General features: G+C 42.1%; 1 protein-coding gene and 1 pseudogene across 3 annotated transcripts; one reads left to right on the top strand and one right to left on the bottom strand.

Annotated features, from left to right (window-relative positions):
• The first annotated feature begins 20,024 nt into the window (after nucleotides 1-20,024).
• On the top strand, nucleotides 20,025-21,429 carry LOC129039282 (protein SET-like; annotated as a pseudogene).
• Nucleotides 21,430-24,789: 3,360 nt separating this feature from the next.
• On the bottom strand, nucleotides 24,790-52,336 carry CD48 (CD48 molecule). 3 transcript variants are annotated; one of them, XM_054497140.1, is made up of 4 exons: nucleotides 52,167-52,325; nucleotides 34,779-35,081; nucleotides 31,102-31,368; nucleotides 24,790-26,487 (listed from the first exon to the last, which is right to left on the bottom strand). In XM_054497140.1, exons 1-4 carry the CDS (start codon nucleotides 52,246-52,248, stop codon nucleotides 26,363-26,365), a joined length of 777 nt encoding a protein of 258 aa, XP_054353115.1. In that variant the 5' UTR covers nucleotides 52,249-52,325; the 3' UTR covers nucleotides 24,790-26,362. The 3 variants fall into 3 exon arrangements, with proteins under 3 accessions (XP_054353115.1, XP_054353135.1, XP_054353125.1); XM_054497160.2 differs by lacking the exon at nucleotides 24,790-26,487 and adding an exon at nucleotides 28,658-29,041 and having other exon boundaries at nucleotides 52,167-52,336; XM_054497150.1 differs by lacking the exon at nucleotides 24,790-26,487 and having other exon boundaries at nucleotides 29,055-31,368.
• Between the last annotated feature and the right edge of the window lie 19,753 nt (nucleotides 52,337-72,089).

Below are 72,089 nucleotides of genomic sequence, written 5' to 3'. Positions count from 1 at the left end.
GTTCTTGAGGTAATTGACATCTCTTATGTGTCTACAGTGGAAATTAAATACTGGATCATTGGTGCTTCTGGACCTCTCTTCCCCACTCTGCATTCAATGGCATAGTGTTGGGAGCTTGAAACTGGCCATGGTGAGAGTTTATGCCATGGAAATCAGCAAGCAATATAAATCAGAACTTTATTGTTTTGTTGATTGTCTAAATGTAAGTAAGTAATAGAGAAAACACAATGATGCAGAGTAAACTTAAACGTGTGCCATGACTATGGCCCTTACATTGGGATTAGCATAAAAATTGAGGAAACATTTTTCCAGTATTCAAAAACTATCATCTGATTCAGCAAAAAGTCACTAGTGTCACTGATGAGCAAGTGATGCTCCAACATATGTTTTTGTTGTTTCACATTTCTTTAACTTCAAAAAAGACATGAACCAACATTCATGTTGGAACTACAGTACTTTGTCACTTGTAACCATGGCTATATGGAATTTACAATAAAGGGGATTGTACATTTTATTAAAATACAATAAATTTTAGTTTATAAATTGCGTGTTAGGCATTCTTCATATAAGCAAAATTTATAACAAACTCATTTACATATATGCATATATTATTTTTCAGAGATCTGGCTGTTAACCATTTACCAACACACCACTGTTACAATAACTGAGAATCCAAATGGTGGAGTGAATGGCATACTGTCTACGTATTCATAAAATATCAGTTGAAATAACTAAATGATGTGAGAATATTGGGATCCTGTAAAAATGGGAAACAAATGATCCAGGTCTGATTTCAAGACTGGTGTTCTCTCCTCAAGCTGCACGGCTCCTGGAATGCATGCTGTCTATTCATGTCAAACCTTTCTTTCTTAAAGACAGACACTTATTCTCTTGTTTACTTTGCCCTTCCTTTCATTTCCAGAATTAGACCTTCTCTAGCCTCGCCATGAGGCCTCTCCACTCTGATCTCCTGGATCCCCTCTGCACAGATAACTGAGCTAATGCTAGGCACTATCTGAAGAGTTTTCCTGTTTGGTGCAATCTAGAACTAAATAAAAACATACATTGAATGAGGGTCAGAAATGGTTTAGATGAAGGTTCTGAGGTTCTAGAGTGGATTCTATATAGATTCCTCCCTGCCCCCAAATTCTTCTTCACGTGGAACGTCAGAATGTGGCCTTATTTGGAATCAGGATCTTTCAGATGTAATTAAGGTAAGAATTGAGATGAGATTATATTGGGTGAATCAGAGTGATCTCCAAATCCAATGAGAGTAGTGCATCTTTATAAGAAATAGAAAAAGGACACACAGAGACACAAAGAAGGCCATGTGAAAAGACAGAGCAGAGACTAGAGCTATGCAGCCACAATTCAAGGAACACCAGAGACCACCAGATGCTGGAAGAGGCAGAGAAAAATTCTCCCCTGGAGCTTTCAGAAGGAGCAGGCCCTGCCAATATGTTAATTTTAGAACTTGGGCCTACAGAACAGTGGGAGAATGAATTTCTGTTGTTTTAAGTCATCAGGTTTGTGATAATTTTTTACAGCAGCCACAGGAAACTAATACAGGACCTGAGGGGCAATGTGACTAACCAGAGATTTACAGTTAGTACATTTAGTATACTGAGCGGCTTCCCTCAGCTATTAAGAGCAGATGTCAACAGACCAACAACAGAAGATACACAGATGATAGTGCCTTGCAGTTACAAAGCCATTTTCAAAAGCCTTCGCATTCGCAGCCTTATTTAATCCTCCTAACAGCCCTGCAAAGGAGCTGGTGGGGTTTGTAAGGCAGGATCTGGACCAAACTTGGGAATCCTGACACTGATCAGAGCTCTTTCCTTTTTCCTGGTGAGTATTTATCACCATGAATACTCAAGAGAATAAGGAGGAAGGAAATCTTGCTAATTGAACTCCCTGGATGCCTGGGGTTTCCACAGTGTTATTTCATTAATCTTGGTAGCAGTAAGAAGCAGGAATAATTATCCCCATTTTACAAATTGAAGTATAGTGCAGCTAAATAACTTGCTCAATGGCTTAGAGCCAAAAAAAAATGCAAGAGTTGGATTCAAACCCTGGATTATCTGACTCCAGAGTCTGTGCTCTATCCATTCACCATACCACTTGCATTATACCAAGTGTGGGGACAAGAAAGGGAGACCACACTGTTACTGTGTCTATGTAGAAAGAAGTAGACATAAGAGACTCCATTTTGTTCTGTACTAAGAAAAATTCTTCTGCCTTGAGATACTGTTAATCTGTAACCCTACCCCCAACCTGTGCTCGCTGAAACATGTGCTGTGTCGACTCAAGGTTAAATGGATTAAGGGCTGTGCAGGATGTGCTTTGTTAAACAAATTCTTGAAGGTGGCATGCTTGTTGAAAGTCATCACCACTCCCTACTCCCAAGTACCCAGAAACACAATACACTGAGGAAGCCCGCAGGGACCTCTGCCTAGGAAAGCCAGGTATTGTCCAAGGTTTCTCCACATGTGATAGTCTGAAATATGGCCTCACAGGAAGGGAAAGACCTGACCATCCCCCAGCCTGATGCCCTTGAAGGGTCTGTGCTAAGGAGGATTAGTAAAAGAGGAAGGCCTCTTAGCAGTTGAGATAAGAGGAAGGCAGCTGTCTCCTGCTCATCCCTGGGCAATGGAATGTCTCGGTGTAAAACCTGATTGTATATTCCATCTACTGAGATAGGAGAAAACTGCCTTAGGGCTGGAGGTGAGACATGCTGGAGGCAATACTGCTCTTTAAGGCATTGAGATGTTTATGTATATACACCTCAAAAGCACAGCACTTTTTTCTCTACCTTGTTTATGATGCAGAGACATTTGTTCACATGTTTTCCTGCTGGCCCTGTCTCCACAATTACCCTATTGTCCTGCCACATCCCCCTCTCCGAGAAACACCTGATAATGATCAATAAATACTAAGGGAACTCAGAGACTGGTGCTGGTGCAAGTCCTCCATATGCTGAGCGTCGGTCCCCTGGGCCCACTCTTCTTTCTCTATACTTTTTCTCTGTGTCCCTTTCCAATGAGAAACGCCCACAGGTGTGGAGGGGCAGGCCACCCCTTCACCAAGCAAGAATCTTAGCCAGTCTTCAGGCTTGTGTTGGCCAATGGCTCATCATCTGTGAAACATTCCTTCTGGCACAGGCCACAGCATGGGCAGTAGGAAAATCCTAGGTGAGCACTATTTCCCATCCTGGCCTCCCGTGTCTGTGGCTCAGCACCATTCTTTCCCTTTGGTGATGCAAAGCCCCAGCCTGAGAATGAGGAGGACTATACTTCTGTAGAAAATAGCCTTCCCCAAAAAACTTCAAGTGGGTTATGCATCGAAGCCATCTCCTACCTCTTAAACTCTTAAATGTGTCCCTAAGACTTGCCACTCTCTCTCCTGACACTGTGGCTGCGGGTGCCAACGTCGCCTGCCTGAGAGTGTCTGGTCTGGACTGCTCCTGAGTGTCTTGGCTTCCCAGCCAAAGGTCGTCATCATCACAGCCTCTGACCAGAAGTCCCCTATAGCATGAACTGACCCCACAGAGAAGGGCCACTAAGGCCAGATCACCTGGCCACATGGAGCTCATGATGAGCACATTTATCTGGATAAGGAAAAAAAAAAAACCTGCAAAACCAAAATGAAAATACAGAATTCCCCCAAACTCCGAAACCTCTCCTAGTAGACCTGACTGAAGAGTCTAAAACTGGCCTGGGGAAAGCACTGGGAAAAAACACCCTGGGGTCTGCCCTGCTGGGTGAGATGAGGAAGCCCACAGGGCAGATGGCTGATATGGAGGCTGAGCAGACTAGTCAACCAGATAGCCCTGTTGTGGCACTGGGGCTGTCAGGGTTGAGGGGAGAGTGGAAAGAAAACTGGGCTTTGAAGTGGCTGTAGCCCAGATCCAGGCCCAGGCTCTACTCAGCTCCTTTATGCTGAATGTTCATGCCTGCCATCAGCTCCCTGGCCAGATGGTATGAGCTGAGTGATCAGGCCTGGAGAGGAGAGCTGAAAATCCCACTGGCAGTGCCTTCTTCCCCGTATCCTGTCTGTGGTGCTGGGATTGCCCACTGCAAGGCCCTCACCAGGTGTCTCACATCAGTACCTCCTCCAGCAGTTCAGACCTGCTTTAGGGAACTGGAGTCTGGAAGTGGAGAGACATCTGAGGGTCTTCACCATCTGAGGACTTCCTCTCCAAACTGCTGTCATTTCCACCGATGCTCCTCCATCCTTCCAGACCCCAGATGCAATATGTGGGAATCCCTCCCTTCCTGGGGCCTGCGCTGAACTGACTCTGAATTCTTCATGTCCCTTAAGGGGTGACTATGACCGAGAAAGAGTCACTGCTTCACAGACTGTCTCCACAGCATTTTTAGAAGCATTCATGGTAGGACTGGGGTGCTTCCTACTACCTTTCAAATGACCTCATGCGGCAGTCATGTAATTTGCTAGCCTGCTTTTTACTGGCATACATTGTTAAAGAAAGGGAAATGCCCATGCCACTCTACTCCTTCTAGGAAGGAATAGGGTTCAGGAACTGGTGACAGTGGCTATTGAGTCACCAGCCTCAGATCTTTTCTGTGCTCCAAAAACTGCCTCCCATAACCCTGGTCTGTGTTCTTAGAGTGGTAAATATGAGGATAATTTGCAAAGTACCCTGGAAACCCTGGATAACCACTATGAGAAGCAGAATTCATTTCTGTCTCTGAATAGTTCTGGTCCTTAACTAACCAGTGACCTCCCTGAGAAACAGAGACAGCTGGGGAAATGGGGGCTGTGTGCTCCATGAAGTCATTTAATGACCCTCTGAGATACTCATGGGCCATTTATGCAGTCCAGAGCAGCGATTCCTGCACCGTCACACCAAAGAGGTGGCCTGACCTGAAGTAAGTCCAGGAAAGAGGGGAGAGCTAGGACACTTAAGCTGCTTGGAAAAGCTAGCTATAGGGTAGAAATCTTCAGTGAAGAATTCTAACTGGGACCACTGGAGAGAGAGGTGAATTGTGGAGAGTAACTCCAGATGAAGCCGAGTGGTGGAAGCCCAATCCACCTGCTTCTCCATCCACTTGCCTCTTCTCCATCCACCCACCTCTTCTCCATCTACCTGCCTGCCCCAGCACTGACCATGAGAAAACCATTCCATTGGTTTAAAATATAGTGACTCTAAACATCCTTTAATGATATATAGATATACTTACAAGGAGTGACAAATCTAATTGTCTACCACTTAATCGCTTTATCAGATAACACTGCTAGTTAAGAGAAAAATATTTAGGAATTGTAGTCTTTTTTTGACATTAGGGTTCCATCCTCCAATTGTTAATTTTATGTGTCAACTAGATGGCATTATGAAGTGGCCAGATTAAACATTATTTCTGAATGTGTCTGTGAGGGGGTTCTGGGTGAGATTAGCATTTGAATCGTGGACTCAGGAAAGTAAATTGCCCTCCTCAATGTGGTGGGCATCATCCAATTCATTGAGGGCCTGACTAGAACAAAAAGGCAGAAGGAGGAATTTGTCCCTTTTGCTTCCCGCCTGCCTGTTGAGCCCTCGTACTGGGATTTACACCGTCAGCTCCCCTGGTTCTCAGGCCTTCAAACTTGAACTGGAATTACACCACTGGCTTTCCTGGATCTCCCGCTTGCAGACAGCAGGTCATGAAACTTCTCAGTCTCCATAATCACATGAGCCAATTCCTCATAATAAATCTTTTTATGTATATATATCCTGTTGATTCTGTTTCTCTGGAGAACCCTAACTAATATTCATCTCCTCTTTTAAAAATCACAAATGTAATATAGCACTGAAGGAAATGTCTTTAAAAGAAAGAAAATAAAATGTGATCCAGGTATAGTGGCTTATGCCTGTAATCCTAACACTTTGGGAGGCCAAAGCAGGAGGATTATTTGAGGCCAAGAGTTTAAGATCAGCCTGGGCAACATAATGAGACCCCAGCTCTACAGAAAAAAAAATTTTTTTATATTAGCCAAGCATGGTGGCACATGCCTATAGTCCCAGCTACTTAGGAGGCTGAGATGGGAGGATTGCTTGAGCCCAGAAGTTCAAGATTACAGTGAGCTATGTTTGTACCATGCACTCCAGCCTGGGTGACATAGTGAGACCCTGTCAAAAAAAAAAAAAAGAAAAAAGAAAGAAAGGAAAATCTGCCATCATTTTTAAACTGTCACAACTGCTTTCAAGTTTGCAATTTTCCAAACCTTTCTTTATAAGGCAGCAGATGAGTTTAGAATTCTGGCTACATGGTCAGATAGTCCAGGGCCCACATCCCCATTCTGTTATTTATAAATCATCCCACCTTAGGCAAGTTATGTAATCTCTCTAAGCCACGCTTGCCTCATCAGTAACAGAGTTAAGATGGAAAAAAAATCTCATAGGATTGTTAGGAGAAGTAAATGGCATAAATGCAAGTAAGATGTCCACTGCAGCACCTGACATGTGAAAGCCATTTTGCATTTGGTGTCTATCACTTTTTATGGTTTCCTGAGGTGGTCATGATTAATTAAATGACGAACCCCATAAAGCTGCAGCTGGGGATGCACAGGAAGTTCTGCTGTGTGGTCAAGATCAAGGACACTCCTCAGAGACATGGAGCAGAATGCTTCAGGCACCCTACAAATGAATGTCATTCCTGGGCATCTCTATTGGAGGCAACAATAACTTTGCAACATAAATTAGGGACAAAAACACACTATAGACTATTAAGACCTTTTAGCAATTGAAGACAGAGAGACGGATTTGATGTGATAAGTGTTTTAAAGCCCTGTTATAAAAGAATTGAAATTTCTCAGCATAGACTATCACATTTCATAAAGAAAATATCAGTGTATAATATGTAACAGGAAGAGTTATATATGTAGACTATGAATCAGAACAGAAAATGTGAAACAGAATGAAAATGTGAACTGAACCCTTGGCCACACCTGATGCAGTTTCACAGAATCCACGTGTGGAGGGATTGGAAGACAACACCAAAATCATACAGTACAGTAAATGCAGTTAGTGTTTATTTTCATTGTATAAAATACCTCTGAGGTTCTCATTCTGTATGGTGGGCTCGGTCACTTCAATTTATCTTTTTGCTTTATTATACAATTTCAAGTAAAAAATACCTCTAGGTATCATCGTAAGTAAACATCTGATAGTTAGGCTAATCTCAAATAATAATTACAGGTAAGATGCTGGTGCCTGGGATAGACACCAAGTGTCTTTTACTAAGCAACGGCTTAAGTGAAGTTTTTTCTTGCCTCAGTGGGCTATTCATTCCAGAAGAACATTTGTAACTACAGTCACTGCGTTGCACATAGTTTTGTATTTTTTTAAATTTAACATAATACGTTACAATGACTCACATGTTGTTGCCTAGTTTAATGAAGAACAATTTCTTAAAGAACATTGTGTTCATTATCTCTCCTTGAAAAAAGAACAAATGAAGATCATGAGATTGTTTAAAATGTCAAATTTTAAAAAGCGTTCTATGGAGTAAAAGAAGTAAAGATCATACTCAGAGATAGACACTTCCTTCTTTAGTTTTATTGTTTCTAAATTTTGCTTTGTTGAGCAAGACAATAGAGTTAAAACAACAAGGAGTATGTTTTATCTTAAGAAATTTTCATAGGGGTGAATAAGTCAGTTAAAGAGGCAGCCTCTTTTTCTGTTGTATTTGTCTTTAAGAAGGACGGCTCATGGTGCCCAGTTCTGATGACAGAACCTGGATAAAGACTATTAAAATGAACTCTGGTCTTGTCTGGGCCCCAAGTGGCTGGGATATTGTGCTGCATGCTCAGATGGCATTTTGAGACCCAGCTGTCCTTCTTGGATTACCCTCCAGCCAGAACCTCCAGCAAAAGTTTCTGTGGAGACATTTCCCCTGCAGCTTAGAACATCTACTATTTCTCCTGGAGGAGACTCCCACTCCATGAGAAAACCCTTCCCTGGAACAGAGGGCTGGGAGAAAGACAAGCAATTACCGTTGCTTCCTATATTGTTTACTGAACTCTTTAAAACACAAGAATCTATTTTAAGAACATGGGTCCTTAATTTGGCTTGCTCACGGAAGTATGGTATGTCATGGGACTACAAGAAGATGAGAATCCTACAGTAGTACAGCTGAACTTTTCCAAGAGCTCAGCACCAGGTCTAACTTTACTATTATCCACAGGTAATTCACAGATGAGGAAACTGAAGCTTAGAGAGTTAAATAACTTGCTTGAGGTCACACAGTAAATAAATAGCAGACGCAGCACTTGGATATAATCTCTACTGCCTCTTACCACACTGGCTCAGGATACATGCTATTTAGCAAAGCCATTATTGGAGTCCTTCATATCTAGGGGCAAGAAGGCCAGATAAGGAGAGACCAGGGAAAGAGAATAGCGTGGTCCTATGCGCTCTCTTTATGACATTCATTCTAAGCTCTTGCCCCATATCCTAATCTACTTATCACTAAGAATTTTTGACTCTTGACTTCCTTTAGTCTTTCCCGTCTTCTTAGAAACTGCTCCAGCCTTGGCCTGGGGCTCTCTCTTTCTCCCCACTCCTTTCCGCCCTTTGACCTGTCTAGCTCCCAGGAGATTTCTTGCCACTGGCCCAGGTCAACAAACAGACTCATCAGGGGCCTGCCGTAAGCATGATTCTGCTCTTCTTATCCTGAGTTATACACTGAGGCTCCACAGGCCCTGATATTTCTGATGCAAGGCAGGTGAGATCCAAAATTGTGGCTTAGCCCAGGAGGGCTCTAGGCTTTGCCCAAGAAAGAATTCAAGGGTGAGCTGGTGGTGTTAACAACTTTTATGAAGTGACAGTGTGCAGCAGCAGGACATACACTGTTCCTTGCAGAGCAAGGCTACCCCATAGGCTGTGTGCCCAGAATAGCAGGTCAGAGGCAGTTATACACTCACATTTCTACTCACTTTTAATTATATGCAAATTAAGGGGCAATTTATGCAGAAATTTTTAGGAAAAGGGTGGTAACTTCCTGGTTGTCAGGTCATTGCCAGGGAAAGGGGCAGTAATTTCTGAGTGTTGCCATAGCAATGGTAAACTGACATGGTACACTGGTGGGTGTGTCTTATGGAAAACTGCTTCCACTCCAGCCCTGTTTCAGCTAGTCCTCAACTTGGTCCTGTGTCTGAGCCCTGCTTCTAGAGTCAAGTCCCACCTCCTATTTTACTTCCACTGTTTGACAAACTCATGGCTCTCTATTTGGGATCTTAGATATTTGGCTCCACTATTGCCCAGTTCTGCTCTTCCTTGAATGATTAATATTTGGACAATTTATACTGCCACCCAAAGAATCTGAGGGTTCAAGTTTGACCTTATGCTAATAAAATTTTTATGCCAAGTAAGATTCTTTTTTTTACATTTTAGATTCAAGGGGTGCAAGTGTAGATTTGTTACATGGGTGTATTGTGCAATGCTGGGGTTTGGACTTCTATTGAACTCATCACTCACATAGTGAATATAATACCCAATAGGTAGTTTCCAACCCTTACCCTACTCCCTTGCTCCCCACTCTTGGGGTCCCCAGTATCTGTCTATTGTTTCTGTCTTTATGTCTGTATGTACCCTTTATTTAGCTCCCACTTGCAAGTGAGGACATGTGATCATTAATTTTCTGTTTTTGTGTTAATTTGCTTAGGATAATGGCCTCCAGCTGCATCCATGTTGCTGCAGAAGACATGATTTCATTCTTTTTTACAGCTGCATAGTATTCCATTGTGTACACATACCACATTTTCTTTAACCACCCCACTGTTGATGGGCACCTAAGTTGATTCCATGACTTTGCTATTGTGAATAGTGCTGCAATAAACATATGAGTACTGGTGTCTTTTTGATAAAACTACTTCTTTTCCTTTCAGTAGATGCCCAGTAGTGGAATTGCTGAATCAAATGGTAGTTCTAAAATAACTTTGAGAAATCTCCATACTGTTTTCCATAGGAGTTGAACTTATTTACATTCCCACCAACAGTGTATAAGTTTCCTTTTTTCTCCACATTCTTGCCAACATTTGTTATTTTTTCACTTTTTAAGGATAGCCATTCTAGCACGTGTGAGATGGTATTTCATTGTGGTTTTAATTTGCATTTCTCTGATTATTAGTGATACTGAACTTTTTCATATGTTTGTTGGCCACTTGCTGTCTTCTTTTGAGAAATGTCTCTTCATGTCTTTTGCCCACTTCTTAATGGTTGATATAAATGGATGTTTTTCACCTCCAAATGTTGAAATGTAATTCCCAGTGTTGGAAGTGGAGCCTAGTGGGAGGTGTTTGGGTCGTACAGCAGATAACTCATGAATGGCTTGGTGTCTGCCCCACAATAATAAGTTCATGAAACAGCTGGTTGTGTAAAAGAGCATGGCATCTCTCTCACTCCCTCTCTTGTCATGTGACATGCCTGCTCCCCATCACCTTCCACTATGATTGTAAGCTTCCTGAGGCCTCACCAGATGCTGGTGCCATGTTTGTACGGCCTGCAGAACTATAAGCCAAAAAAACCTCTTTTCTTTATAAATTACCCAGTCTCAGGCATTATTTCATAGCAATGCAAAATTGACTAACACAATGGGGTTATTTGTTTCTTTCCTGTTGATTTGCTTAAGTTCCTTATAGATTCTGGATATTAGTCCTTTGATGGATGCATAGTTTGCAAATATTTTCCCTCTTTCTGTAGGTTGTATTTACTCTGTTGATTTTTTTTTCTTTTGCTGTGCAGGAGCTCTTTAGTTTAATTAACTCCCATTAGTCAATTTTTGTTTTTGCTGTATTTGTGTTTGAGATATTAGTCATAAATTCTTTGCCTAGATTAATGTCTAGAAGAGTTTTTCCCAGCTTTTCTTCTAGGATTATTACAGTTTGAAGTCTAACATTTAAGTCTTTAATTCATCTTGAGTTAATTTTTGTATATGGGGAGGGGTAGGGGTTCACTTTCATTCTTCTGCACATGACTAGACTGTTTTCCCAGCACCATTTATTGAATAGAGTGTCCTTGCCCCATTGTTCACTTTTGTCAACTTTGTCAAAGATCAGTTGGTTGTAGGTTTATGGCTCTATTTCTGGGTTTCATGTTCTGTTCTATTGATCTATGTGTTCATTTTTGTACCAGTACCATGCTGTTTGGGTTACTATGACCTTGTAGTATAGTTTGAAGTTGGGTAATGTGTTACCTCTGGCTTTATTCTTTTGCTTAGGATTGCTTTGGCTAGCCAGGCTCTTTTTGGTTCCATGTGAATTTTAGAATTTTTTTTTTTCTAATTCTGTGAAAAATGATGGTAATTTGATAAGAATTCTGTTAATTCATAGATTGTTTTGGGAAGCATGGTCATTTAAATGATATTGACTCTTCCAATCCATAAGCATGGACTGTTTTTCCATTTGCTGTCTCATCTGTGATTTCTGTCATCCATGTATTGTAGCTCTCCTCATAGAGATTTTTCACCTCATTAGTCAAATGTATTCTTAGGTATTTTATATTTTGTGGCTATTGTAAATGGGATTGAATTATTGATTTGGTTCTCAGCTTGAATGTGATTGGTGTATAGAAATGCTACTGATTTTTGTATGTTGATTTTGTATCCTGAACCTTTACTGAGGTTCTTTATCAGGTCTAGGAGCCTTTTAGAATCTTTAGGGCCTTCTAGGTACAGGATCATGTTGTCAGTGAACAGAGATAATTTGACTTTATTTTTTCCTATTTGAATGCCTTTTATTTCTTTTTCTTGCCTGATTGTTCTGACTAGGGTTTCCAGTACTATATTGAATACAAGTGGTGAGAGTGGACATCCTTGTCTTGTTCCAGTTCTTAAGGGGAATGCTTACAAATTTTGCCCATTCTATAGGATGTTAGCTGTGGTTTTTGTCATGGATTGTTATTATTTTGAGGTATGTTCCTTTAGTGCCTAGTTTGTTGAGGGTTTTTCTCATGAAGAGATGTTGAATTTTATTGAATGCTTTTTCTGCATTTATTGAGATGATTATATGGTTTTTCTTTTTAATTCTGTTTCTGCGGTGAATCACATTTATTGATTTGTGTGTGCTGAATTATATCTGCATCCCAGAAGTAAAGCCAACTTAATCCTGATGAATTGTCTTTTTGATGTGCTGCTGAATTCAGTTTGCTAGTATTTTGTTGAGGGTTTTTGCATCTATGTTCATTAGGAGTATTAACTTGTAGTTTTCTTTATTTGTCATGCCCTTGCCAGACTTTGATATCAGGATGATACTGGCTTTATAGAATGAATTGAGGAAGAATCCCTCCTCCTCAATTTCTTGGAATAGTTTTAGTAAGATTGGTACCAGCTGTTCTTTGTACATCTGGTAGATTTCCACTGTGAGTCCGTCTAGTTCTGGGCATTTTTTGGTTGGTAGTTTTTCTTTATTGTTGATTCAGTTTTGCAACTCATTATTGGTCTGTTAATAATTTCAGTTTCTTCCTGGATCAATCTTAGGAGATTATGGATTTCCAGGAATTTATCCATTTCCTCTAGATTTTCTAGTGTGTGTGCATAGAGCTGTTCATAGCAGTCTCTGAGGATCTTTCATATTTCTGCAATATTAATTGTAATGTCACCGTTGTCATTTCTGATTGTGCTTATTTGGGATCTTTTCTCTTTTTTTCTTGGTTATTCTAGCTAGCAATCTATCAATCTTATTCATCCTTTCAAACAACCAACTTTATTTTTTTGATCCTTTGTGTGAGGTTTTTTTGTTTGTTTGTTTTGGGTTCATTTATTTTTGCTCTGATTTTAGTTATTTCTCTTGTACTGCTAGCTTCATCAAAAAAGGTTATCATTGCATGGTTATATGTAGCTAAAGGAACATGAAGACAAATATGAATTAGAACCACAGGGATTTCACTCATTACTTTACAACCTTGGATAAGTCATGATGTTGGCAAAAATCAGTTTTCTTATCTATAAAATAATGCACTACAAGTTATCTCACATAGTGGATGCTATGATGTGCTGTTCAGATCTCCCCCTCAAGACCAAAGCAGTCATTCCCCATGCAGAAAGTATTGGTGGCTGACAGCTCTCAGCTGAGTTCCTCCCCAGGATCTGCCCTTAGCCAGTTCCTTCCCTGAGGAACCCACATCAAACAACTTGGCCAATTGGTTGATGAAAGGATATAAAAGTCCAGCCCCCTTTTGCCTCAATTTGCAACAGCTCTGAGGGTCATTCCAGCTCCAGGGCTCCTCACTGAGTCAGCTGAGGAGTTTGTTGCAACTGCATCCACAGCTCAACTTCTTCCTCTGCTCACTCTTACTTCCCTCACTCCCTCACAGGTATTGATGATTTCATGGGCACTCCTCCATAAACTTTTCACACACAAATCTCCATCTCAGAGTCTGATTTTTGAAAACCTGAGCAAAGATACCTAACATGCTTTTTGAATGTTAAAACAGCAGTATATATAAAGTACAGTATTTGCTATATTGTGAACACTCAATATTTGCTATTCTCTTCTCTTCCTCACTGTTTTGATCTGTTTTTCTTTCATTCCTGCAAGGATACACAACCCAGGACTTCCCATAGGAGGCAGTGTCTCCCCTTTCACCTGATCAAAACTCCTTTTTGTGCACAAATAATTAAACACATTCTTGGAAAGCCATTCATTCTTTGATGGAAGCCACCAAAAGTTTTAAGCAGCTGAGTGACCTGTTCATATTTTTGCTTTAGAAAGATTACCTTGCCTGGGCGTGGTGGGATTACACATCTGTAATCCCAGCACTTTGGGAGGCTGAGGTGGGCAGATCACCTGAGGTCAGGAGTTTGAGACCAGCCTGACCAATATGATGAAGCCCTATCTCTACTAAAAATACAAAAATTAGCCAGGCCTGGTAGCATGTGCCTGTAATCCCACTACTTTGGAGCCTGAGATGGAAGAATCACTTGAACCTGGGAGGCAGAGGTTGCAGTGAGCCAAGATTACACCATTGCACTCCAGCCTGGGGCAACAAGAGCGAAAATCTGTCCAAAAAAAAAAAAAAAAAGAAAGAAAGAAAGAAAAGAAAAGATTACTTTGGCCTTAGTGTGAGAGAGATTTAGGTAGACCTACAGTCTAGGAACAGATTCGAAGAAATGATGGGTCTTAACTGGAGAAGTGGCAATGAGGTGGGAGAGAAGGAGGGCCATTGGAGAGTTATCTCATAGGTGGATTTTTCAGGGTTTGGTGACTAATTGAATGTGGGCTGTGAAGGAGAGTGGCCTATATACTATGGCCTTTAAACTTCCAGTTCAGTTTCCCAGTAGATGGCAATGCCATTCTCTAAGAAAGGAAGTATAAGAGGTGGAGATAACTTTGGGGCAAAATTGAGAGCAAGGGGTATAAGATTATTTGTTGGCTTGGGATACGGTCAGTTTAAATGTTTATGGTTCATGCATATGGAGATTTCCAGGGGCTATTTGAAAACACAGAGCTGACCTTGAGAGGAGAAGTATAATCTGAAGTAAAGCAAACAAATTTAGAAGTCATATTTTCAACTCCTTCATTTCACCCCAAGAAAGCTAATACTTAGAGACTAAAACTTCTAAGGGACTTACCATGTGGCTAGTTTTTGAAAAGCCGTAACCAGAAACCAAATCTCTTGGGTTTAGGTCAATCCACCCATATCCTGATTGAGTTTCATTATGCTCTATTTACCTTCATGGTTCCCCAGTCTAACAATGCCTGGCATACAGCAAGTGCTAAAAATGTTTGTGGAATGAATATGCTGATTGTGGCCTTTTTTGGTGGGGGTAGAACTGGCCCCACATCTTCACATCGTCACTGGAATTATACCTCAGAAGCATCTTGGAAGTCAGCAGACCTAGGGAAGTCCTACTTAGCCATGAAATTTGCATTTCCCCAGGTACCTCCCAACCCCTCTCCACTTCCTCTGAGAGCAAAACCTCCGTTGTTCATGTCACACCCATGGGCAGCCTTTGTGCTCAGTGCACAGACCTGATTGAGAAGATTGATAAAAGCAAAATAGAAAGAAGCCGTGATCTGGATCATATGAGTTATACAATCATTTCCCTCTTATTTTACACTTGGGGAAACTTAGGCTAAGATATCTTGTCTTAATTCATTCAAATTAGAGTTGCCAGCCCAGAAGAGAGGAAAGAGAAGTTTGGGACAGAGGAAGGCAACTAATACTTATTGAGCACTTACTGTATGGCAGACTTTATGTGGAATGATTTATTGAGGTTATCTCATTTAATCCTGATTTTAAAAATCATCCACATACAGAAACTGAGGTTTAGAAAGCTTACTTTTCCTGAGGTTTGGAAGCTGGTAAATGATGGTTCTGGAACTCAAACTCAAGGCTGTCTGGCTCCAAAGGTCATGCTCCTTACGCTACACCATGCAACCTCCCAGAAGCTTGAAATGTGGTTCTGGGTACTAGGTATAAGCTTGAAGACCAACCAAACATGTTCATTCTAGTGCTCTCTCTAGGAGCCAACAAGCCCTCCAACATTGCCGCCCAGAAGGTCCTGCAAAATTGAGTGGTCTAGGGTTTGACAGAGTCCAGAAGACACTGACGAACATAGGATGGGCAATGGGTCAAGCCCCAGGGAGCACCCAGTAGTATCAACAAAGAAAGGAGAATGTGTATTTGACTTCCAGCCTCAGCCCTGCTGGTAACTTGCCAGATGGCCTTGGGCTGGCCACTTCCTTCCTTTCCTCCACCAAGATTACAGAAAATTAGGAAATGCAAATTTTATGGGCTTCCCTGCTGACGATTTCCAAGTCTTCTTTATAGTAATCATTCCTCTCACAAAGAGGGTGGGAAACAGTGATTATGGACCAGGGAGAGAGTCCTATTCCTAAGAAGTGGTTCTTGGACTTTGGAGAGGCAACAATTGGTTTGAGTCTTCACAAATGAGTGGGAGTTTGTTAGGCCAACGAGGAGTGGGAGGGGATTCCAGGAAGTGTAAAAGCTTGAGCAAAGGCATTAAGTAAATTCGGGGAATTGCTAGCAGTTCAGGAAGGTTGCAGCATTCAGTGCAAAGGAGGGGCCAAACTAGAAATTGGACAGGAGAAATTCACAGAAACCAAGCCACATAAGGATCAGTAGAACCCTGTAGGCTCTCCAATGAGCCTATCCTTGAAGGATTTAAGCATGAAAATGTTGTCATTATTAAACCTAGGCTTTAAAGAGGTCCTTCTGCTCTGTGTTCCTGTCTTCTGCCAGAGATAGCAAGACTGACAGAGGCTGTGCTCCTGTAGCCTGGGAGCCAGAATGGAGAGACACATTGGGCAGAGCCCAGCAGAGTCACAGGAACTTGTAGTCTCCATCTATTTGTTATTCATGGAAGCTTTCCCCTTTTCTTGATTGGATCAACAGAAAAATAAACTGTCGTCTTTGGCAGATGATTCAATGGGAATTCAAGGGATTCAATGGGAATTCAAGGTTGAAAATGATAATGTACTCTGAGAACTCACAGGTCTATAAAAGGAGAGGCCTATACAAGGAAAGAAGAGGATGTGGTAAATGCAGAACAGACCCTCAGCATCTTGAAGGACCATCAAGGGGAAATAAGTATTGCAGACCTTTCATTAATCTGTGTAGTTAACTTTTTATTTGAAAATAATGTCAAAAGAGTTGCAAGAAAAAATTATTATTAATAATAGTACAAAGAACACCCTTATAAATATCCTGCAGGGAGTGGGCTACAAGTTGGCTGTGACTGTGAATACCTCTCTGTAATGTTTTGCCCATTTTGCTTTAATATTAGCTAGCTCTCTCTCTCTCTTTCTGTCTCTATTTGAACTATTATAGGGTAGGTTGCATATGTCATGGCTCTTTATCTTAAATACATCAGTATAAAGAATTAGGATAATTTCTGACACAACCACAATATAGTTATCACTTAAGTAAATTTTACATCGATAACAATATTCTTGTCTAACCTACTGTTTGCATTTCAATTTCGTCAGTTGACCATTTGTAACCATATTTTTCCCTCCAGGTCAGGATCCAGTCCAGTATCAGGTATTGCATTTAGTTGTTGTATCTCTTTAGTATCCTTCAACCGGAACATTTCCACAGCTATATCTTCTCCTTTATGACATGGATATATTTTGAAGAATGCAATCTTCCCACCCTTTCTTTTTTTTTTTTTCTTTTTTGAGACGGAGTCTCGCTCTGTCACCCAGGCTGGAGTGCAGTGGTGCAATCTCGGCTCACTGCAATCTCGGCTCACCGCAATCTCCACCTCCCGGGTTCAACCGATTCTCCTGCCTCAGCCTCCTGAGTAGCTGGCATGCACCACCACACCCGGCTAATTTTTTTGTATTTGTATTTTTAGTAGAGATGGGGTTTCACCATGTTAGTCAGGCTGGTCTCAAACTCCTGACCTCATGATCCGCCTGCCTCAGCCTCCCAAAGTCCTGGGATTACAGCCTCTCTTTTTTAATAGCAAATTCCTCACTTGGGGTTTTTTGGTATTTCCTTATGATTAGATTCACATTACGCATTCCCAGACTAGGTACTACACAAGTGACGTTGTACCCTCAAGGTATCACATCTAGAGACCCTTGATGTCTTCTCATCAATAATGTTAATTTTAATTACCTGGCCAATATATTGCCAACACATTGCCAGATTTCTCTATTGTATGGTTACTTTTTCTTTTTTGGTTTTAACTAATAACTATATGTTGGCATACAGTGGAAGGCCATGCAGACATCTTATTCCTCATCAAAATTTCCTCTGAGATTTAGCATCCATTGATAATTTTTGCCTGAGCCTGTCTTAATTGTGATAGTTTCAAAATAATAACTTTCTTCACTTTAGCACCTCACTCCATATTTGGCATCTATTGCAAGCAAGAACCCTCCCTTTATCTATCTGATCTATCGCATCTGTCTTCTCTAGTCAGTTTTGGTAGTCTGTGTGATTCTTGAAATTTTTCCATTTCGTCTAATTTATTTCCATACAATTGTTCATACTATCCCCCTTGTAATCATTTTTATTCCTTTAAAGTCAATAGTAATATCCCCTTTTAATTCTTGATTTTGGTCCTTTGAGTCTTCTCCATTTTTCTTTTTATCAGTCTAACTAAACATTTGTAGTTTTGCTGATCTTTTCAAATAACCAACCTTTAAATTTGTTTTTCTCTTATTTTTGTATTCTCTCTTTCATTTCTTTCCACTTTTATCTTTATTATTTTCTCCCTCTTGCTTGCTTTGAGCTTAGTTTATTATTCTTTTTATAGTTTCTTAATGAACTTAGTTTGTTCTTCTTTTTCTAGTTTATTTTCTTTCTGTCTTTCTTTCTTTTTTTTTAAGACAGGGTCTCACTGTGTCACTCAGGCTGGAGTACAGTGGCACAATCACAGCTCACTGCAGCCTTGATCTCCTAGGTTCAAGCAATCCTCCTACCTCAGCCACCCAAGTAGCTGGGACTACAGGCATGAGCCACCACAACTGGCTAATTTTTTAAAATTTTTTTGTAGAAACAAGGTCTCACTATGTTGCTGGTCTTGAACTCCTGAGGTCAAGTGATCCTCCTGCCTCAGCCTCTCAAAGTGTTAGGGTTACAAGAATGAGCCACTAATCCCAGCCTATAGTTTCTTAAGGTAGAAGGTCAGATTATTGATTTGAGATCTTTCTGTTTTAATTTAGGCATTTACAGCTATAAAAGTTTCTCTAAGCATTGATTTCCTGCATCTCATAAGTTTTTGATATGTAATATTTTTAGTTTTATTCATCTCAAAGTATTTTGTAATTTCCCCTATGATTTATTCTTTGACCCATTAGTTTTAGAAGTATGTAGCTTGATTTAGAAGTATGTAGCTTGATGAATTTTCCAAATATCCTTCAGTGATTGATCTATAATTTCACTCCACTGTGGTTAAAAACATACTTTTGATATTTCTGTAATTTTAGTCATTTCTTATTTGTTGAGACTTGTTTTATAGCCCAACATATAGTCTATCCTGGAGAATGTTCCATGTGCATTTGAGAACAACAAACACATATTCTGCTGTTGTTGGGTAAAGTGTTCTATAGACTTTGCTTAAGTTTAGTTGGTTTATAATGTTGTTTAAGTCTTCTATTTCCTTGTTGATTTTATGTCTAGTTGTTCAATCCACTATTGAAAATGGGATATTGAACTCTCCAGTTATTATTGTTGAATTGTCTATTTATCCCTTCAATTCAGTAAGTTTTTGCTTCATGTAGTTTGGGGCTCTGTGCATATATATTAATAACTGTTATATCTTCTTGATGCATTAACTCTTATTATTATAAAATGTCCTTCTTTGTCTTTACAACAATTTTTGTCTTAAATCATATTTTGACTGATCTCAGTTTCTAAACCCAGCTCTCTTTTGGTTATTGCTTCCATAACATAATATACCTTTTTCCACCTTTTACTTTCAACCTGTAGATGTATTTGAATCTAAACTGTGTCCTTTGTACACAATATATAGTGAGCCCATTTTTTTAATCCACTCTAATAATCTCTGCCTTTTATTTGTAATGTTTAATCCATTTATATTTAATGTAATTTCTGATAAGGTAGGATTTATGTTTGCCATTTTCCTATTAGTTTTCTATAGGTTTTTTGTGTGTGTATTCTTCTCTTTCTTTATTAGTGCCCTCTTTTGTATTAAATGTATTTTTTTCTACTGTACACTTAAGTTCCCTTGTCATTTTTTTTACTGTATTTATTTTCTTCATAATTGCTTTGGAGATTACAGTGATCTTAATTGCAATAATATAATACTTTGTTCTCACACAGCTTTTTCTCCTGCCCCCATTTTTTGCTGTTATTGTCATACAAATTACATCTTTATACATGTGTGTCATTAACACAGATTTATAATTATTGTTCTATAAAATTGTCTTTTAAATCAGATAAGAGAAAAAAACTACAAACAAAAACTACACTTATACTGTCTTTTATGTACATTTTATGTATCGTATGCCAGGGCAGCAGGCGCGAGCAAACGCTGGGAGAGCAAGCGAACGGGGAGTGGAGGCGGCCTGACCGAGCGAGCACCAGCATGTGTGGAGTGAGGGGAAGCCACCTACCCCCGACCTGCTTCCCCATTCCTTCTCTCCCCTTTCCCGTTTCTCCCCCCCACCACACCCCTCCCCCCTGCCCCCCAACTCCGAGCAGCACCAAGTCTGTGCCAATGGCTAAAGTCGGTAGAAAGGAGCTCAACTCCAACCGCAACCGGGCAGACGAGATCTCAGAAAAAGAATAGCAAGGAGCAATTGAACACATTGGTGAAGTACAAAATGAAACAGACTTCATGAACAAGCCAGTGAGGAGAACTTGAAAGTAGAACAGAAATAGAACAAACCCTGCCAATCATTTTTTCAGAAGAGGTCAGAATTGATCATTGATTGCCCAAATCCCACATTTTTGGGTAACATCATTTGTCAACCACCCACAAGTGTCTGCACTGCTTGTGGAGGAGGATGAAGAGGCACTGCATTATTTGACCAGCGTTGAAGTGACATAATTTGAAGATACTAAATCAGGTTACAGAATAGATTTTTATTTTGATGAACATCCTTACTTTGAAAATAAACTTCTCTCCAAAGAATTTCATCTAAATGAGGGTGGTGATCCATCTTCAAAGTCCACTGAAATCAAATGGAAATCTTGAAAGGATGTAACGAATCGTTCAAGTCGAACGAAGAATAAAGCCAGTAGGAAGAGGCAGCCTGAGGCACCAGAGAGCTTCTTGACCTGCTTTACTGACCATTCTGATGCAGGTGCTGGTGAGTTAGGAGAGGTCATCACAGGTAGTACTTGGCCAAACCCGTAACAGTGCTGCTTGGTTCCCAATGTGGATGATGAAGAAGAAGGAGAAGAACAAGATGATGATCATGATGAAGATGGGGAAGGATTATAAGATATTGATGAAGAAGGGGATGAGGATGAAGGCAAAGAAGAGGAAGATGATAATGAAGTTGAGGAAGGAGAGGAGGATGAAGGAGAAGATGACTAACAGAACACTGATGTTCTGAACAATTTTTTTAAAAATTTTCTCCAATCCCCGGGAGCAAGTTGCAGTCTTTTTTCTCTTTTTCCCCTCTTGTGCTCAGTCGCTCTGTTCTTGAGGTCTCTTTTCTCTACACCATGGTTTTCAACTTATTTGGGGGGAAATGCCTTGAGCATAATACAATGGGAAAAGATTCTCTACCCCTTTCTCTTCAGAATTCATTCTTATCTCTTCCTGTCTGAACAAAAACTGTATGGAATCAACACCACCAAGCTCTGTGGGAGAAAAGAAAAACCTTCTCCCTTTGCTCTGCTGGAAGCTGGAGAGTGCCAGACCCCTGTGTAGCAGTGCATAGAATTCTAGCTTCTTTCCTCCTTTCTCTGTATATTGGGTTCAGAGAGTACAGTGTGTCTCTATGTGACTATGGACCATCATTTACCAACATGTATCTGTCTACTTTCTCTTGTTTAAAAAAAAAAAAAAAACCTTTAAAAAATGAGGTTATAGAAAGTCATCAAAGGGTGGGTATGAGATGTTCGGGTGGGTTAAGTGGGCATTTTGACAACATGGCTTCTCCTTTGGCATGTTTATTTTTAAATTTTCTTTTTGTTTCACTGGAAAGGAAAGATGATGCTCAGTTTTAAACATTAAAAGTGTACAGATTTCTTTGTTACAATAAAACTAAATGTATACACACAATAATAATAATAATGAAGCGGCTATGTTGTGTACAGTATATCTGGCCTGAGGACCTGGCCAGTGCTACCAGTAACTATCTTTGACTTTCCCTGGAAATTTGCAAAAGAATAGAGCTAACTATTCTCCAGTCTTACCCCTCCAAAGCCCTTGCAAGAGACTGGGGAGGGATCACTGACTTTTTCAGTGTCTCTTGCCTTACTAGTTTTTCCTTAGAAAAAAATGCACCCCACTTTACAATGAATATATATATAAGGTTCTTTACTGAATTGTTCAGTAGATCTCAAAAGAACAGGGAACTTGAGAAAGAACAAAGGTTATAAAAATTTGCATAATGAAGCATAGTATCAAAAGCCTGGAAAACAATTGGGGCTGATTCATCTTGACGAAGAATTCTAAAGTTTTGCACATTAAATCTTGCTATCTAGATGCTAATATTTAGCTTTTCTCTTGATTCTTCAAGTTACTACAAAACCTTTCCCATAAAATTCTTTCCCACCTGTATTTATTTGGGTATCTTGCATACAACCAGCTGATATAGGAGGCACAGTTTCTGTCCTTTTCATCCTTTCTCATCTTTTACAAATGCAAATGCCTCATCTTTGGCCAGATGCTAAGTGAAATTCTCCTTTGCTCACTCAAAGCTGATTTTAAACTGGGGAAAGGTAAACACGGATGTAAAGGATTAGGCAGAAGATGGGTCCACTGCATTCTAGCTGAATCTCCCTACCGGTGAGATTTTCTCACTAGGTTTCTAAATAAATAAGCAGGCCTCAGTTACGTTAGGAAAAGAGATTTCTCTCATTAATATGACTCTGATTTTGTGAAATCATAACCCCAGAATTATTATGACAAATAATATTTCATACTTTGAGAACTGGTTTACTTTTCCAGAGCCACTAGTCAAGATAGCTATTTACCATCTAGAAATTAGGCAACAGCTTTATTTAGATACCTTTTTATGCAAATCTTTCCAGCAGCCAGATTGTTTTGTCCTTCTCATCTATCCTTGCACTCTCCTACTTCCTCCTCCTTGAAGGCTTTTGCACACATACTCCTCTGACCTATCTAACACCTCTCCTTTTTCAGTCCCGATTCCAAAAGGAATCTGACCCTCAAAAGAAGATTCAATCTTCCTGACTTGTCTCAGTCTGAAATAGTTCTTCCATCTAGCAATTGTCATATTTGACACATGCAGCCATTGACATCATTGGGATTAAATTACTAATTTTCCTTATGACTATCTTCCAGACTAGAACAAAACATGTTGGAAGGCAAGAACTACACCTGCCGTTCTCAGTGTTAAATTTGGAAAGGTGTTTGAGTCATAGCAGCTGCTCAATGAATACATCTAACCAGTTTTTTGCACAGTCTGAACTTGGTGTGTTGGGAGCTAACATCAAAGAACTATTTTCCCCCATTCACATGAGGACTGTGTCAAATCTGCCTCCCATCACTTAAGGATGTTTTGGGAAAATCATTCACTTTCATTTCTATCACTTCCAGTAACTTAACAGTATGGCTCAGATGTAAAACTCCCCTTTTACTTGTTCCTGTCACTTCAGCCCAAGCTTGTCTCATGATCTAAAAATCTGTAATAGGGAAGAGGGTGTGGTCTGATCTTTCCCCTTCTATTTTACCTCATCTAGTTCCAGCTTCTCAAATCATATAGGGCCAAGAGGAGAGGACCAAATTATATCTTAGTTACCTGGCTGCTGGTGGTTGTCTCTGTTTTTTGTAGAGCACAGGTGTAACGGCTTTCAGGGTGGGGGTGGGGAACTCTCCACTGAGTAGTGTGCTGATGTGGGAGATCTCTGGCTTGGCCTCTTCCGGCCCTCCTCCCACTCAGCTCCCACCAATGATGTATCAATAAAACCTCTTGCTGCTGGGATCTGCTTACCTGGTGGCCAGGGTGGCAAGACAAGTGAAGCTTGACTATGCAGCGTCCACTGTGGAAACTACTACATCTTTGCCATGCCAAACAGTGAGTATGCAGGCTGCTCCCAATCTTGCTGCAATGTCATGTTTCTACCATGAAGAAAATCAGTGGATCCAGTACCCAACCGAGAATTGAGACCTTAGTCTCCCTTTCTTTTGCATACCTGAACCTCTCACGTGGCACTCTTAGAGGTCTCTTTCATGTGGCACTATGGGTGGAGAACCTTACCCATAGGAAGGGAAGGGGAAGGCTGCAGGACTCCCCAAACTCCAACACTTTTGATCCTGATGATCCTCTTTCTCTCTTCTCTCCCTAGTCTTCTGTTTATATAGAGTGGGGATGAATAGCACTGGGGTAGTAGAACCAGTTCAGTCACCCATTCCTAAGCCCTAGAGGTGGTGCTGCCCCAATTTATTTGCAGCTTTCTAGAATGTGAAGTCTTTTTGTCCTAGCTCTAAATATGAGGCATTAGGAAAAATGCCTTTGGAAATCCTATTGCAAATATCTGTTGAGAGAACCAACCAATGTGTTTGCTGCGTTGTCGGCTCCTTTTGAGTCTCTGACCAAGTTAGTCACGGGGATAGGAGACACTTGTTGAGGGGACTGTGTTTCCTGTGTCAGTAAAGGAGGAAGGAAACAAACCAAGGGACTTCCTGTCAGGGGATGTGCAGACCCTCATGGGCAGCTGGAACATCAGAGGCAGAATTGGCATGGTGAGGTCTGGGTGAAAAGTGGGAGTTATGAAAAAAAATAATCAGCAGGATGGGGTGAGACAGAGGAACAGAAAAATGAGAGATGAGAAGATGATGGGAATAGAACATGATGGTGACAAAAATTTGTAGGAGGAGAAGATGGTGGAGGAGAGAGGAGGAAAGACAGGCAGGCTGAAGTTGGGGGGAGAGGACCAGGCAAAAGGAGTGGGCTGTCACTCACCCAACTGGGGCAAAGGGCTGGGCAGAGCAGCTGGTGAAAGAGAATAGAGCCTGTGGTTAGCATTTGCCAGCTGGTGCAGGTGGCTCTGGGCTAAATCCATCCTCTGCCCCACCATGCAGTCTTCTAAGGAGATTAGAGATGGGGGAGGAGGAGTAGAAAGAATTGTGGGGAAGAGAGAGCACACTCTCCAGGTGCAGGAGCTGCCACTTTAACAAACGCACTTGAAGATAGCCCAAGAACACTGTGGAGGAGCTTGATCTTTTTATTCCTGGACAAGAAGGGACAATGAGAGATGGAACCTTTCTAAGGCTGCTTTGATCATACCAACAGTTGTATAAAATTATCCTGGCCAAGGAAACCATCTAAAGTCCAAATCCTCAATGAAGACTTTCGGAAACACTTTCACTCTAAACAACCCACAGCCCTGTTCCTTAAAGAAAGCCATGGCCGGGCGCAGTGGCTCACGCCTGTAATCCCAGCACTTTGGGAGGCCAAGATGGGCAGATCACGAGGTCAGGAGATCGAGACCATCCTGGCTAACACGGTGAAACCCCGTCTCTACTAAAAAAATGCCAAAAAATTTAGCTGGGCGTGGTGGTGGGTGCCTGTAGTCCCAGCTACTTGGGAGGGTGAGGCACGAGAATGGCGTGAACCTGGGGGGCAGAGCTTTCAGTGAGCCGAGATCGCGCCACTGCACTCCAGCCTGGGTGACAGAGCAACACTCCGTCTCAAAAAAAAAAAAGAAAGCCATTCAGGTAATGAGCTCAGCACAGAGCCTGGGACATACGTGGTAGTCAGTGTTCGTTCTTAATAAGTGGCTTCCAGCATGGGACCCCTAGCATAGGTAAGCACTTGGTAAATATAGGTGGTAAATGAATGAACTCACTGATCTGAGGGGCCAGGTCTATTTATATGTACCCCTACCTGGTCCCAACACAAGGGCCCAATCCAAGCTGCTTATTTGTGCAAAGCCAGATATGAGGGTTACTTTCTCTTAGTCCACAGGAGCTCCTGGCCTTGCCAACCTTCCATGTGTAACCTCATGCTGGCTGTTTGAGACAAGCTGGTTCCCACCCCAGACCTACTGATTCAAAGTCTGCATTTTCACAAGATCCGCAGGTGATTTGCTGGCAAGTTAGAGTTTGAGAAGCACTGACCTAATCCAAGGCTTTAAGTTTTACTTAAACTTGCTGTGGTGGAGCCAGCAGAGGGCAGTGCAGGAGCTTGCCTGAGCTGCCTGAAGGCCAAGGGGAAGCAACTTAACCTGAGACCTCAGTTCACAAGAGTATACTCATGACTGGAAATTGAGGCAAATTCTGGAGTATCCTCTTTGCACAAAGACAAATGGGCTTGTGTATACTGATAAGGGAACACACTAACCTTTTTTTTTTTTTTTTTTTTGGAAGATACAGGGTCTTGCTTTGTTTCCCAGGCAGGACTGGCAGTGGCTTTTCCCAGGTGCGATCGCAGCACACTGCAACCTCCAACTCCTGGCCTCAAGTGATCTTCCTACCTCAGCCCTGGGAGTAGCTGGGACTACAGTGTATGCCATTGCGCCCAGCTTCTACTAACTTTTGATGCATAGAAACATATGAGGGGCTGGGGAACATAAGAACCAGGCCTTGTGACTTCCAGAGAAGGCCGTTGTCTTGGTATAAGATATTAGTTGTCCTTGAGGTAAATTTGGCTTCACGGGCTTGTGACCTGTGCAGTGACACGGGGCCCCAGGTCAGAAGGTCCCTGAACCTGGGTTAGTGCTCTGCTGCTGCTGTCACTATCTGGAAATTCTTGATAATTTTCTCTTTCAGCTTCCGCTTTTTCAGTGAAGTCCATTGCGACAATGGAGCATGCAGGTGAGAAGGGAAGATACGTGTAATCTGCACGTCTGCCACCATTCCTTGTTACTCCTTTTTCGTATCCCATGAGCACAGCACTCCAGCGGACCTACCCAAAATATATAGGAGTTCAGTGAAACTCAAAGCAAGTGCAAAGTAGTCACGTTATGGGTGCCACTGGCTTTCACAGAGTGTTGGAAGAATGTGTATGCAACAAGAAGTAAAATAAAAAAGTTAAGTTGGGTTTTTGCAGCGTTTTCACACTTCTATAAGAACAAAATATATATGCATGCATGAGCCACGAAATATAAATTGAGTAATTGCAATGATTCTAAATATGAATTAAATATTCTATTTTCATTTAAAACTAACATTTTAAAATATAGAAAGTAAAATTCACGATAATTTAAATTTTTAATTTGCCTTTACTTAGAACAGCATTAAATAGCAAGCAAATAAAAAAAAATACCATCTCAAGTAGAGAGACTGTGGAAGAAAAGAAAAGGCTTAATATTTCAGTACTTTTATTGGCACATTTTCCTTGCTTTTTGAGCAAGGGGAGCCAATGTTTTCATTTTGCACTGAACCCCACAAATTATGTATCTGGCACTGCCTTGAGGGATGGGAGGAGCAGGGAACCATTGGTGTCTGTGACCTGAGCCGTCTAAGGTGAGATTTACCTCAGGTTTCCAAGTAACTGGAAATAATACAAATACAATGTCCACAGAGGTGCGCTGGTTCCTTAGCAGCTGAGGAATGTGCTTATTTGTGACAGAAGGTGGCATTTGTTTCCTTCTTACTGCTTGTTTATCCCATTCACGCTCGCGTGTGTGTGTGTGTGTGTGTGCGTGAAATTCCCCCCAAAACCCTCTTCTTCCACTGAGAAAAGTGAGGGGAAGGAAAAGGGTGCTGCTTACAGAAAGGGGATGGAAATGGTCCACCTGTAGGTTGCAGGATACTCAGAGGTGAGTTTGGATTGGACTGCAGGCTGCTGAGAGGTGAGTTCATATGGGACTGCAGGCTGCTCAGAGGTGATTTTGGTTGGGGATGCAGGCTGCTCAGGGGTGAGTTTGTATGAGAAGGCAGTTTGCTTAGGGCTTACTTCGGATAGGGATGCAGGCTGCTCAGAGGTGAGTTCAGATGAGGATGCAGGCTGCTCAGGGGTGTGTTCGGATGGGGATGCAGACTGCTCAGAAGTGAGTTTGGATGGGGATGCAAGCTGCTCGGGGTGATTTTGGATGGAACTACAGGCTGGGCTCAGGGTGGTGGGTTTCTTCGGGAGCCCAGGCTGTCTTGTGGAAAAGACAAAACCCTACCTTTCTTATCATGCTTGTGCAATGCAGGGCAGGCAGCTGCCTTCCAAACAATGGCTCCAATGCAGTTGCTTGCATCATATAGCCAGACTTTCTGAAGTCCTTCACTCCTGCCACATCCCTGCCACCCACTTTCTATTGGGCAGATTTCATACATGGCTCCAGCTAAACGCAAAAGTAGCTGGGAAAAGGAGTTTTTTCACTCACCCAGGGGAATATGAGAAGGTTTGGCAAACACACAGCACTGTCTCTGTCACCGAGGAGATGGGGTGAGGAGGGAAGGGCCACGAGGGAGGTGGGGGAGGCTGGTCTGGTTTGAAAGGCAAGCAGTCTGTGGTGGGCAGTTTTCTGAAGGGGAAGTGCATTCTGTAGTGACCCTCTCAGCTCCAGGCACATGAGGAGACTTATAGGAGGAGACATTAAGCAAAAATCCCAGGTGTTATGTCAGTGGTGGGCCTGGGGGCGCCTACCTGCATATAGTGGGCAACTCTGGTGAGACCACTGTGTCGATCTGATGGTTTTTTTTTTGGATCCCATGAAACAACTAGGAGTTGAAGAGTTGCCCACACAGAGTCAATGGAAAAGAGGAGAGAGAACTCAGCTCCCTATGTGAGGCTTGTGGGGCAGGAAGGCTTCTTATGAGACAGAGCTGCATCCTTCCTTCTGCGAGAGCAAGACTGAACCTATGTTTGCAGCAGACTTAAGGAGAGTGGCCCTCAGAGGGGCCAGAGCAAGGCAAGCCATTGGGAAGGAGGCAAAAGCTTGGCAGGGGAGCTGGAGCTCCAGGAAGTTTAACATGGATGTTGGAATAAGGGTCAGATGTAGCACAAATTGGCTCCTCAGGAGTGTTGATACACAGGAGCCCGTGGCTCCAGGCTCTCCCTTCTGTGTCTCCAGATTCCAGTTTCTCCTAGCTGACGGAGCAGGCACTGTCTGACAGATTTGGGACAACTTCAGGAATTCAGTTAATTAACAATTATATCAAATGTTTATTTTAAAAAATAATGAAACATTCACATAGTGTTGTCACAATTTTTGGTGGGAAAAAAGCATGTGTATCTCTATATCTCTATATGTGTACTAGAAAACAACAAAGGGATATAAAATTAAATAATAACCAGTTTTTAAAAGTTAACTTGAAAATCCTCGTTGATAATTCAGCAGCACGCTTCTGGTCAGCCTATACAGTTTCTGTCCTGGTGAGGAGCATGGTTACCAACGGGCAAGATCTTCTGGCCTTGAAGTTTCACTTGAGTTAAAAGAGCTCATCTCAGGTAAGTAACAGGCCAAGAATGGTGGGCACCGTGACCACTAGCCAACTTGCAATCCATACTACTCCAAAGGACCGGGCTGAAAGAGCAAGAAAACCCTATATACTTAGGTATCTTTATCTTGACTAATGTATTGAGAAGGGGCAAGGGTACTAGACACTGGTGTGGGAGCTCACAGAGCAGGGGAATGAATTTCTTCCCTGAATCCCATCCTATTTGCCTAGGACATTCTTTTTCTCAATCTCCCCAAACATAAAGTATAAAAAGTGCAGAAATTCCTTAAATATCACTGGCTTACCTGGGTCCTGTGTGCAAAGGTTACCTCGACATATCTGTGGCCTGGGAAAGCATCGCTCCCCTACTCTGGACATCAACGAGGTAGGGTAGATCTTCAGGTACAGACAGATGACCACATGATACAATGCACAGCTGACTTTAGAGAGAAAAGGACCACTTCCTTTCCTTGTTTCTCCACCCCACTAAGTATCTGCACCAACTAGGAAGAAGAAGGGAAGAGAAAGGAAGACAGAAAAGGAAGGAAAAAGAAAAGGGATGGAAGGAAAGCTTAGATGCTGGGGTGGGGAAGGGCTGAGCTGGAGAAAATCAAAACAAAAAAGGAATGAGAGTTACCATAGGGAAGGGAGTTTGAGGGGGCTTTCTAGGATAATTTGGGTGACTAAAAAGTGACAGAAGGGTTTATCCTTCCAAAAATGGATTTATTATTGCTTTTATCCTCTCTTTGGATGAACAGTCACACCCATTTTACAGAGGACAGGGAATGTGCTTCTTCCTTTTTCTGGATCTCAGGATGTGATATTGATATGAGGGTGGTGTTGGAACCACCAGCCAAATTGTGTTCTCATGGTCAGATACCAAACTGTCACAGTGGGTCTGTGGTGGCAGAAGAGCAGGGCATATCAGGAGCGGCTGGTAGAGACAGAGCCAATTAGTTAGGAAGAATAAGGAAGAGCATACAGTCTCCGTAGTCCACATGTGGGAGTAGAGATAAAGAAATCAGTGCAGATAAGGAGGGTAGACAGAGCCCAGGAAGACCACAAAACAGCAATGTTCTCAGAGGCCAGGATCCCTGATGACTGGGCATGACAGGCGTCACAGGTGAATGTGAGCACCTCAGGTCTGAGTTATTCTAGAAGAATGTGTACGCTAGGGCTCAGGGATCTGACTTCAGGATTGTGGAGGGTAGGGGGCCCAGAGTGCTGGAGATATTGATCCAAGTTTATTAAGGGTCCCCAAAACTCTAAGAGACAGCATCTCATTTAGCTCCCCCTTACTAAGGACTTGTCAGCCACTGTGATAGGCAGGTTACGTGTCTTGTCTCACTGAATCCTTAGCACGAGATAAGAACTGTTATTTTGTCCTTTATTTAGGAAGAACATGACTTGGGGAAGCTAAGTAACTTGTTTAGCTAGTAAGTGACAGTCCTAGAAGTGACCCCAGGTATGACTGACTCTAAAACTCACGGCCTTAGCTGTCCCATGCTAGCACCAGTGTAGGCCTGATCTAGAGCCAGGTGTGACACTCCAATGAGTGGATCCTCCCAGGAGACAGGGGAATTTGGCTTCCTAACTTCATCTAGGAACATCAGCCTGGGGAGGAGAAGCTTCGCCTGAGGCTCAGGCTCTCATGCCTGCTCGACAGCCTCTCTCAAGCCCATCTCCTCAGTCCCTCTTTCCTTGGCTGACTTTGGCTGTCTAATGACCTCAGTCCCTCTTTCCTTGGCTGACTTTGGCTGTCTAATGAAGCCCCTCTAGACAGCTGCTCACCCACTTGCCCTTCCTTCTCCCTGCTCACCCTGATGTTTCAGACTACTCTATGATGACCTTGGCCTCAGATGTTAGGACTATGCTTTGTTAGAGCGGGAGAGGGAAGAGGAGTATCAGAGATCTCTGCCAAATGTCCTTTGCAGGTGAGAACACTGAGCCCCATGAAGTTGAGGTGAGCTGGCTGGGAGGTGGTGGTAGAGCTGGTGGCAGAACCCATGTCTCCCAGCTCTCCCAGACACCTTAGGGATTCACCACCACACTGTGCAAGGAGGCTGAGTAGGACACCCAGACTTTCTTTGTTCAAAAGAACTCCAGTTACCCTGTGCCCCCCTCAGCTCCCAGGGATCCTTCTTACCCAGGGTACAGGGTGGACTGGGGCAGACCGTGCCATTCTTGCTGCTCACGGAATTGCTGACTTGGCAAGTATAACACCTGGAGTAATTATGTGGCTTAAGGGTGGTTTCAAGCACACTGTTCTGGAACTCCTTTGGGAAGGGACTTTTATCCCCATACCAGGTGTAGTTTATAGACTCGCCAGGTATCACACATGACAGTTTCAGATAACAGTTGTCATCCACGTCTTCTATCTTCTCAATTTTGATGACAGGCTTGGGTACAGGGTCTGAAAGTGAGGAGGATGTTGTAAGATGAAACAGTGAGGCATTCATGCTGTGAAGGTTTAGCCAACAAAGAATGGAGGGATCCAAGGAAGGGGCCTGAGTGCCCCAGGAGGCAGAGTCATGAAGAAGAAGTTCTACAGAGGGAGCCAGTGAGCAGTCTTGACCTCCTGAGGCCTCACAGACTGCAAGAGCAGCTCCTAGGCAGTGAAGCTAAGCTGGGTCCTGGAGGGGGCGCCACAGTCCATTATATGCTCTGGGAACAAAATGGGGTTATGATCATGTGTGAGCCTGAACGAACAGCCCAGAGACTTTCTGGGGTCAGACTTAGTATACCGTCTGAGATGCTCAGGGACCCTTCTCTAGCAATGGTTCATGGCGGGCACCTTGGCTGGTCTGTCTCTCCAATTATCGGGCTTAGATTCAGCAAGAGTCCTAAGGTAAGAGGTACCTGCCTGCACGTGGCAAAGTCCTTTGCACAACCATCCAGTGCAGGTGCCAGCCTTCTAGACTCTGGCAGAGCTACAGAGAAGAATTTCATGTAACTTCCAGCCACATCAATTGTGATAAACAGATTGGTCTGCTAACTTTGGTATCTCCATGTCTAGCACAATCCCTGCCACATGGCGGGTATTCTATAAGTATCTCATGAAAGGATGAATAAAGTACTTATGAGATAGAAAGGATAAAACACAGCCGGGTGCAGCGGCTCACACCTGTAATCCCAGCAATCTGGGAGGCTGAGGTAGGAGGATTGCTTGCAGCCAGGAGTTAAGAGAACAGCCTGGGCAACATAGAGAGACTCAGTTTCTAAGAAAAAAAAAAAAAAGAAATAAAGAAAAGAAAAGTAGCCAGGTGAGGTGGTGTGTACTTTTAGTCCCTGCTACTCAGGAGGCTGAGATAGGAGGATTGCTGGAGCCCAGGAGTTCCAGGCTGCAATAAACTATGATTGTACCACTGCACTCCAGCCTGGGTAAGGAGAAGACCTTCAAAAAAAAAAAAGAAGAAGAAAGGAAGAAAGAGAGAGAAAAGAAGAGAAGAGAAGAAAAAGAAAAAGAAAAAGAAGGGAGGGAGAGAGGCAAGTAGGCACAAAAACACTAGTTTTGGAGTGAGACCAGCCTGGGTCCTGGAATTGACTCTAGTGGAGTGACATTAGGCAAGGTAGTTAACCCCCTTGCTGTCATCTGTAAACTGACTCTACCTCATCGCACAATGTTAGTAAGATAAAATGTCACCTGTTATGGATAATTGCTTTTTGCAGAGTGTAAGTATTGCATATATTCTAGAGGTCATTTTACCATTATTACTGTTGTACTGCTGCCAGAGAGAATGAGAGATAGTCCCAGCATCTGGTCCTTCCTTGGCTAAGGCTGGTTTACCTGCAATCCTCTGAGATCTTTTCATTCTGGTCAAGGGCAAAACATCTGCAGAATCAATGCAACTCAAATCCCATAAGATTAAAAGATGGCAGAGAATTGACCAGATCAGAGCTTGCCTCTTGGTTGTATGTGTGGAGAGGCTCTAGAAGCTCTACCAATCTGGTCTGTAGAACTCTAGTTTTATCTCCTCTGTGAAGCTGATCTCAGATTGCTAAAAGATTGCTCAGACTACAGAGGTTATAGAAGTTTCCTGGACTTCCCCTATATGCTTTAATTGAGCAATTTTTATCCTGATTTTCACCATTTCCTGTGTTCTAGCCTCATATCTTACACTCCTTCTGCATTTCCCATGGTGATCAGCACAGCACTGGGCACTTTGCTGATGGAATTAATTGAGCCAGCTTGGGTTGTCCAGCTCCAAGATGCTCGCTTTGAGCTGTCAGAAATGCTTGGGCTGGACCAGAGGACCATTTTTTCTGCTAATCACTTCCTGGAAATCTTACCCTCAGGCAGGATGTACTGAAGCCCAAGCCAGTTTGTGGATTTTTAAGTACTCAGAAATTTTGCAAGCTTTTTGTGAAACAATTAGTTTATTGAAATCAACTGTGGTAGCAGTATTTAAACCACAGAAATTACAAATTTGGTAAATGAAACACTTTAGGGCTTTTTTGTTTTGTTTTGTTTTTAAATCTTGTAGAGCTTGTTAACCAGAACACCACTGTAAGAGACCTTGAATCTTTTTGTCCCCAGGACTTTCTGAATTTTCAGCCCATATGACATGGAAGAAGAGTTAGAAGGGGAATCTGACTGCTTGGATCAGGGACTGTCTGGCTGGTGGAACTTGAATGTATACAACACTCTTCATTTGCATGTTTTGACATTTTAAAAAATGTTTTCACTTTCCTTATCTACTTTGACTCTAATGACATCCTAAAAGGTAAGTAGAATTATTCTCATAATATGATGAAGAACCCAAGGCTCTCAAGGGAACACCACTCTTGGATTATTTAGCCCTGCTCTTCTACAAGAATTGCATACCCCAACCCCTGGAGCCCTCCCCATATCCATGTTTCTGCCTTATAATCTGATCCTTTCACCAAAAATGTTTAGATCAGGTACACATACCTGAACTAAATTGGGACTATCAGTTTCTCTCTCTTTAAATTGCCCTGAGAATTGAAACTCAGAGGAGCAAAAGTCTAAGTTTTGAGAGATAACATGTGTAAAATGTCAGGAATCCAAATCCATAGGCATAGTCCACAGATTCCTGAAGCTAGGGGGTCTGGCCTGAACCTGGTTTTCAATCTTCTCCCCTTCAGCGCTTACTAGCTCTTTTAAACTCTTTGAATTGCTTTAAATAGCCCTAGTTTCTTAAACTAAATTCTCCTTTTTTGGTAAAGGTACATTGAATTAGTTTCTGTTACTTGCTATCAAAAGAATCTTACCTAATATGGGCACAGAGATGTGAAGATCTTTTTTCAAGGCTGCACAGCTAGTGAGCAACTGACCAGAGTTTTGAACCCAAGTCTGTCTGGCTCCAGGTATAATACCTGAGTCCTTATTCCATATACACTGGTTAGACTGGAGCTATGAGTGGAAGTTTTTTTGTCCTGCCCATTATGAAAGTTGAAAAATTCTGGTAACTCCTGCCCCATTCGTTATATTAATACACTCTCTTTTTTCTTAAGTCCAATGAAGCCTAATTTCAGAGATATAACTAAGATGAGCTGAGCTGATTTAGGTTGATCACAGGACAAAATGAAGGAAATAGGAAAAATCTCTAGTTTTCCTTCTCTTCAAAGCTTAGACTCGCTAACTTCAGAAGAGGTGTTAAATGTCCTAAGATTGTTAATTTGGGGATCTGTTGACCTAGGCTCACTCCCAAATAGAACTGGATCAAGGAAAAATGAATCAAACCTGTCCTGAGGTTTTTCTCTCCTCCTCCCTGAGAGTGCCCCATGCCTCCCAGGAAGCCCTACAGTGGTCCATCCAGGGCCACTGGAGTGGGGATTTGCTCTTTGGCTCCCCTGACTCACCAAGCACTTGCAGTTTGATCTTCCATTCTTGCTCATTCCCAGTCTTTTTCAACACCCTCATGATATAGGTGCTGTTGTCCTCTTTCTGGACCTTAGAGATGTACAGTGCACCACTTTGAGGATCAAGTCTGACCCTGCCTTTAAATTTGGATTCGAAGTACTTAGATTTTCTGGAATCCCATTCTACAATCTTCTGGTCAAAAGTATAAAACCAGGTTAGTTGTTTGTAGTTCTCAGGCAGGCTCTCAGAGATGTTCAGAGTCACGTTGCTGCCGGAGACCACGGTCATATGTACCCAGTGACCTGCCAATGAGATTCAGAGTGAGACCTGCCCTAGAGAAGGCAGTGTTGCTGACAGGCCCAGGGTATAGCCTGGGCTGGTGGAACAGGTGAGAAGGAAGGGATTTCTGCTTAGGAGCAGTGAGTATGGTCTTCTCTGGAGGTCCAGGTCTCCTGCTCAAGAACTCAAGAAAAGTTGGAGCTTGAAAAGTGGGCATGGGGGAAGGGGATGTTGCTTATAATTAATCTAGTACTATCCCCAGAAAATGAAAGAATTGAGTACGGCCAACTGAGGTTTGGTCTGGCTCTCTCCCTTACTCTCATACCCATAGACTTTCAAATAAACTGATGACAAGTCATATCTGCTCTCTGGTCTTGTGTTCCCCATCTATTGTCAGTTCAGTAAGCATTTTGTTAGTCCCTAGAGGCATAGACATAAAAAGTACATGATTCTATTTAAAAATATTTAATATACCAATGTGGGAGGACAGACACACAAACAAATAATCCTAATATATTATCTTGATGACTATAATAAAGGTAATGTGGGAACCAAGGGAAAGCTTCCCCTTCACCTTCTGCAAGTTTGCCAAAAATCACTGACAAGAGGCAGATTAAGGAGGAAAGGCATACAGATGAACTTAACATGTAAGCAGAGCCTTCGGAATGAAGAGCCAAAGATACGGGGCAAATTGTCCATTTTTATGCTTAGGTTCAACAAAGTATGGACAGTCATGGAGAAATATGATCAGACAAAAAGGGTATGATCAAATGCCAATAGACTGACTGGGGGAACCCACCAAGGCCTGTCTTTCTAGATTCTGCTTGGCCTTTCTGTGCCAGATTCTTTCCTTCCTCCCATGTGTGGGGAAGGCCCTCTCTAGAATGGGGTCTTATGATTCACAATCAAACAAGATAGGTCAGATAATTTTTTTTTATAGCTATTTTTTTTTCTTTTTTTTACATAGAAAGGCTCAAGGAAAGTTAGGGTGGTATACTTAAGTTTTATGACTGGCTTTGGGGAAAAGGGGTTTTGGCTTTTATGGCCCACCTTGAGAAAGAGGGATTACAGTGTCTATGGCTAGCCTAGGGGATAATGGGACTGATAGACAGGAGGGCAGGAGAAGGTCAGAGAAAAACTTTCACTTCTGAGGCTGCTTCTGAGGCCATCATTTTGGGGCATCATTTCCTGGGTCCTGACAATAAACACAGTGTGCTATGGGAATATATTCCTATCTGGAGGGTAGGGATAGAAAATGGAGAAAATACTAAGAAAAACCTCTTTGGAGGAGATGACCACTAGGGTAAGCCAAAGGATGATTAAAAGCTAATATTTGTTGAGAACTATCTGTCAGGCACTATTTGAGACACTTGGGATACATCAATGAAGTAAGCAGCTATCGGGGAATCTGCCCTGATATTCACATAGGTTATTTTCTATTTTTCCTAAGCACTGGCTGGCTTGAGAAATAAAGGGACAGAGTACAAAAGAGAGAAATTTTAAAGCTGGGCATCTGGGAGGAGACATCACATGTCAGTAGGTTCTGTGATGCCCCACAAGCTACAAAAACCAGCAAGTTTTTATTAGAGATTTTCAAAAGGGGAGGGATTGTGCGAATAGGTGTGGGTGACAAACATCAAGTACTTAACAGGGTAATAGAATATCATAAGGCGAGAGGAGGCAGGGCGAGACCACAGGACCACAGGACTGAGGCAAAATTAAAATTGCTAATGAAGTTTCGGGCACCATTGTCATTGATAACATCTTATCAGGAGACAGGGTTCTGAGATCAACTGGTCTGACCAAAATTTATTAGGTGGGAATTTCCTCTTCCTAATAAGCCTGGGAGCACTATGGGAGACTGAAGTCTATTTCACCTCTGCAGTTTCGACCATAAGAGACAGGCACACCTGGGGGTGCTATTTATAAGCCTATACCTCCAGGCACGTATTCTCTTTCTCAGGGATGTTCCATGCTGAAAAAAAGAATTCAGCGATATTTCTCACATTTGCTTTTGAAAGAAGAGAAATATGGCTCTGTTCTGCCTGGCTCACTGGCGGTCAGAGTTTAAGGTTATCTCTCTTGTTTCCTAAACATTGCTGTTATCTTGTTCTTTTTTCAAGGGGCCCAGATTTCACACTGTTTAAACACACATGCTCTACAATTTGTGCAGTTAATGCAATTATCACATGGTCCTGAGGTGACATACATCCTCCTCAGCTGACAGGATTAAGAGATTTAAAGTAAAGACAGGCATAGGAAATCACAAGGGTATTGACTGGGGAAGTGATAAGTGTCCATGAAATCTTTGCAATTTATGTTTAGAGATTGCAGTAAAGACAGGCATAAGAAATTATAAAAGCATTAATTTGGGGAACTAATAAATGTCCATAAAATCTTCACAATCCATGTTCTTCTGCTATGGCTTCAGCCAGTCCCTCCATTTGGGGTCCCTGACTTCCCGCAACGTTTCTCCCTTTCTTTTTATATAAATGTGCCATGGCAATGAAGGCTTGTTCATTCTCTCAATTTTGATGCAGGATTCTTTGAGTGGTCCGGCACACTAAAAACAAGCCGATTAAACAGAGAAATGTAATTCCAAAATTTACTACAGTGGAGCCCCCAGTAGACTTAATCCAAGTCGTGGGGTTTAATCCATAAAGATTTTCTGCCACCTGATCTAATGCCTCAGCTCCAGGCATGATGGATAAGTGAGCTTGAGAGGCTTCAAAAATTTGTTTCTTTAATTTAGTTATGTCCAATGATAAATTATCTTCTCTACCTAGAAGGTGTCCTTTGACCATGTCCTATGAATGATCAGTCTCATTATAGGAATATGGGGTGACGCAGAAATCCGAAGTATTCCAATCGCACTGCATTTGTGTGCGATGTTTGAGACTCACTACCTGATCTCCAAGCCAAGTAACAGACTGTCTTAAATCATTAATTTGACTTGCCAATTTTTGATCGATGCCTTGTTAAGAATTCCACATTTGGGTGGAATTGGCTTGCCAATCATTAACAAAATGAGCCTTTTGAATAGATTGATGTAATGCCATTCTGACAGTGGTGGCCATTGCAATGACTGTAATTAGGCCCATGATAACAGCGATTAAAGTGAAAACAAATCTCTTAGATCTTTTTAGAATTTGCTGTAGCACTTCATTAATTAAATGTATTGAGGGGGAGGATTCCCAAGTTCTAAGTAAAGTTACTGGAATCCAGATTCCTTCTCAAGCTCAAACCAACATTATACTTTTCCTGGAGTCAAAATGGGAGTTAATACAAGTGTATAGATGACAATTAATGCATTGGACAGTTTGATTATTTGTCCAAATTTTGATATTTCCTACTAACAGCATGTAAGGAAGCTTAACACAACTCTGTATGGGAATAGTCAGGTTGGAGGTAAGTAAAGCAGAATGTCTGGGTCTACGTTGATACTGAGAGAGTGAGAGAGTGGGACGGTAGTGGGAACAACAGTCAAAATAGTTTTCCCTTCCCATGCTCACAATCCAGACATGGCAGTAGCCAATTTCCAAAGTTCTGGGTGTTCTGGGCTCAGAATGGGGAGTATCATACGAGGCCTGGGGGGGGGGGTAATGCCTTTATCTTCCCATTTTAAGGGAAAGAATGAGCTGATCCTCCTATGCAAAGTAGAATGATGATTCTCATTCTCCTGATAAGAAATAAAATAAGTAGCCTCCAGGCATTCCCTTCCACTAGAGGAGCAATTGTTTTTTAAATAGCCCTTTGGTGCCCAGTCTATTACTAAACCATATGAGTCATTTTTTCATATTACTGCATGTGAGTTAACACAATCTTCCTAAATTAAAGTTTTAGATGGGCCCTCAAAATTTTTAGGGCATGGTTTTCCTGCAGGTTTATATTGAAAGTATGGGGTATCTCCCATTACTTCTCCTTTCATTTGTTTTAAAGGAGAAAGGGAGAGGCCAGAGACTAAATGTCCTGTTTTATCTGTAGCTGATGTTTTCAGAAGATAAGCAGCCTAGAATTCAGTATCTAGATGGATGCAACCAGATGCATGTCTGAGGCACAGAGGTGGGTATTTATAACCTATGGTAACATTAAATGCAGTGCCTTCTTTTCCTGGTTGAGCAGGGCAATGGTCATCTGTGGCTCTAGGCATCTACACACTATCATTAGTGTAGATTTCTGCAGGAGCATCTATCTAGGTGAGAGGTCGAATACGTGGAGGAAAAGGCACATAAACCTAATAAGAATAATTATGTGTAGCAGGTAAATCAGTGTGAGAGGAAACTGGTGAGACAGAAAGTATAAGGAGGAGAATCATTAAATAAAACCTAGTGTAAGCGAGATTGAGTGCTGAAGGAGGAAGAGAAGAACAGAGGTCTGTTATTTTCAGGCTAACAGAAATGGTGAGATTTTTAGGTTTGTAAGGAGAAAAAGAAAAGTAATCAGGAGAAGTGGGATTAGTTAGATGGGTCTCCACTGCCATCAGGGAGGATTGATTTACACCTATTGTGATTTGGTATGCCTGTTTCTGAGGAGTCAGCACAGATCTCACCATGTCTGAAGGCAGTCTCTGACACAGACGTTTTTTGTCTGTGGTTTTAGTTGTCAGTATTCACCTGAAGCTTGAGTCTTCTGGTGGGTACCTAGACAGGGGATTGATGATCTCCTGGTGAAACACAAGCATATCCTCTTCCCTACATTATAATTGTGCCAGGTTCCTAGGTATTGGTTTGGGAGTTTTTCCATAACACTGACTTGCCTTCGTTTAAGGAAAATTTTTGGCCTGTGTCATGGCGTTCGGCTGCAGTTGGAGTATTATCTTTAGGAACATTTAAAAAATTTAAAGTAAACAATGCCAAATGTAATTGGGAGTGTGGAGTAGTTAAATCATGTTTTGGTTGTTCAGACTGTTTGGACAATTGGGTTTTTAAAGTGCAATTGGCCTGTTCCACCACAGCCTGTCCTTGAGGATTGTAAGAGATTCTAGTAATACGGGAAATTCCTTACTGTTGTATAAATGAATCAAAAGCCTTACCAACATATCCAGGGGCATTGTCTGTCTTTATTTGATATGGAAGCCCCATAACTGCAAAGCAAGAATACAGATGTTTTTAAACATGGGCCGTGCCTTCCCCTGTTTGTCAAGTAGCCTAGATAAAACCTGAGAAGGTATCTACTGAGACATGCACGTATGACAGTCTGCCAAAGGAGCTAACATGAGTCACATCCATTTGCCATAAATCATTAGGAGTTAGGCCTCTAGGATTAACACCAGGTTCCTGATTTGGAAGTACGAAGACCTGGCACTGAGGGCAGCTGTGAACAATAAACTTAGCCTGTCTCTAGGTAAGAGCAAATTTATCTTTTAAGCCAGTGGCATTGACATAAGTGAGATTATGGAACTCCTGAGTTTCTTGGGTCATAAAAGAGACCAAACAGTCGACTTTATGGTTACCGGCAGACATGGGTCCCGGTAAAGTGGTATGAGACCTAATATGTGTAATATAGAAAGGGTGTCCACACTGGTGAACCACCTGTTGTAACCTTGAAAATAAAGAAGCCAATTCAGAATTATCAATATGTTTGATAGTAGCAGTTTCTACATTTTTAGTGGCATGTACAACATAAGCGGAATCTGAGACAATATTTAAAGGTTTGGGGAAATCCTGTAAGGCAGTAATCACAGCAATTAACTCTGCCTTTTGAGCAGAAGTATAAGAGGTAGAAATAACTTTGTCTGTAGGACTTCTATAGCCAGCATTGCCATTACTGGAGCCATCAGTGAACACTGTAATGGCCTCAGGAATGGATTGATTTTTGGTTAATCGAGGAACCACCTAAGACATCATTTTTATAAAATCAAATAATTTGTTTTTTGGATAATGATTGTCAATAACGCCAATAAAATCAGCCAAGTGAATTTGCCACAGTACAGAATGTTGAAAGGCGCTTGAACTTCGAGCCGATTTAAGGGAACCACAATTATATTTGGATCAAATCAAGAAATTTGAAGTATTCTGCACTGAGCCTGTCTAATTAATATGGCTATTTGGTCTAGATAAACAGACAAAGTTTTTGACACAGAATGAGGAAGAAAACACCACTCCATTAAATCATTATGTTGAACTATTAGTCCAGTAGGGGAGTGTAATGAAGCAAAAGCTAGAAGCTGAAAAGGCTGAAATGGCTGTACTCTAGATAACTGGGCAGTCTGGATTCTTTCTTCTACAAATTCCAGTTCTAGTAAGGCCTCAGGGGTCAAAATCCTGGCACTGTGGTGATCGGAATCTCCCCACAGCATAGAGACCAAGTTAGACAGTGCATATGTTGGAATGCCTAAAGTAGGTCTTAAATAATTAATGTTACCTAAAAGTTTGTGGAAGTCATTTAAAGTTTTTAAAGAATCTCTCCTAATTTGAACTTTTTGAGGTTGAATAATACATTGTTTATTGACCACCATTGCTAAATATTGAACAGGAGTTGTCTGTTGAATTTTATCTTGAGCAATGTGTAATCCAGCCTCTGTAACACAGCAGCTCAAAATTTGGTAACAGTCAATTAATTCTTTATCAGTGGGGGCAGCAATTAAAATATCACCAATATAATGAAGAATATAGGCCTCAGGAAATTGGGCTCGAACTGGTGAAAGCACTTGTCCAATATAAAGCTGGCAGATTGTAGGGCTATTTAGCATTCCTTGAGGAAGTACTTTCCATTGATAATGAGCTGCAGTCTCCTGATTGTTGATAGATGGTACAGTAAAAGCAGATTTTTCACAATCTGATTTGTGTAAAGCAATATGAAAAAAACAATCTTTAAGATCTATAACTATGAGAGGCTAATTTTTAGGTATTAAAGCATGGGCAATCATGCCAGGTTGGATGGCCCCCATAGGTTTAATTACAGTGTTAATGGCCCTTAAATCGGTTACCATCCGCCATTTGCCTGACTTCTTTTTTACTAGGAACACAGGATGATTCTAATGGGAAAGAGAAGGTTCCACATTTCCAAGTTGCAACTGCTCAGAAACCAATTGATTTAAAGCCTCCAGTTTTTCTTTAGAAAGCGGCCACTGCTGAACCTAAATGGGAGTTTTAGATTTTCCATTGTAAGGGAATGAGATCAGGAGGCATGGCAGCGGCCGCCACTAAAAAGGATAACCTAAACCAGCCCTGTTTTCTTTTATAGTAACTGGGAGGGGTTTAGTAATCCCTTCATGCTTTGGACCGAGACCGAGTCCAGGAACAAACCTTATATTTTCCATCATATACTGACTGTGAGCACTATAAGAGTTATGTGGAATATTAATTTCAGCCCCCTATTGTGCCTGTAAATCTCTACCCCAAAGATTAATGGGAATTGGCATGATATAGGGCTGAATTATACCTTTTTGACCATCAGGGCCAGTGCAAGGCAAGATAAATGTGCTCTGATAAACTTCCTCAGCCTTTCCAACACCTACTAGTCCTACGTTAGCAGGAGGTTTAAGCCAAGAGGAAGGCCATAAACTAGAGGAAATAACAGAAACATCAGCACCAGTATCTACTAGGCCCTCAAACGTTTTTCCTTGAATGTGTATGGTGCAGGTGGGCCATTGTTTAGAAATTACATTAATCCAATAAGTGGCCTTTTCACCGCAGGAGCCTATCCCAGGGCCACGTGTCTTATCTCCTTTGTTTAAAATGATATTAGGTAGTAAAAGCAATTGAGCAATTGACTCACTGGCCAGAATGGAAATAGGAACCTTGGCAGACACAATTAATTTAATCTCATCAACGGAATCAGAATTGATGAGACCAGTATAAATGGTGATTCCTTTAGCAGAGGTGGATGCCCTACCTAACACCAGGCCCACCGAACCTTGAGGTAAAGGGCCAGTGACCTCCGTGGGGACAATCAAAGGCAAAGAATCAGGAAGTAAATTTAGAGGAATAGTACTACAGAGATCAACTGCCCCACCTCCTACTGTGGAGGTGGACAAGCATTGTACTGAGACAGAAGTAGAGGCTGGGACCTATTTGGTTTGGCTGTAGGTAGATTTGTTTGTGCTGGGGGTTGCACTGGGACTGCCTGAAGTGGAAACGCAATGTTGGTCTTAGTTTGAAGTGTCCTATTTGACGTCAGGGCCATCCCAGGCGCCGCTCCCTGTTTCCGTGGTATTGTGGTAGGGGGTTTCCATCTATATCATGCTTAGAGTGGCAAACATTTGCCCAATGTTTACCTTTGCAACAATGTGGGCAAACAGTAGGAGCAGCATTTGGCCATGTTTGTTGAACCGACTTGGCTGCTTGTAAGTTTTTAACAGTGCAATTTTTTTGAATATGACCAAGTTGGCCACAATTATAGCAGGCTCCAAGAAAAAAATTAATGGGACCAGTTTAGTTGGCATCCTTCATGGCCGGTGCCCACAGAATAGCTTTGTGGGTGTCTGATCCAATGCCTTCACAAGCTTTAATATATGCAGGCAACACCTCATGATCAGGTAAATTTTGCCATTGGACAGAACGCATGGCCATTTTACATTCATGGTTTGCATTTTCAAAAGCTAACATACAAAGGAGAATGCCTTGAGTGTGCTCATCAGAGACAGATTTTTGAACAGCATCTTGTAATTTAGCCGAAAAAATCTGTGTATAATTCAGAGTGACTTTGTTTAACCATGGTAAAAGAACAGGAGCTTGGCCTGGAGCACCTAATTTATCCCAAGCTCTCATACACACCTTTGTTACTTGTTCTGTGGTAAGGGCATCAAAGTTTAACTGGGCATAAGCATCAGAGAAACTATCAGAGCCTGTGAGCTGAGCCTGAGTAATTAGAATGTCATTACTGCTATTTAGCTGAGCCTGCAAACAGGCCTCCTCTGACCACCAGGTATGGAATATGGAATTGTAAATGCTGAGATGGGGTTAGAACAGCTTTTGCCAAAAGGTCCCAATCTAAAGGAAGCAAAGTGACCTCAGTACAAAAAATTTGTAAAACCATCTTAACATAAGGAGAAGTAGGACCATACTGAGTACAAGCATCCTTAAATTCTTTTAAAAAGGTAAGATTGAACTGCGCATATCGACACAGACTGGTTGAGGAACCAAAATGACAGGAGGGTGAGGGGCTGTAGTGGATGGGGCAGGGCCTGGAGAATGATAGGTAAAGTGTAGTTTGGTCATGGAGCCATTAGCTGATGCTGGAGGTTTGAAGACAGAAGAATTAGCATATCTATGGTACATGCGGCAAAGATCCCTACCTTAACAGGGCTTGCATTAGAGTGGGGTGAAAAAATGTAAGCAATCAACACACTAACTGAATACACTATGTGGTATGTAAGGAGATGATAATTGCCATGACAGAGGAGAAAACCTAGAATAAGGTAAGGGGAGTCACGAGTACTGGTAGGGGTAAAAGGGTGAACTTCATTTATAAGGTGATAAGTAGGTCACATCTGAGCAAAGACTTGGAGGAGAGAGGTTGCCAAGAGGATATCTGGGGTAAGAGGGACCCAGACAGAGGAAAGAGCCAGAGCAAAGGCCCTGGGGCAGGGATTTGCCTGCCATACATAAACAACAGCAAGGAGGCGGTGAGTGGGTAGTGTGGAGTGAACAAGGGGATTGGGTATTGAGAGACACAGTCAGAGAGGGAGTGGGATTGAGGAGAGTAGATGAAGACATTTTAGCTTTATTAATAATGTCTTCTCCTGTAAAAAAAAAAAAATGCTTTCCTGTAAAAGTGGCTCATGTCTTGTGTGTGCATTTACAATGTATTTAGAAGCAAGTTATTAGAAGGTAACAAATTGGAGACTGTATAAACTATTATTTCACAAAGTTTGGATCAGAGGCAGATTTCCTGTGAAACTGATGAAGCTGAAGCTTCAGGGCTTCTTGGATGGCCCTGGAGGAGCACTAGAAGTATTCATGTAATCCATTTTACAAAGCGTATCTTAAACACTAATTAGACCATGGCCTCTGTCTACTCTAACATCCCCTTCATCACATTTGCATTTTTGTTGGGTGGCATCTCAGTTATGGGCATTTTGAGGTCTGGCCAAGGCGAAGTAGAAATGGGAAGTACTTAGTTGGGGTTAGTGGGACACACGTATGAAGGTCGCAAACTCTTGTGTGTGAAGTTCCTGCTACCCACTTCAGTGAAGAAATGGCATCCAGGAATATTCCTGCTGCCCTCTGCACTGACTCACCAGCAATGGCCACGGACATGTTGCAATCGGGCTGCAGGTGGGAAGCAGAGGAGAAAGCAGGTTGGAAGTGAACAACAGCCAGAGCTATTCAGTAGCAAAGTATTATGGAAGCACGAAGGCATTTCATTAACTAAAAATATGGTGCTATTTTTTCTGCTGTCATGTTCTTTGTAGTATTTGTATTTTTTAAACTTGAACTAACTCCCTGGGATTTCTTTTTTTTATTCTAATTGAATTTATTTTTGTTCCTATTTGTATTTACAGTTTTGTTCTTTTATTTTTCTTTTCATGAGAATACTCCAAACTGTATAAGCCTCGGGTTATTTTTAAAAACCTGGTTTGGTTAAGGTAAGGAGAAAGAAAAGATGATAAGGACAAAGTACAAGATGAAAGGAGGTCCATTGATCCTTTCTGTGGAGGGAGAACTTAGAATATGTATACAAATGCTAAAAAAGAGCTGTGGAATAAAAGCTAAAGGTACAAGAGGAAATATGTCCTATATCACTCTGGTGTCATAGGCTGCCACACAAAAACTCAGTTGTACTCTTCAACATGATATATACTAGCTGTTCACTTTCCACATATCCATCATTTCCAAAAACATTCTCAACCACTAAAAGATAAAAATGTCTATGACCCCAGGGCTTTCAAGTTCCTGTCCATTCAGCCTTCCAACCATTCATCTATCTATTCAACAAACATTCATTAAGCATTTACCCTGTCCTGGTTGGTACACAGAAATACCTAGGCATTCATTTCTACAGTGCTTCTGATTGGTCCGGGCCATGCCCTATAATCCCTCTGACAGAATCAGTTCAAGCCAGCAACAGTCATCGCACAACCACAATATGCCTGGCACTGTGCTAGACTCTGCTGTCAGCAAGGCAGATAGAGTCTCTTGCCTCTTGGAGCTTACAGCCTAGGAGGACACTCTTTCTAGGATTTTAAAATCACTAGACATATTCCAGATTTGTTCTTCTGTTACTTGTTTCCACATGAATTAATAGAAGCGGTCATAATAGTCAGTCTAGATCAATGTTTTTCAGTCTTGCCATTATTGACATTTTGGGCCACATAATTCTTTTTTGTAGGGGGCTGTTCTGTGCACAGTAAGATGTTTGCCAGCATCCCTGGTATCTGCCCACTAGGTGCCAGTAACACTTGTCCAGTTGTGACAGCCAAAAATGTATCCAGATATTGCCAAATGTCCCTTGAGGGACCAAATTCTCCCACGTTCACCCTGGTTGAGAAGTACTGAGCTAGGTCATCCTTGGCAGACTCCCCAGCATGTCTCAGACATACACTCAGGAAGATAGCGCAATCCACTCTCTGATGACAGAGGCAGGTAGTAACACCAGACAGATCATTTATATATATATATAATTTTTTTTTATGGAGTTTCGCTTTTGTCACCCAGGCTGGAGTGCAGTGGTGCAATCTCAGCTCACTGCAACCCCTGCCACCCAGGTTCAAGCAATTCTCCTGCCTCAGCCTCCCAAGCAGCTAGGATTACAGGCATGCACCACCACGCCGGGCTAATTTTTTGTATTTAGTAGATACGGGGTTTCACCATGTTGGTCAGGCTGGTCTCAAACTCCTGACCTCAGGTGATCCACCTGCCTCGGCCTCCAAAAGTGCTGGGATTACAGGCGTGAGCCACCACGCCCAGCCCATTTCAGTATATTATGAGTGCTGATGACAGGTAAGCATACAGTATTGTATCTTTCTTCTCTCCCTCCTTAACCACCCATGTGTAACAATTCCAAAAAGGCTGTCCTGATGGTTGGCTGTAACTTCCTACTGAGAAATAAAGAAGTGATTAACTGCTGATAAAATCTTGATTTGCCTTCTTAACAATTCCATCTTTTAGGAAGTAGGTGAAGCAGCCTTTTAAAAACTACTGTTTTGATTTAATTCTAACAGGAAGTATTTGGTGATATGTCTGGATGGTTGGGATAAAGTAACAAAGTTGGATCTTATTCCTTTACTTTCTTAATAAACTCGCTTTCACTTTTTTTAAAAAAAGGAGAAGAAATAGATCCAGATCCTGCCTGTGCCCACCCATGTTTCTTGTCTGTAGAGAAACAGAATTGTAACGGGAAAAAATTCAGATCAAAGGAAGTCATAATCCCATACCAAAGAGTCTCCCCAGGAAAGAGAAAGGTTTTAAAGAGTAAGTTCTGGTTACTCCAATAAAACAAGACACATGGTTGGCTTCTTTGGTTTCCTTGTATATTGAGAAAAATAAAAATAATAAAAGCAAAACACATGGTTTCTAGTAAAATTCTTAAGGAAGAAAAGAAGATGAGTGTTAAGGATGTGGAGACAGAGTTACCTGGAGCTCTCTCATAAGAATAAATATTTAACAAGCCTGTACAACCCTTTTTAGGAAGTAATTTTGCAATAGCTACCAAGACCTCAGGTTTGTGTCTTGGTGAGAAGCTGAGCAGGCTACTATTTTTTGAGATGGGAACTATAATGAGTTCAGTGGGCAACACTGCAATGCAATCTGAAGGTGAGGAAGGAGAAACAACAATAAAAATAGACTTTTCTTTTCAGACATTGCAATTTGAATGGGCAGTATGTAAAGGGTCATGAAAAAGTAGAGAGTATTTTGTTTTTGTTATTCAAGTAGGGAAAGACCTAAGCTATGGTAGGCCAAGGAAAGGATTCAGTGGAGGGAAGACATGAAGAGAAGGGAGGTGATTGATGAGCCCGGGCTAGTGGGGCTCAGAGCAGAGCTGATGGCACAGGTCTTGGCTGGGAGGAGGGATACTTCATCCTCTGAGGGAAAGAGGAGGAGGAAAGACAGCTGATGGTGGAGAAAAGTTACCAGTTTGAAGATAGCGGGCAGGAAGTTGAAGGGCTTCCTGCCTAATGGTCTCTAGTTTTGATTTCTTTTGCAAAGAAGGAGGCACATGCTTTGCTGAGAGGGCAGAGGACTGAGGTAAGGGGCCTTGAGGATAGGGTGAAAGTTTGAAATAGCCACTGTGGGAAATGGGAGAAAGAATTTATCAGGGCCAGTAAGATCTACTCTGAGACCCCAGCTTGACTGAAAGAATGACTCAAAATTTATTCCTTCCCTCTTTCCTTTGCTCCCTTCCTCCCTCCATCCACCCATCCCTCCATGAGTACATGAACTTCCTCATGTATTCATTCATCGAATAACTATGCAGTAAGCAGTTACTATGTGCTTGGCTCTGTAAGGATGTAATAGATAGATGCAGCTCCTTCCCTTGAGCTTCATTCCAGTGAATCAATACAATTAATCAGATGCTTTTGCTATTGGTGATAAGTATTAGGAAAAGGAAAATACGGAATGCTTAGAGGGCATATAAAAGGGAGCACATCACTTGAATTTGGGGGTTGAGAATGGCTTCTGTACGAGGAATTAGCCTAAGTGGGATGAAACCAGGGAAAGATGATGACTGGAGGTAGTGCATATTCCAACAAGAGGGAAAAAGAATCAAACACCCAGAAACATGAAAATGAGATTCATTTGCAGAATAGGAAGTAGCTCACTGGCTAGAACATAGACTAAGGAGGGTAGGAAGTGAGCTTATTATGAAATGTGAACTTTACGCTCACAGCTTCTGCTTTCTCATTTCCCACAGTGGCTACTGAAGATTTTAAGCAGAAGAGTGATGCAAACAGAGAACCATTTTAGAAAATGTATACCGACAGCAGGGTAGAGAATAGGTTAGCTAGAGAGAACACAGTAAATACAGCAGTTAGGATAGTGGATCATTGTGGAAATTGGTGATAAGAGAAAATGGTGGCTTGATCTAAGAGAGGTAGCATGGGGCTGGATGGAATTGGACATATTTGAGAGATATTTTTGAAAGTAGAATTAACAGGACTTACTCATTGGGCATGAGAAGCAAGGGAGAGAAAAGAATCAAGGATGACTTCTAGAATTCTGGCCTGAGCAACTAGACAAGTGGAGATGTCATTTATAGAGGTGGGGAACAGTGGAGGAGCAGTAGGTTTGGGGGAAGAAGGATTGTAGTATTTTTTTTTTAAGTCTGTAAATTTTTTGACGGTCCTCTCATCAAATGATGGACTCGTGCCCCTTCACCTTGAAATTGAGTAGGCTTGGTGATGGCTTCAATGAATGGAATACACTGGAAGTGTGACCTGCAAAGCTAAGTTAGAAAAGACCATGCAGCATTTGCCTATTTCTCTTGAGACACCAACTCTGGGAGGCTTCCACTGAGTGGTACCAGCCACCCAGTTCTTTGAGCCTCCCTCAGTTCAGGCAGTAGCCCTGTGAGTGAAGAGCCTTGCATGACTCTAGGCCACACCATGATCTGATTGCAAACACATGAAAGTGAGACAGGACGAACAGTCTTCCCCCAAATCTGTGGGCAAAGTAAATCATTGCTATTATTTTAAGCCACGGTATTGTGGCAGTTTGTTAAATAGCAATACATAGCGGAAACAGAGATGATGACTTAAGTTTTAGACACGTGTCTGGAGAGTCTAGAGAAGATGTTTAAGAGACAGAAGTTCTGGTCTTGGGCTCAGGAGACTGCTTGGGGCTTAAGAATTTACTGATGCTCTTCCCAGGTTTTCATCTGTATCAGATTCTGTGTGTGTCACAATTGCAAAGCAATTGCACATTTTTTATTTTATTTGATCTTAATAGCAACCCCTTGAAGAAATGAGGAACAGATTATTATACCCATTATGGAGTTGAGGAAGCTGAGGCTCAGGAAGCTTTAATGACTTGTTGAAAATCCCACAGCATGGAACCCAGATAGAACTAAGTCATCTCATTTCTAGTACAATACTCTTTCTACTTCATCCTGCTAAATGTTGTGGACAGATGGGGGATTGGCTAGTTGTGGAGCATGCCCTAAATCATTGCCTTGAAACCAAAGAACTGAGAAACCTGAGTCTGAGGAGAGAAGGAAGAAGAGAGCTAAGAGTGCTTCTCAAACTTTTCCACAGAAGCATCCCTTACTGCAGAGGAGAGAACTACTTGCACTTCTCAGGAAGATATGGATGTGTAGTCCAAAAGGAAGTTTTTTGAAGTTGTTCATTCATTTGTGTAACAATTATTTATTGAGCACATGCCACACACCAGGCCTGTGCTAAGTTCAGCAGCACAACACTGCACATGGTTTCCGTCCTCAAAAAGTTCAAGGAAACAGATGATCAACCAAGCAATTCACAAACCATAATCTGGAGCCTGAGGTTCCCATCTAACCACGCCTTCAGAACACAGTCACAGGCAGACAGTCCAAGAAGAAGTCACATGAAAACAGAAGCCTAAAAGAGAGGCAGGGAGAGGGGAGAAGGGAGGGAAGTCTAGGTGGAAAGAAGGCATGTACATAAGCCCAGAGCTAAGAGAAAACACCTCTTTTAAGGCAAACAGTAAAATTAAGAGATTTAGACACATTGACCTTCATCAAGACTCTCTCGCCTTAGTCTAGGAAAGGCATAATCATAATACAATGGTTTGGAAATTAGACCTGTGTGCCCTTAGGAGAATTTCTTAATCTCTCTGCAAGACAGTATTCTCATCTGAAAAATGTAGATAGTAATAGCCACCTCATTATTTTCTAATGAAAGTTAAATGAAAAAGTTTGCAAAAGGCCTAGCACAATGTCTGACACACAGTAAGTGCTTAGTTTGTATTTTACTAACCCAGGTTATAGAAATAGATAACCCAACCTCATCAAAACCAATATTATCCATTCAAAGGATAACATAATCAGGTGTGGTCTGATTGTTTCAAAGAAGAATAAATGACCAACATGAAATCTAGAAAAGAAGTCAGAGAAAGACCAACTGTCAGGATGTTTTCAGTATGCCTAGAGAAAGTCCTAAAATATTCCAATTCTCATTGGCAACCCTGTTTTTCCCAATAGTTAGATGAATACTTCATGTCAGCCCCCACTCCCAAGGTCATACCAATGTCCTATGCATTGAGTCAGGCCCACAGAACCCATATAGCCGTAGACTCACACAGTCATGAACCAAAGGACTCTACCTGAGAGGTGAATATGTGAGAGACCAATCCTCCACACATTCTACCTCATCTCCCCAAAAGTTACAAACTATCATCATTTTATGCCACGGTGTAACTACCACATGTTTGTTCATTTTTACTGTTTTACATAGAGTGGTGAGCATTAAAGCCCTTTAAATTAAAAAGACTTGAGTATTTACTTGGGGGAATAGCAAGAAAGTCAAAGGTTTCACTGCTGTTTCTCAGCTGGCATAAGAAGAGAGGTACTGGATAAAGAAAGAGGGTGAGGCAGCTCTAACAGGAGAAGGAAAGTTAGCTCAGCCCTTGGTCACATGCTGGGGACCGAACAGGCTGTGGCAGAGGAATGGACTTTAACTCTTAGCAATCAGATGTGTTAAGGTTCCTTTGATGCTGACGCACTTCCAGCCTCTTCTCAGACCCTCATTCAGAGACCCCAGACAGCAATCCTTTCCAAGCTTTTCTTCCTATAATTTTGATCTCTCTTTTCTTTGGGTCAATGACAATATCATTTACCTTGGCTCAGGACACAACACCTCACATATACAGAGGTCTCAAAGAATGCCTAAGGGAGTACAATGTGTCTGAGCATAAAATGCGGCAGCTGTCAGTGTAGAGCTTCTTCTTATTCAAAATGAAAAAACAAACACTTTTCCACAACTTCATGGACCACCAACCATGGGACAAAATATGAGGAGCCTACTACTCTTGCTCCCCAGGTTCCTGTTTTGGTCACATCCCCTTGGGAAGGGAGATGAAGCTCAATTCATCAGTGCTAAGAAAGGCTCCTCAACCATGCCATGGCCATGCTATTGGAATGGAAATACCTGCTTTCCAGACACCAGATCTGGCTTCTACATCCCATCTCCCCTTTCCCAACTGACCATGCCTTCAGTGCACAATCACAGGCACACAGTTTGTGGAAAGTACCTTGAATGCTGGTCACCAGGAGTGACAGAGGCAGCAGTAGCAATTCCAGAGCCAGACACGAATCCCAACCTCTGGAACACATGCTTCCTTCCAGAACTTCCCAGCAATGCAGGAGACAGTTGAAAGCCTGGCTAGAAAGAGGCCGGAGCTAAAAACGGAACTTACCAAACAGGGTTAGAGAAAAAAAAAAAAACCACTGAGCTTTTTTCTCCACCCAGCACACTTGTGTGGGGCCCCAGAAACCAGAAACAGGAGGCCTTGTAAATTTTTTTGTCTAAGAGCATCACGGAAACTGAGAACAATTTTGTTTGAAGGTACATGAGTGCTTTTTTGTAGGGGGAAGATTCATAGCTTCTACTGTACTCTCAGGGGGGCCAGTACTCAGAAAAGATTAAGGGACCCTGATAGAGAATATCTGCTTTTTGTTCCCAGGCAGGAATCACTCTGATTAATTCAGGGGCTAAGACATAGGAGGTTCCCAGTCAAGCCTTGGTAGGTGTCATTCAGAGCAGGAAGTCTGGGAAATCAGACCCACACAGCCTTTGTGCTGCATCTCTTACCCCCAGCACCACCCTCTGCTCTTCTTCCTTTATGATAATTCACTATTTGAAGCTTGACATCAGCCTATCCATTGAACATCAGAAGAAAAGTAAGATTACTTGGCCCAAAAGAATGGATTTCCCACCCTTGTGGTCCGTATTAGTCTGTTCTCACACTGCTAATAAAGACATATCCCAGACTGGGTAATTTATGAAGGAAAGAGAGGGGTTTTGTTTTGTTTTGTTTTTTTGAGGTGCAGTCTCACTCGGTAGCCCAGACTGGAGTACAGCAGTGCAATCTCGGCTCACTGCAACCTCCACCTGACAGGTTCAAGCAACTCTCCTGCCTCAGCCTCCTACATAGCTGTGATTACAGGCAAGCACCACCATGCCCAGCTAATTTTTGTGTTTTTAGTAGGGTTTCACCATGTTGGCCCGGCTGGTCTCGAACTCCTGACCTCAAGTGATCCACCTGCCTTGGCCTCCCAAAGTGCTGGGATTACAGGCATGGGCCTGTGCCTGGCCAGGAAAGTGGTTAAATTGACTTCTAGTTCAGCATGGCTTGGGAAGCCTCAGGAAACCTACAATCGTGGTGCAAGGGGAAGCCAATACGTCCTTCTTCACATGGTGGCAGGAAAGAGAAACACTGAGCAACAATGGGGAAATCCCTCTCCTTATGAAAACATCAGATCTAGTGAGAACTCACTATCACGAGAACAGCATGATGGTAACTGCTCATATGATTAACTTACTTCCCAGTGGGTCACTCCCATGACATGTGGGGATTATAGGAACTACAATTCAAGATGAGATTTGGATGGGAACACAGCCAAATCATATCATGGTCTAGGAAATTTCAAGCTCATTCCTATTGAATGTAAATTAGTTATTTGCCCACCCAGGACCCATAGGCAAGCCACAATTCCTGATATAACATATTTGTAATCATTTTTCAACTGGGGACATTTCTGATTCTCAACATGGAGATGAATAATAAAATGTCTGCGCTTCTCAATCCTCAAACCTGAAGGACATTATGTTAACTGAAATAAATCATGCACAGAAAGATAAAAACCACATGTTCCCAATCATATATGGAAGCTTAAAAAATGAGCTCATAGAAGTAGAGAGTAAAATTGTGGTTATCAGAGGCTGGGAAGGGTAGAGGGAAGTGGAGGATGGGGAGAAGTTGGTTAATGGATACAAAGTTACAGCTAGAGAAGAGGAATAAGTTCCAGCATCCTGTAGCACTATGGGGTGAATACAGTTAAGAATAATTTAATGTATATGTTCAAAAAGCTAGAAGAGAGGATTTGGAATGTTCCCAACACAAAGAAATGATCAATGTTTGAGGTGATAAGTGATAGGTATCCTAATTACTTTGATTTGATCATCACACATTGTATACATGTATCAAAATATTACTCTGTATCCCATAAATATGTATAATTATTATATGGCAACTAAAAATAAAAGGGAAAAAACATAAAAGTGAAAAGAAAGAACGCTGCAAAGCAAAATTTGAAACAGCGCCAGAATCAAATTCCTCTTGGTCAAATTGTTACACTTTGGAACTGGATGTTATATTTTTCCTAGTAAATTGATTTAACCTTAGGATACAACCCTGCTCCTTCAGCAAGAAAAAGATAACATTGTGTTAAATTTTTAAAAGAGACCCTGTAAATTAATGTTACATTCTCTTTTTTGGGGGGAGGTGGGCACAGGCTCCCACTCTGTCACCCAGTCTGGAGTACAGTGACCACTACGCGTGGCTATTTTTTTTTTTAAATTATTTGTAGAGATGAGGTCTCACCATGTTGCCCAGGCTAGTCTTGAACTCCTGAGCCATGGGATCCACACTCAGTCAGTGGCAGGACCGGGCATGCTGTGACCTGCTTCCACCTTAGGCACCAGTGTCTAAATGAGGGGAACACAGTGGCACTAAGAAACTCGGAGATGCCAGCAACTGCAGAGCCCCAAAGGGTGTTACAGCTCTGCCTGGGGAATCCCAAGGTCTGAGACCCCAAGAAATGTCATAGCTCTCTCTCGTTCCTGCCACCTGCAGCTCAGCAAACGAGGGCACATCACAGCTCTTGTTCAGTCCCACTGCCTGCAGCTCAGCAAATGGGGGCATGTCACAGCTCTTATTTAGTCTTGCTGCCTGCAGTTCAGTGAATGGGGGTGTGTCACAGCTCTCACTTGGTCCCAGTGCCCACAGCTCAGCAAATAGGGGTATGTTACAGCTTGTTCCTGCCACCTGCAGCTCAGCAGGTCCCGGGTTCTTGTCCTGCAACCAAGAGGAATAAAGCATGCAGACAATGGAGAGTGAGTAGGGCAGAGAATAATTTTATTAAGTGACAGAAGGAAAGCTCTCAGCAAAGAGGGGACCTGACAGTGGGTAGACCACTGTGTGAGAGGGGCCCAAAAACAGGTAGCCCTCTGTGAGTCTGAGTCTGGGGTTTTCATGGGCTCAGATTTGTCCATAGGCAGGCCTGGAGAAAGCACCATTCGATTAGCTAAAAGGTATCAAGGAAGTTCTCACTCTAGTTGTGTACTCTACCCAGAATTGGCAGCCCAGTTTTCAGGCTTTCAACTGTCTTTGGCTTGAAAGTCTGGTTTCAACAGGGACCCTTTTCTGTCTGCCCAGGAATTTGTCTGTCTCCTGTCGCTATCACTTTGGGAGGCCGAGGAGGGCAGAATGCCTGAGCTCAGGAGTTTGAGAGCAGCCTGGGCGACATGGCAAAACCCCATCTCTACTAAAAGTAAAAATAAAAATAAATGTTAAAATACCTCCTTTAAAGATTGTTGTGAAAAGTTGAAGAAAGGAAAGAACTTTTATCTGAAGAATGTGAGCCCTTTCAAATTATCAGAGAGACATTTAAATGAGACAGAAATCACATTTTACTTCCCCCTACTCCACCTTTGGACTATGTATTCATCTCTTAAAACTACTTGCTATTGCTGTAGGTAACCATAAATTAATCTAATAATGCTGCACTGGACATATAACCCACACCTTACAGCTTAACAATATGTAACCAATCACTAATTAATATTATTTCTGTAAACCAATGAGAATTCCAAAAAAACAACTTTGTATCAGCCCACTCCCTGTCCCACTTTTTTTTGCCTTTAAAAACCTGCTTGTAACAAAGGCTGAGCAGAGCTCAAATCCAAGGTTACTTGGGTCTGAGTCTTCCAGGCAGCTGTCCTCCCTTTGGCTCAAGTAAAGTCTTCAAATCATATTTTGTGTTTCAGCCTCTTCCTTTTAGATTGACAAGTAAACAGCTAAATAATTCTCAACAGTCAGCTTAGATGTGAATTAATAGCCATGGGATATGGGCTGATGTTAAAACAAAGGATGAAATATAAACTTAAGCCAAGGAGTCTTCCTCCTTTTGCATGGTAACAGTGGGCACTGAAGTACTATGAGTGCCCATTCTGAGGTTCAGGACTAGCTGGTTAGGCTTCTGCATAGATTCAGAAACAAGTCTGAGAGGAGTGACCAATAAAAGCTCAGAAGCCCTCTCCCTGCCCTAGGTGAATCAGCTGTTCTTGCACCAAAGCCCTGGTTGCAGAAATCCCTGAAGTTTGGGCATACCCAGAGGTGGGGCTGCAAAGACCCTAGAAGATGAAGTACAGGTCAACAAACCTCATGATGTGAATTAAAATACACATTCCTCTCAGTATCTAATCTGGTGGGCACTCGACCTACTGCCTGACTTTGACAAAGTGATAGTAATGACAGAAGCTATTATTTTCTGTGTATCTACTAAGTCAAGTACTTGCCAGGACCTTTGCCTATATTATCTCATTTAATCCTCCAACATTTTACAGAAGAAGCAGTTTTCAAAAACAAAAACAACAACAAAACAACAAAATAATAATCCTCCAAAATTCCAATGAGGATATTTATAAACACTATTCTTATTTTACAGAAGAGATAACTGAGGTTCAGACAAGTCAAATGGCTTGCCCAAGGGCATTTTGCTAATTAGAGCCAGAATCAAAATTCAAATCTACATCTGTCTGATGCTCCAGCTGGCATGCCTAACTACTATGCACACAGACTCTGGGGTTATCAAGGTTCTGGGCATCAAGGGGTCTGCAATATGCCTACAAGAAATGGAGAACACATAAGAAACACTATGAGAGTCATGCCAATCTGAAATTAGGAACTCAGAGAATATAGGGCCTTGAGTAGCCCAAAAATGTTCAAGGAGGAGTATCATATTGAGCTGAGGATGGAAGACAGACCCCTGGTAGGTTAAGCAGGGCCTTGAATGCCGCAATGGGCACAGCTTTGCTAGTGCATGGAGAGTGAGAGAAAGCGAAGTCATTCCAATAAATTTTCCCCAAAAACAATGAGAGCAAAGACAGGAACAGGGTCGATCTCCCAGAAGATACAATTGATGAGAACAGGTGGCTAATGTTACAGTAGGTAGTCAGGCAGACATGAGCAGGGCAGGAGAGAGCCTCCCACACCACCAGCAATGACAGGCGACCATCAGGTGATGGTCAGGCAATTGTTAATGTGCCTCTCTAAAATAATAATTGGTCGCAGCCAGCACCGGGGCATGGCGGCTCATGCCTACAATCCCAACACTTTGGGAGGCCAAGGCAGACGGATCGCTTAAGACCAGGAGTTTGAGACCAGCCTGACCAATATGGTGAAACCCCGTCTCTACTAAAAATACAAACACTAGCCAGGCGTGATGGTGAGCACTTGTAATCCCAGCTACTCAAGAGGCTGAAGCATAAGAATCGCTTGAACCCAGGAGGCCGAGGTTGCAGTGAGCCAAGATCATGCCACTGCACTCCAGCCTGGGAGACAGAGTGAGACTCTGTCTCAAAGAAAAAAGAAAGAAGAGAAGAAGAACGCCTCAAGTGAGCGTGCATACAACTCCGGTGAACACACTGAATGTGTGGCCCCTCCCAAGTACTAGCAGGCCACTGCGCACACAGACAGCCCACCCCAAGGAAAGAATCAGGGAGAAGGGACACTAAAGTACTTTGGTTCCATGACTCAGATTTGTTCTCTGGTTGTAAGAGATCTCTACACCTCGCCTTCTTTGGCTGGAGTCATTCAACCCACATATGTGGTTTTCTTCTCCCTTTTGCTCTCCTGCTTACTAACCAACCCCTAAAACAATTCCTCTCAGCCGTCCTGGACAGGAGGCTTGCAAGAGTGATAGGGCTAAAGCCTGAGACTGTGCAATTTCTGGGGTTTCCTCCCCTTTTTCAACTAAAATTGGCTCTTTCCCCAAAACCCATGATGCCTATTCTCCTGTTTTCTCTGGATGTATTCTGAAACGGCCTTGCACACTCACTGAACCGTCCACCCCAGGGGCAAGTTTGCCTTTTCTCTGTTTTCATTTTGCATGCCATGTAACTTCTTAGGCACACACTCCCTGTTATTCTTGTGCCCGTGGCTCTTGCTGTGGCCCATGGCTCTTGCTGTGTTTGTGTAGCAGCAAAGACATGGGCTCCCTTCTGGATATGCCTCGAGATTTACATTTGTTCTTACCCTACCAGCTCAGATGACCTCCAACCCTTCCCCTGTCTGCTGGCACATTGCCAGGACAGATACTAATGGGAATCTCAGCTCTGCCATTTCCTTATGACTTACTATATGCTTTTTATCCCCATTATGCCCCAGGGCCAAATTTTCTGGTGCCTTCTGAAGCAGTTTGTCCACCCACGTAGGACCTCACTCTGTGGTCCTTTAAGAACCCTGCCTACTTGATTTTTTGAGTTAGCACCCCTTTGGGAGGAGGGAAAATTCTTCCTTTGCCATTTGTGCATTTTTACTCCAAGCCTCAAGTCCTCCAGAGGTTACTACTTTATGTTAAGAGGGCAAATAAATGTTGTCCTCTCAAATCCAAAGGCTGCTGTTTTTGTGAGAACATGAAGCCTTTCTGTGAGTATCTCACTCACTTCCTCCCTCTTCCTCCAGTAGCCTCCATTTCTCTAACCACTTCCACGCCCTTCACAACATTCATCAAAGCTTTCAAGGTCCTATTCAAAGAAAGGGAAGTCCAGCTACTTGCCGACTAGCTAAAAAACAGGCTTCTGGGAGGCTGAGGCTTCTGGGAGGCTTGAACCCGGGAGGTGGAGGTTGCAGTGAGCCGAGATCATGCCAGGCACTCCAGCCTGGATAGAGCAAGACTGTGTCTCAAACAAACAAACAAAAAAAAACATAACAAAACAAAACAAACAATCAAAAAAAGTCTTCTTATCTACTTAAAAAATGTGGGAAATGGGAATCTGAGAAAAGAGAGAATCATTTTGTTGCTAGAATGCTCCAAGCAAGCATCACTATAAGGTCATGGAGACAAGGATATAGCCCGGCCCAAGGCCACAGGAGTAAGACAGTCATAGGACAGAGATGAAGGTTGGTCCCAGGCTAACAGATTACCATTAGAACAGAGATAAAGGCAAGGTTAGGGGCACATGGTAAGACCAGCTTATTCTGGAGCCCCAAGAATGAACAGGAGTCCCCCTCTTCACTCCAGTATCTCCTCTATTCTCAAGTGGGTAATTGTGATGAGACAGGACCAAGGTTAAGGGTAAATGGTAAGACTGGTTCATTCCAGAACCCTAAGGATGACTAGAGGAACACCTTATTCCGGATAAAAGGAAGTAAGAGGGGACATGTTCTTTTTCTTTTTTCCTTTTATTCTGTTCTGTTCTCTTTTCACAGACAGGTAATCACGTCTCCATACCACAGGACATGACCTTTGGATGCATCCCCCAAAACTGAGAAAAGTTTGATTTCCTCAACCCTTGAAACAAGAAACTAGTTTTCCTTTGTAATACTGTCTGGCCTAAAAATAAACAGAGAAAATTACAAAAGTCACCCTTAGAACCCAGTCCCCTTATACAGGAAATCCTCAAATTAGCCTCCTCAGTCTTTTATAACTGAGAGCAGAATAAGGAGGACAGAACCAAAGAGAAGGAGAAATGCAGGGACAAGAGGCAGTCTCAACTACTGGCTGCTTTACAAGCTCTCCAGCCCCCTCCAGGCAACTGCCATTTGTGCAAGAAGACAGGCCGCTGGAAGGTAAACTGCCCCAATGGGATAAATGGGAAAAATACCTGCACGGCTTGTCCCCTCTACCACAAGCTCAGCCACTGGAAAAAGGATTGTCTTTAAAAGGCTAAAGGGCCCCTGGGACAGAATCCCAATGCCTGACAGCCTTGAGCTCTCTCTACTCTGCCTGGCTTCCAAATTACACACCACCATCAATAGGACAAAGTCAAGGGAAACTCTGGAGGTGGCAAGTACAATTATAATTCCCTTTCAGGTTCAACAACTGCCTACTTTGTGCTAATCTTTTTCTCTGAGCAACTCTCCTTCAAATTCTGTCAGGTAAAGGGGACAAATGGCACCCCTCCCTCCAAAAGAAAAGATTCACACTCCTTTATATTACTTAAGGGGCTAATTGCCATTCTCCCACCAGTCCCTCGTAATGTCTAAATACCCCACACCTCTTTGGGGCAAAAATATGCTTTTCAAGATGTGTGCCTGTTAAATATTTACCCAATCTCTGAATTCATCTTTCTCTCTATCCCTATTTCTCTTGGGGAAGCTACCTAGATCTTTAACCAATAACTTCAATCTAGACAGTTCTACCTCAGGGGCTTACAAATAGCCCACACTTATTCAGACAAGTCCTAGAAAAATCTAAATGAACAATCTCTTGAGGGGGGATAACTTCTACAGTACACAGATAACTTCCTAATTTGCTTCCCCTTCACAGGACTTACTCAGCAACATGCAGTACAAACCTTAACTTTCTAACAGAAGGAAAATGACTTTTGTCTAATTCAAAGGTTATAAAGGTAAAGGGGTATTTTGGGTAAGGAACATTAAAAGAAAATATATTTTGTATGACAAGGGTCTTGTATGGTAAATTCTTGTCCTAAAGTAAAATAACTGGTTGTCTAAAAAGAAGGACATTTAGGACAAGTCCAAAAGTCAAAGCATAGATGGTCTGTGTAAGTTGTGAAAGGGAATGTATGAAAGAAATGTTATACAGTTTTAAAGGTTATTAGGCCTACTAAGCATTTCATACACTGCTAGTATGACTCTTAACAGTGCAACTGGCCTGCTTTAAAGCTAGTTAAGGCTTGGGGACATATAGAGTTAGCCATGCCCCCTAACTATGTGGGAATGAGTCAGACCTTATCTGCATTCCTCCCTGGTGTTCTAGGCTTGAGACTACTGGAAAAACAATTTTACATGCAAGGCATTTAAGGAAAGTAGAATGTGCTTTTGGTAAAAGATCATAAGAAGACATGGGAATATGGATTTTTTTTGCCTAGTTTAGAAGGTTAAAGGATAGTTTTAAGTTAGCTAAGATAAAGCTGAAGCTTTAAGCCAGTGGTAGAAGGCTTATGAAAGATTAATCTTGTAAAAGAATTTCTGTGTGTGAGCATATTAGCTAAAATTAAATTTTATCACTAGAGAAAGTTTTTTCCTTATGCCCCACAGAAGGCAGTGAAGTGGGGGGAGGAGCCCCTACCTGTTGTTCTGGTTCCTGTTTTTGTTTTCTCTTTAAAATTTCTGAATTCCCTTCAGGTGGAGAAAATGGGCAGTCCGACTTACTGTGATCTGGCACATAAAGGGGGTATAACGCAGAGCATATTAGACTCCAGGTGGTCAAAATGGTAACATTAGTAAAATGGCCCTGCTCAAATCCTCTTTTCAGATTAAAAATTAAAGGGATATTATTTAGATTTTCTGTAAATTGAACTTTGGAATAAAAGCACAACAGAGTTCTATTAAAGTATTAACCTGCTCTTTATAAATGTGTTATTGGTATATATTTCAAAATTATGTGAAACTCCTATAATTCTGATATAACTTAGTATATATTATTAGTAATAATTATAATCATTAAATTATTGGGTGCCACAGAGGTAATAAATTTCTTGGTCAATTGTGTCTTTGACTGTGGCTGCCCTAAGACTCCTTGTTATTTATATAGACAATTGTTGTCTTGTTTTTATCCCCTTAGAAGGTGGTTTTGTAATCATCTATAGAACTCTGACAGGTGATCTTGAATGCAGATTCTTAATAACTTTGGAGACTGTGACAGTAGAATAAAGGAAAAACTTTTAGGACTCTCATGGATACCTGAAATGTTTATGAATATCAGGCAGAACAGAAGTTAACTGCATGGACTGAAGTAATACAAGACTGAAATAATCCATCTATTTATAGCTCTTAACAAATGAGTAAAGTATACTCCTATAAACAAAGTTTAGAGCATATTTCTCTCTACTGGATTTCTCCAGGATTTGGAAACTATTTGTGAGTATTCTTAACTTATGGCAATACAGTTATTTGCATAAGTACAATAAGAATCTGTTTTCTCTTGCAACAAAACACAATTGGAGAAACTGGATATTTTACCAAGGCTTTGACTGGAATGGTGTGCTTTCCTTTAAAGAATCAAATTTGACTTATAAAGCCAATACAAGCTCTTTGGGAAAACTGGCCTCATACCTTGTCTACACAGTCCCTGTACAGGGTTCCAGTCCTGTAGTAAGTAAAGAATGTCACTTTCTGACAGGCCCAGGAGATCCAAGTTATCTTGGGACCTCAAAAGGAGAGAAATTTACCCACTTAATATAGATATTTGATGGCACAAACCCATGACTGGGCTCCAGGCTTTAAAAACATCTTATCTGAAATTCCTTATGAAACAAAGTTCCATCAAAGACAATTTTAATAGGAACCTATATGGCAAATAATTATTCTTGCTGTGCTTTATGCAAGTAATCAAGCCAAGTATAATAATACTAAAGCTTATTTGACAAACAAATCTGCCCTATTGTAATTTGTTTTTAATAAAGATTAGGGCTAGAGAGAGAAAAATTATGTTTCGAATATGATGGTACACCTGTTATTAGATTCTAGTCTCATCAGTTGTTTTTAAGTTAACTCTGCTTATTCCTTTGAACCAACCAGTAATCTCTGGCTGCAGGTCAGAAGAAACAAGAAGGTTGGGTCATGTAATAATCTGGATTCATATTTTAAATCTGGGTTTTGTGTTGTATGTGCCAAAGTTGCAATGCATATGCAAATTGAGCACTAAGACAGCAAGGTCCATTATCAGTTTTTATAGTTTGTGGAAGGTCTAAAGCCATAATGGATTCAAAAAGATGAGCAATTGCATCTTTAGTTTTTTTTTTTTCTGGTCTGGGGGATACCATGTATTAAGCCCGTATAAGTGTTTACAGTAACATGGAAAAATTTGAAGCATCTAAAGGGTGGATATTGAGTAACATTAGTTTGCCAAATAGCATTAGGTACTAGACCTTGTGGGTTGGCACCAAGTCCTAATGAAAAAGGGGAGAGAGAATGCCATTCGCAATCAGGGCAGGTTTTAATGATCATGCGAGCTTGAGTGAGCATCAAATGAAACTACCGTTTAAGACTGTGGGCGTTCTGGTGAAAAAAGGAATGATTAGCTTGAGCTCACAAAAAGGCAGGAGAGTCTGCCAGCCACATTGGTGGTTGTACCAGAGCATCAGCTCAAGCGTTTCCTTCTGACAAGGGACCAGGTAGCCTACAATGAGAGTGATTGTGTGTGATGTAAAGAGGGTGATGACAGGCATAGAAGAACTCTTATGCTGCAAGAAATAAAGCTAGTAGGGGTTCATTAGTAATGCTCTTCACATATGAAAGATCTAAATGAGTAATACGATATACCGCATAAGCGGAATCACTAATTATATTTATGTCTTGGTGAGAAAAGTTAAGTTAGGGCACTTAACTCTGCCTGTTGCATGGTTTTGAAATGTTCTTGGATTTTGTGCTACAGTTTTGCATGGCATCTTGCCACACTGTAGGTGCCTTTCTAGTTTTTCCTGAGCCGTCTGTAAAGACAATAGTGGCATGAAGCAAGGGGTTAGAGACAATAGATACAAATTTAACAGGCACATTTGTAAAACGTTCAGGAGCTTAGAGGCTGATAAATGGAAGCTGACATTACCAATACAATCGGCCATTGCTACTTGCTAATCAAGATCACAAGCTAGGAGAGTATGAAATCATTACTTGCTTAAAGGTAGGAAAAGAGTAGCAGGGTCATATTCTGACAATTGGATGCAACGTCAGCATTCCTTTACGAGAAGAAGCTATTAAATCTGTGGTCTTTTGTATGTGTTTAGAGGGGTTATGAGACAGGTAAGGGCAATGGCTTTTTTACTGGGGAGAAAAAAGCTCCGGTCCGTCCTCATCATCACTAGAAAAAGTTTTTTCTTTATGCCCCACAGAAGGGAGTGAAGTGGGGGGAGGAGCCCCTCCCTGTTGTTCTGGTTCCTGTTTTTCTTTTCTCTTTAAAATTTCTGAATTCCCTTCAGGTGGAGAAAATGGGCGGTCTGACTTACTGCGATCTGGCATATAAAGGGGGTATAATGCAGATCATACTCCAGGTGGTCAAAATGGTAACATTAGTAAAATGGCCCTGCTCAAATCCTCTTTTCAGGCAACGACCCACCTGCTCCCATGACTTTAAGTCTAATGTTCCTTGATTAGGGAACCAAGCTTATGCAAAGCTTCAGACTCTATGGTGCACTGGATATCCTTAAGCAGTTGTTGCACCATTTTAAAAAATACTTTCTGCTATTTGGTCAATTTCTGACCCATGGTAACCCAAGCCCTGGTATTATACACATCGGTCCTGTCCTGAAAATGGGTCAGGACTGGCCGGGAGCAGTGGCTCATGTCTGTAATCCTGGCACTTTGGGAGGCTGAGGTGGGTGGATCACCTGAGATGAGGAGTTCGAGACCAGCCTGACCAATATGGAGAAACCCCGTCTCTACTAAAAATACAAAAAAAATTAGTGTTTTTACTAACAGGCGTGGTGGCGCATGCCTGTTATCCCAGCTACTCAGGGGGCTGAGGCAGGAAAAATTGCTTGAACCTGGGAGGCAGAGGTTGCGGTGAGCTGAGATCACACCATTGCACTCCAGCCTGGGCAACAAGAGTGAAACTCCATCTCAAAAAAAAAAAAAAAAGAAAGAAAAAAGAAAAGAAAATGGGTCAGGGCTGTCCCTTATCGGTATTCCCCGAAGATTGGTGTGTCATTCTACTCTACGAGAAATTTCACGGCGATCACATTGGGGTCACCACTTGCAGCTTGCTCTGCAGTGAATGCCAAGAAATAAGTATTGAGACAATTACAGCTGAACAGGGCAGGGATCAGCTCCTCCAGGGAGTGCTGCTCCAAGATCTGTCCACCAAGTGTCTATTGAGAGGCTTGTTAAACTACAATTCAGACAAACAAAAGACATCCACCAGGTGGCTTTTTGCAGTCATGTCATGAGGCACATATGGCCTTGTTTATTACATCTAAAAGCACTCAAACCACCTTCTTAGGAGGCTGTGTTCAGCGCCCCTTATCACACATTCTGCTCCTTGTCCTGTTTTCAGGGTCAAGGAGTTATAGTCTCATGCACAAAAAACACGCACACAGTGCACAGTGCCTCAGTATTTTTTCAACTTCAAATGCCTTGTACATAAGCTTGAATATGTTGTTGTGTGCCCCCTACACTGGGCACATGTTGGAATTGGCTAGCAACCCCATACATCCAAGTCTTAGCAGGCATGAATGTAGCCACCAGCTACATGGGTGTGTCAGCAGCCTCAGGATTTTTTGGAGCTGCCCTCACCTCCTTTTTTCATTTTGACATCTCTACTTGTCCTTTTTGGTCCACGTCTTCTATATCTAATAACCTGATTTGTCTCCTCTCATCTTCAGGGCATCAAGCTCCAGATGATCCTCAGTGAGGAATACATCCTCTCAACATTCAAGAGTTATCCTTCTACACTGGACCCTTACACTGCCCATTAGTGGGACATTACAGACATTAAATCCTGCCCCTTTCTCCGTTGGACTTGGCTGGAAACTGCTTTCATGAACCCACAGAGTCACCTGCCCTAACAGCTAGCAGGAGGCCAAGATTCACAGAACAGCAACCACCGGCCCTCTGTGAGCAGGGAGCAGTTTACAGAAGACTGGTCTTTGTCCATTTTCCCCCAAAATTTGGGGTACTGGACTCTTGAGGGGGGAAATGTTACAGTAGGTAGTCAGGCAGACATGAGCAGGGCAGGAGAGGATACCCCCTAGGAATGTCAGGTAACCATCAGGTGATGGTCAGACAGTTGTTAAGCTGTCTCTCTAAAATAATAGTCACAGCCAGCATGAGGGAAAGGCAGTCTCCCAATAGATAAAACAAAACCTAAAGCTGGTGATCAGCAGTTTCCCATTAAGATCTCAGGAGTTGGGCGAGTAGGCTCACACATGCATACTAAAAGGCAAAATGGCAGCATTTAACTGGTATATCACTTTCCTCTAGGAACACTCAAATGGTAAGGGAAGAACACTTCAAGTGAGCATGCATACAACTCCAGTGAACACACTGTGCTCGCAGCCCCTCCCAAGGGCTAGCAGGCCGCTGCGTGTACAGACAGCCTACCCCAAGGGAAGAATCAGGGGAGAAGGGATGCAAGACCCCGGAAGCATGCTAACATATAAAACACAAAGTCAAAGGTCAAACAGTGCACTTGGTCTCTCAAGCCACCCGCTTCCAAATGTATTTTGTTTTTAATTCCAGCTCCAAAGCTTTTTAATAAGCTTTCACTCCTACTCTAAAACTTGCCTTGCTCTCTCCCTCTGCCTTATGCCCCATGGTTGAATTTTTTCTTCCGAAGAGACAGTAATTGAGGTTGCTGCAAACGCATATGAATTCACCACCTCTAAAACTAAGACGCAAAAAAGACACCTGCCACCTCTGAGCTCCAGGTTCCACAGGGTAAAAGAAAATGGAGGTTGAAGAGCCCAGTCAGAGGACTATAGTCTTCCTGTCGTGAGTGTTCAGAAGGTCTACTGCCCAGTGTTTTTGCTGAGACATTTGAGGTTTTAGTCAGCAGAGAATAATAAAACCTATTTTCAACCCCACTGGGACTAGGGCCACTACTATTCCTGGCTGGCTTTTCACTGATTCCAGTGTAACCAAGTGCCCCCATTATTCTAAGAGATAATTTAATTGTTGTTATGTGTTTTTTTTCCTTTTCCTTTTTCCTTTCCCCTTTCCCTCTACTCCCTACTTAGCCCTTTCTGAAATGCAAAATAACCTCTCACCAGACACTCCCTACAGGGCAAGTTCACCTATGTGCTCCAAGACAGATCTGTTGATTTGCAGATCAAAGCATGTCCTTATGGAACTCCTCCCTTCGGGGGGTTGCCTCAGAAAGGCATGTGGAAAGCATGCCTATTTGGCCACTTTTACAACTTACTCCTGCCCGGGAAGGCACCAACTCAACTGTTCAGTATTTAACTGCCCAGTAGCAGGGAGACCCCCCTGCCCTTGCTCACTTCTTCCTTTACCTTATAAAAGTATTCACTTTTTGCTCCAAAGGCAAAGTGGCACATTTAAAGGAGGATACTTCCTGCCCTCCTCCCAAACCAGTTTTGGAAATACATTCACTTTTCTTGTGCCAGGCCTCCTTCTTGTTAACTGGACTCTACATGTGGCCAGCGACTAACCCGCTTTTCAGTTACACCAGGAGGGGGCAGTACAACACTGCCTGAGTAGGCTCCAGCTTGGAGGCCATTCCCCAGGGAGACTAAAAGAACCGGTGGACTCAGGACGATTTCCCAGGGTAAATTTAACATTTAAGAGACAATAGAAAAAAGGGATCCTGAAGAGGAAAATAAGGAGGATCAGTCAGATAGCAAGGAGAAGGTGGTCTCAAAATTTGAGAGCAAAAATTTCAAGACTATATCCAGATTAACAAAAAGTGCTTCCATTTCATTTAGCAATTGTGTAGTCAGTAGCCACCTTGGCCATGATGAGAGCCATTTTAGTGGAGGCAGAAGCCAGATTCTCCATTTCTCTCCTCCTTTTTTCTCATCCCCACTTCTCTTCCTTTCTCCCTGTTGGATATTTCTTGAGCTGCATCTGGAGATGTAGAAATGAAAGTCATAATATTGCTCTTAAGCAACTCACAGTCTCATGGAGAAAACAGAGAAGCAAAACATTGAGAAGTTGCAAAATGAGAAACTGTGGTGTCACATAGAAAGGGTGCCTAATGCAAACTGTGTATGATCAGAGGAGGTCTTTGTAATGAACACGTGTAAAATCTTTTTTTATACACCAAAAAAAATCAAATAACAATAGAGTTTTTTTGTTTGTTTGTTTGTTTTTCGAGACGGAGTCTCACTCCGTTGCCAGGCTGGAATGCAGTGGCATGATCTCGGCTCACTGCAGTCTCCACCTCCTGGGTTCAAGTGATTCTCCCACTTCGGCCTCCCAAAGTGCTGGGATTACATGTGTGAGCCACTGTGCCCCGCCAAAGGGTTTATTTTTATACCTTTGCTACCCAAAGAACTTGGCCAGTTCAGGAAAATGAGGATATTTCAGTGTGGCTGAAATAAAGATTGGATACAGAAAGCAGGTCCTGTTTCCAGACTGGTCCAGATCACTAATGTTTTAGTGTACATGTTGAAGGGTTTAGATTTTATCCTGAAGGCTCATGAAGGGAGGTAATTAAAGGGTTTTGAGCAGATTAGTGATATACTGTGGTTCACAAGTTAAAAAGAATATTCTGGTAAACAGGAGAATGAGACCACAAGCAAGGGGGGACATTTTAAGGCTATTGGGGGGATCCAGCCAAGGCCTTCTTTATTGCTCAACTTGGCTAAAGCAGAGGTGGTGGTGTGAAGGGCAGGGGTCAGAATGAGCAGAACTTGATACCTGGTTGCATATGGGGGTAAAGGAAGAGGGAAGAGGAAGAGTCTGGTTCCTGGCTTGTGTGGTCACATAAGTGGATAGGACAAGGGACAAGTTGGGACATGAGAGATGATAAGTTCAGTTTTGAATATATTAAGATTAAGATGTCTAAGAGGCAGATGAATATATGTATCTGGGGCTCAGGAGAGAGACCTGTGCTATGTGCCATCATACAAATAATTATGGCACACAAATTCTTACTCAGAAAGAATATGTAAAGTGAAAGGAGGTTGGGGATGGAATCCCCTGGCAATACCAACATTTAAGGGATGGCAAAGGATGAGGCATATGCAAATGAGACTGACAAAGATTTACTAGAAAAGAAGAAAGAAAATTAGAGCATTTTGGCCAGGCACAGTGGCTCACGCCTATAGTCCCAGCAGTTTGAGAGGCCAAGGTGGGCGGATCACGAGGTCAAGAGATCAAGACCATCCTGGCCAACATAGTGAAACCCAGTCTCTACTAAATATGCAAAAATTAGCTGGGGGTGCTGGCACGCACCTGTAGTCCCAGCTACTTGGGAGGCTGAGGCAGAAGAATCGCTTGAACCCGGGAGGCCAAGGTTGCAGTGAGCTGAGATCATGCCACAGCACTCCAGCCTGGAGACAGAGCAGGACTCCATCAGATAGATAGATAGATAGATAGATAGATAGATAGATAGATAGATAATAGATAGATAGATAGATAGATAAGGAGAGAAAGAAAGAAAATTAGAGCATTTTAAAGGAAATTAAAGAATCTGAGGAATTAAGATGTTAATGGTGTTGAGTGCCTGCAGCTTTCACAGGCTCAGGACATAAGTGGCCAGTGGCTCTACCAGTGTCAGGTATTCCTTTATAGCAATGCAAATTGAACTAATACAAAAAAATAGAACTGAGGAGTTGGGCATTGCTGTATAGCAATTGCTGAAATGTGGAAGTGGCTTTGGAACCTGGTAATGGGCTGGGGTGGGCAGAGTTTGGAGGGCTCAGAAGAAGACTAGAAGATGAGGGAAAGTTTGGAACTTCTTAGAGACTTGTTAAGTGATTATGACCAAAATGCTGACAGAACTATGAACAGTGAAGGCCAGGCTGATGAGGTAATAAGAATGAACATGGGAAATAGAATCAGTAGAGAAAGACAATAGGAGTGGTACCATGGAGAGCCAGATAACATAAAGTTCTGTGGAAGAAATGATAAATGGGTCAAATGCATCTGCTTCTGGTGAGAGCCTCAGGAATCTTCCGATCATGGTAGAAGGTGAAGGAGGAACAGGCACGCTACATGCAAGAGAAAGAGCAAGAGAGAGAGGGGAGGAGGTTCCAAGCTCTTTAAACAACTAGTTCTCGTGTGAACTAATTGCTGCAGGGAGGACACCAAACCATTCATGAGGGATCCAACCCCATGACCCAAACACCTCCCATTAGGTCCCATCTCCAACACTAGGGTCACATTTCATTTGAAGGGGACATACATTCAAACCGTATCATCCCTGAACTTGCAAATTAATGTTAGAAGTGAGAGATTTCTTGAGGAATACCCACTAATTTCACATTTGACTAGACTTTGAAGATTCTTTCTGGAGGTTGAGGGAGTACAGAAAGAGGTACCATCATCTCCTCCCCTTTTGGATCTTACAGAATTGCAGGCACACTCGATCATCAGAGGTGGGGATTCATAACAAGTAAGTCAAAACTACTTTTCTGTGGTGGTGGCAATGTATTGTAAGAGATTAAATTGCATTCAGTTATTACACTGTTCTCTTGGTTACCCTCCACTGTTTCCATTATTTGAGAACTTTTTATAACTCTGATTATGCTGTTATATTTTCAGGAGGCAAATTCCTTACGTGATCCAGTAAACATATCATCTCCCTTTTGTGCTTGTCTAACATCATGCCTTATATCTTAGTTCTTGCAGTGGTTGTATCCTACTTCAGACCATTTTGCATGAGTTTCTAAACACAGTGTTCTATGGTTTCAGTCCAAGGCCCTCCACCATACTTGGGATAGATCTTTAGGTGCTTGGGGTCAGCGTGTCGCACCAGCCACTGTCCTTGACACAGCAAGGAGTAACCTTCCTTCCTGGAGCTCCCTTCCCAAAGGTCATGCTGAGTGATTGGTGGAACCCAGACAGAGTGTGTGAGTGAAGGAGCTTGGAAACCAGAATGCCCAATAGAGATGTGAGATCTAAAATAGTTCTACCCCCTCTGCCCACTCAGAAGTGGCTTGTAGAAACTGGAGAAGTTTAAGAAAAGCACCGTAGACTCAGCCTGCTGAGCCAGACAGCATGTGACAGTCAAGTTTAGACCTGTGAGTGAGCTGGAGGGGAACCAAAGCCCCCAGAGGGAAGGAGTGTGCTCCAGCTTCAGGCAGCAGGCTCAAGGTTTCAGTGTGCACCGATGCCAACGGGAGTGTAAATTGTGGCTATGATGCAGCACGCCCACCAGTCTAGGGGAAAATAATAGTTTATCAGGTCTGTGGCTGGTGTCCATGAAGTCTCAAGTATTAAATTATGAAGGTTACATGCGTTCTCAGGAAGGCTTTAACACCAATATAAATATTTCACAGAAAATTGGAAGAAGTATTCTATTCAAGATGTCCAAACTTTGGTTAAATAGTGATTAAAATATATTAGTGGCCAGGCACAGTCCCTCACGCCTTTAATCTCAGCGCTTTGGGAGGCCAAGGTGGGTAGATCGCTTGAGCCCAGGAGTTTGAAACCAGCCTGACCAACATGGGGAAACCCTCATCTCTACAAATAGTACGAAAATTAGCCCGGCATAGTGGCACACACCTGTAGTCCCAGCTATCCATGAGGCTAAGGTGGGAGGATCACTTGAGCCTAGGAGGTCAAGGCTGCCGTGAGCCATGATCATGCCACTGCACTCCAGCCTGGATGACAGAGCAAGACCCTGTCTCAAAAAAAAAAAAAAGAAATTATATATATATGTATATGTATATGTATATGTATATGTATATGTATATGTATGTGTATATGTATATGTAAGGTATTCAAATATTCCTGTACTTTTTTTAGCTTAAAATTTAAAGTTCTCTATTTCATGTTTTAATGTCAAACTTAGTTATTTTACAGAGATAGTTGTTGGGTTTTGTTTGTTTGTTTTGAGACAGTCTTGCTCTGTCACCCAGGGCTGGAGTATGGTGGTGCAATCATAGCTCAGGACAGCCTCGAACTCCTGGGCTTAAGTGATCCTTCTGCCCCACCCTTCTCAGTGGCTAAGAATACAAGTGTCCACCACCATGATGAGCTATTTTTTTTTTCATTTTTCTATAGAAACAGGATCTTGTTATGTTGCCCAGGCTGGTCTTAAACTCCTGGCCTCAAGCGATCCTCCCGCCTCAGCCTCTCCAAAGTGCTGGGATTACAGGTATGATGCATCTAGCCTAAAGAATAATTTTAGATGATAATTGAGTGCAAAATCACATTCATAAGAAGGTGGCTGCACACTATTCACAATAGCAAAGACATGGAATCAACCTAAATGCCCATCAATAGGTAAAGAAAATGTGGTACACATACACCATGGAATACTATGCAGCCATTACCCAAGTTTACCTGTGTAAAAAACCT

Source organism: Pongo pygmaeus, chromosome 1 (assembly GCF_028885625.2).
Source record: "Pongo pygmaeus isolate AG05252 chromosome 1, NHGRI_mPonPyg2-v2.0_pri, whole genome shotgun sequence".
Lineage (NCBI taxonomy): Eukaryota > Metazoa > Chordata > Mammalia > Primates > Hominidae > Pongo > Pongo pygmaeus.
The sequence above is the reverse complement of the archived record's forward strand: the minus strand, read 5'-3'. Positions and strand labels throughout refer to the sequence as shown.

What these genes read in the sequence shown, in the direction of transcription:
- CD48 (XM_054497140.1), bottom strand. Translation starts at nt 52,248, where the DNA reads ATGTGTTCCAGAGGTTGGGATTCGTGTCTGGCTCTGGAATTGCTACTG. An exon ending in GATCAAACTGCAAGTGCTTG is followed by an intron (nt 31,369 to 34,778) that starts GTGAGTCAGGGG and finishes CCTCACTTTCAG; the next exon opens with ACCCTGTACCCAAGCCTGTC. An exon ending in CAGTCCACCCTGTACCCTGG is followed by an intron (nt 26,488 to 31,101) that starts GTAAGAAGGATC and finishes TATTTTGGGTAG; the next exon opens with GTCCGCTGGAGTGCTGTGCT.